This window comes from Salvia miltiorrhiza, chromosome 4, assembly GCF_028751815.1.
Source record: "Salvia miltiorrhiza cultivar Shanhuang (shh) chromosome 4, IMPLAD_Smil_shh, whole genome shotgun sequence".
NCBI lineage: Eukaryota > Viridiplantae > Streptophyta > Magnoliopsida > Lamiales > Lamiaceae > Salvia > Salvia miltiorrhiza.
In genome coordinates, this window is record NC_080390.1 from 14695001 (window position 1) to 14767089 (window position 72089).

General features: G+C 39.6%; 5 long non-coding RNA genes across 6 annotated transcripts; all 5 read left to right on the forward strand.

Moving 5' to 3' along the window:
* Positions 1 to 19357: 19357 nt before the first annotated feature.
* LOC131019781 (uncharacterized) lies at positions 19358 to 20337 on the forward strand. The gene is made up of 2 exons (XR_009100454.1): positions 19358 to 19579; positions 20096 to 20337. It is a non-coding gene; the product is annotated as an uncharacterized LOC131019781 (long non-coding RNA).
* Positions 20338 to 23063: 2726 nt separating this feature from the next.
* On the forward strand, positions 23064 to 39539 carry LOC131019777 (uncharacterized). Its single transcript, XR_009100450.1, has 3 exons — positions 23064 to 23312; positions 38725 to 38788; positions 39299 to 39539. It is a non-coding gene; the product is annotated as an uncharacterized LOC131019777 (long non-coding RNA).
* Positions 25828 to 28953, forward strand: LOC131019771 (uncharacterized). Of its 2 annotated transcripts, XR_009100444.1 has the most exons (3): positions 25828 to 25963; positions 28036 to 28100; positions 28696 to 28953. It is a non-coding gene; the product is annotated as an uncharacterized LOC131019771 (long non-coding RNA). The 2 variants fall into 2 exon arrangements; XR_009100443.1 differs by lacking the exon at positions 28036 to 28100.
* On the forward strand, positions 35393 to 38526 carry LOC131019759 (uncharacterized). Its single transcript, XR_009100431.1, has 3 exons — positions 35393 to 35536; positions 37609 to 37673; positions 38269 to 38526. It is a non-coding gene; the product is annotated as an uncharacterized LOC131019759 (long non-coding RNA).
* An 18042-nt stretch (positions 39540 to 57581) lies between the features above and the next one.
* On the forward strand, positions 57582 to 58629 carry LOC131019773 (uncharacterized). The gene is made up of 2 exons (XR_009100446.1): positions 57582 to 57857; positions 58329 to 58629. It is a non-coding gene; the product is annotated as an uncharacterized LOC131019773 (long non-coding RNA).
* The last annotated feature ends 13460 nt before the right edge of the window (positions 58630 to 72089 follow it).

A 72089-nucleotide genomic window follows, 5' to 3' on the forward strand; every position in this document is an offset into this window, starting at 1 on the left:
GAGACTTTATATATATACATGAATTATCTATTAAAAAATCTAACTTATACAATAAAAATCTAACACTTTATAAATATTTTAATGCTATTTGCTAATAAAATCTTAGATATTTTTATCAATAGCAATTCTAGAATATTCAAGTTTATTCATTAATATTATATGACTTATTACAAAAATCCTTAATATTTTAATATTAAATCAATTCTAGAATATTCCATTTACTTATACCCCTTTTTTTTATAAACAATTTACATATTAATATCTAACATATTCTAGAGTTTTCATGTATTTTATTTTACTAATCTTACTCTTTAAGATTTATTTATAAGAAATTTTAATTTTGCTAGGGCGGATCCTCGCTCTAAGTCGGACAACCTGTACAACATTTTAAAATCAAATCCGTTAGTTTTAATAACGTCATAAAATATTTAACTTAAACATAAACATCTCTAATATATTGTAATTAAATTATAAATAAATTAAAAAGGTTCGGGGTATTACAGGTAGGGACTAGGATGTAATGAATAAAAATGTCTGATCTTGAACAAGACGAGCTCAAGTAATGGAATGATTCCATAATAGCCAGTGCTATCTCAAGGATAATGAAGAAGTTACAATCAAAGAAAGATCAAAAGTTAGAACAGAAACTAAGATAAAAAACTGAGATGTGATATGATGGGAGTAAATCAATACTGGAAGTAGAAGCAATCCACTAAGTGGAAAATGAATAAATTGTCCACTGTTAAACAAGGGGCAAGGATTTCCAATCCAAACAATTTAGGCTCAAATACAGTGGATCTAGAAAAATTTCTCCATAGCATATAGTTCATCTCATATAGGAGTTCAAATGGATGCAGAAAAAAATTTAAAAATGACCAAACGGGATAGGGACTCAATGAGTCTACTCTCATGATTACTCTAGCGTTGATAAACGCGGTCCTGGTGAAAGTACCTCTATTACAAAGTATCGTTGGTCAAAAGTATCTATGCATCTCATGAGATCTCCATACTACGTTCGCCCTATTAGGGTCGTGTCTCTAAATCGCGATAAACTCTCTATCTCTTATCGTATTATCTCAACTATTGGTCTCTCCGCTTCTCTTCTTCATCTTCTTCTCAATTTATGTTCCTTCCGTTCCCTCTTCTTCTCGGAGGTATACTACATAGGAAAAGAATTATATAACTATCGATTTCGAAACTAGCGAAACTAGCCGTTTGTCAAAACAAAAATACTAATTCTCTTTTTCTCACTTCGCTTCTATCTCTCATAAGTGATCTCAAAATTCTCAAAATTCCTGTCCACTCTAGTTCTCGTTTATCATCATTCGAAATTCTCGTCAATCTCTATTTCTCATTTATCATCAAGCATCAACATCATTATCATTCTCAAAGCTCTGATAAGGGAAATGAAACTCTCTAATCATCAACCTCTCTGTATATATATATATATAAGGAAAACTGCCTCTCTCTCGAGGTCTTCTACAAAAGTGAGGGTTCTCTGCACAAAACGCCCTATACTATCATGATGCTCTCGCTATGCAAGCACCATAGGGACTAAGCGTCATATAGGTTCTATACCATGCTTCTAGTTATGTACATCGGCTATGCAATACTTATATATACATATACATCGCTAGATAGTTTTGGTCGTCATCTATCAATCTCCCCTCTCTTCATCGTCATCATCAACCTCCATATCCTCACTCGGCCCTGCCTCCTTGCTCGGCTCTGTCTCCTGACTCTTGTACTAGTCGATCGGTCGGTAGTTGCTGTCGTCATTCGGCTCATTCTCGACGTTAGTGTCAACCATCAGACCACAAACTGGCACCTCAGGAACAGGTACCCATGTCTCGACTCCGTCAGCAGTAGTATGATGCTGCAATGGCTGGGTTCGTTCCGTAGCCGACCGTCATCTCTGGAGTCTCCTCATCCGGATCCTCCTCATCATTGTCAAGGTGTGCAGGCCGAGAACATCCCTCTTGGGCGTCTCGGGACGGTGGGTATAAAATCGAGCGCATATACGTCTGAAAAGACAAAGTGCCAGGCTCAGGCAACGGGGCAACCCTCAGATAAGGATCGAAGGGAACATACTGTATCTCAGGCTCCGTAGAAACAATCGGTTGCGCCGACTCAACAGGAGGCAGTGGCGAAGGTGTCGTCGCCGGTGCCCAATCCCAAAGCGGTAACTCAGTGCTGGGAGAAAGATTTAGTGGTAGATACGCAAACGGGTCATGCTCTGTCACAGGAGAGTGCGCCTCGAAGACCATCGGTTCTGAAACATCAGGCTCAAGAGAGGCTGGAATCGGATCAGCTGGGGGTAGAGGTGCCATCGGAAACGGCTCCTCGGGAAGTGGAGGCACAACAACTAGCTCCCCTCCTTGGGCTGGTCCCTCATACTCTCCATAAAGCGGTGCAGATGGCTCACGATCCGCGAAAATAGTGGTAACTCAACATCACTAAAAATCCTCGAAAATCGGTGCCCATATAACGACCAGACTCGGTCCTAAAAATATACCGCGACACCAGTGAAGCTGCCCAATCCTGCCATTTGGGTGGCAGCTGCGGGACCAAGTGTGTAATGGCCTCAGCCTCGTCAATCCCGTGGATACTAGCCTCCCACCAACGACGATGGTAAAGCGCTAGAAACTCTCTTAATGTATCGCCTTCTCTCGGTTCAGTAGTCCTGAACCAACGGCGCATCGCATCGCTATATCGTCTCTGTATCGCTGCCTCTTCTCGACTCTGCATCCTATAATATAAAAATATCATGTCCATTAGAAAATGGATACGAAACTCACTTGGTACACCTCAATCCACAACATACTCGTCCTCGTTTGGTACGGCAGGGCATCGGCCAAACTAGCCTCAACATCTTTCCTCATATTAGAATTCATCCTCTCAAACAATTCCATCGTCAAAACAGTACATAACTCATTAGTGCATCAAACTCAACTCTCATCAGAAAAGCAATATGAAACAACATCATTCTCTTACCTCGTTAAGCCGGAGGAGATGGGGTGTTGGGGTTTCATTTTTTAAAAAAAAAGAAAAAAAACTCTCCCTCGTACTAGCCTAAGAACTCAAATTAGACTAGTACTCAATCTAAAAAGAGTAGAAGCAATCAAAGGTTCAACTCAATCAAGCAATTAACTCAGAGCAGACGACGTGCTCTGATACCACTCTGTCGCAGCCCGTTTCCCAACGCTAGTAATAGCGGGTACGAGTATCGATACGACTATTTTTTTAAAAGAATAGAAGATAAGATGTATAGGTCAAACATCAAGCGGAAGCTCGCATCAAAGGTGTTAAGAAAATCATCATAAATGAACCCAAGGGTAAAATCGTCAACATCGTTATAACTTTTTAATTATCAGGAATTTCATGAACAAAAACAAAACGGGTATAGCTCATTTTTCATAAGGAAGCCTAAAATCAAGAGTCTCACAGCAAAAGGCGTAAAAATTATATGTATGAAGTTAGAAATAATAGGCTTTTTCAAAACGGAGAATGTTACCGATCTACCAGACCCGGCCATGCTCAAAGTTCCAGAACCCACATCAATGCGCGTCTGGGTAGTAGCCATAAAAGGCCGACCAAGTAGAACAAGTTGCCCATTCTTTCCTATAATGCCTTGCCCTGCTTCGAGCACAACAAAATCGGCTAGCACCGCGATTCCTCTCACCATGACTTCAACATCTTTTAAAATACCACGAGTGCTACAATTTGCCCCATCAGCTAGTTGAAGTCTTATTTTCAAGCTTTTAAGCTCGTCTTCCTTCCTGCCCAATTTCTGAAAAATAGCATACGGCATCAAATTGACTGCCGCACCCAAGTCTAACATGCCCGTGAATTCTCCAGCTCGACCCAAACCAATACCAATAATGAAACTCCATGGATCTTCTTTCTTTGACAATGGTTGGGTTGGATCAACAATTGATGGTGGCAGAGGCGGGCTGGGCTTCGGTGGTTGATATGGCGTACTTGATTTGTGAAGTTTCTGCTCTGGCCTTATCAACTCTAGTGCTCTCCTCTGCTTTGTCATCCTTCTCCTCTGCTCTGGCTGCCGAATCAGAGCTGACTCTCTCCTCTGCTCTGGCTGTCGAGTCAGAGCTGACTCTCTCCTCTACTCTGGCTGCCAAGCCATAGCTGGCTCTCTCCTCTGCTCTGGCTGTCAAGCCAGAGCTGGCTCTCTCCTCTGCTCTTGTCGCAGCCCGTTTCCCAACGCTAGTAATAGCGGGTACGAGAATCGATACGACTATTTTTTTTAAAGAATAAAAGATAAGATGTATAGGTCAAACATCAAGCGGAAGCTCGCATCAAAGGTGTTAAGAAAATCATCATAAATGAACCCAAGGGTAAAATCGTCAACATCGTTATAACTTTTTAATTATCAGGAATTTCATGAACAAAAACAAAACGGGTATAGCTCATTTTTCATAAGGAAGCCTAAAATCAAGAGTCTCATAGCAAAAGGCGTAACAATTATATGTATGAAGACATATAACCGCGAGTATATTGCTTGATTAGAAAGGAATAAAGTATCATCTCACTAAGGTTTTATTAACATCAGAAGGAAAGCAAAGTGCAACATCTTTAAGACTCTAACATCAGAGGAAATCGGCAAAGAACTTCATCAATGAAACCATTCCCACCAGCACTAGTCCAATCTCGCTCCATTGCTTAGCCTGCACATTTAAAAATATATGCAGGGCGTGAGTAGTAATACTCAGTGGGCAAACGCCGGAAAAACATCAAAGGCGCTCTTAGAGCTATATGTTTGGAACTTGCCATATCATCAGCAATACACAGAAATAAGTTATCATCAAAGAATCTGTGCATGCAGTTTTCATAATCATAACATCATAAAGAAATGATAGCGCTATCAAAGTATTCATCATGCATGTACCACATCTACAACTCATCATTATCGGTACTGAGAAGTAGGCCTCCCTCTCAAGTACCGTGACTGGCCGACCCGAAGACGGCTCACAGTCACCTCTATGCACAAAATCCCGCTTGTGGCAGGACCGAATTCGTCTCATCAGTAGAGGGTAACATACAAGCTCAACATCAAAAATTGGCAAGTCAAACAGTTCTTAAACATCATTTATCTCAAATCATTTGATAAACTCATAAATATCATCATCAATCATTTTAGAAAGCTCATACGATAAATGTATACTCAAAATATTGCCCACCTGTAGTCCTTCGCTTAAGCTCGGATAGGAATAGGTGACTTACTTCTTCGTCTCGCTCGGATCTTCATAAATCATGAACATCATCACGAAGGTTCATGTGATAAAACAACCTTAGTTAGTACTCAATACTGAAATCCAATCTCGTCTCAATAATAACTTCTCACTCAACATCTATTTACCCAGTAAAACTAAATCCCTAGGCATACTCGACTTCTAAGGATTCCCACGTCTTACTCTCGATTTAACTCTCAACTCGGATCATACTCATAGCAGTCAAGCACATAGGCATGCATAATCACATAAGCATACAACTTCACATAACATCACAACAAACAAACATAAGTTTGACTCGGAGACCAGAGCAGAGAAATGCTCGGTGGTCAAGGTGGAAAAACTCAGCAGAGCGGAGCGGAGCAGCTCGGCAGAATAGTGGAAAAATAGTCGCCAGGGCAGAGGAATCAACTTGCCAAGGCAGCGAAATCATGAACTCTCTGGCATAGCAGCAGAGAAATGCCAGAGGAATGGCGAACTCTCTGTCGCCAGAGGAATCAAATGTCAGAGGAATCAAATCATCAAAGGACTCGGACATCAGAGGAATCAGACCTCAGAGGAATCAGACATCAGAGGAATCGATCGTCAGAGGAATCGATCGTCAGAGGAATCGAATTCAGAGGAATCGAACTCACTGGCAGGGCAGTGGGGAAATGAATTCACTGGCATGCCAGCGGGGAAACGATTTCTCTGGCATACCTGGGGAAAAGATTTATCAGGCATACCCGGGGAATGACTTCTCGGCTGAGGAGAGCAAGACTCAAGACAGAACGATGCAGTCAAGAGCAAGACTCAAGACATAATGACACTCTCCAACATCGAAAATACTTATCATGCATCATCATAACTCACTCACGAACTCTTCAACTCTAAAATCATCAAAAACACGTAACTCTTTTCATGCGTTCTTACTCCACATCAAAACATCATTCAAGACATAACTTACAGATTTTTCCCAAATTCATAAATCAAACTAAGTTTTTCAAAAACTCAGTATTTCAAGACTCAGTTTTGTAAAGCGCATCTTAATCACTTCAAATCATCACGTATAACGCACAAATCATCACATATAACACATTTCTCATCTCGGTTTAAGAAAAGAAAGATTTTTAAAGGGTATGAGCCCAAGTTTTCGAAAATCAAGAAAATGGGGGAGGGGAAGTTTCTCATGCTTAAAACATCTTTTTACACACATATATCACCACATACATCTCACAACTAGTCTAGATCCAAAAGATCAGAACACTTACTCAAAAGTTTCAAGAAAAAGGACGTCTTTTCTCAATTTCTTCAGGTTATAACTCCACTAAACTTCTGGAAACAAGCGTAGAAAGTGTTTTAGGCTTGTTTTAGCGGAGTATTATCACACAGTTAGGACTATAACAGCTTGAGCTTCGTCTCAAATAGAGGAGAGAGAGAATGTAGTGAGGGAGAGAGAAGAAGTTGAAGGGCCGAAGAAGATGAGAATGACGGAGAGTGAGAGAGAAACTCTTCAGTTTTAACAAGATTCTTATTCCTTAAGATAAGAAGCATTAAATGCTCAAATAGTATATTGTCTCTCCCTTAGCAGCAAGTCTCATCCGTCAATTATCCACATGTGGGAAAAGAGATTATAAAAATTGGTAGTGAGTGTGGGAATGTGTGCGGTGGTAATTTAAATCATGTACTACCACAATTACTCAAATACAGTGCACACGTATCAAATAAAATCACATAACATCAATTAAAAGCTCACACAATTGTCACATAACAACATATCAACACTCGTTATTAATCTAATTGTCACTCTTAGCTTAATCCTCTTTATAGTGATTCTCAATCACTACCCCGACTCTATCTCTCGTCTTTCATTTCAACTCTAAAACAATTATCATCTCCATCTCAACTCTCACATCATCCTCAATTCTATCAACATCTTTATTCTACTCATATTACCATCTATCGATAACTCCCTCTCGATTTTGGTAAGCTAGTCTTTAACTCTCAAGGCCCTCAATAGTGTTTCAATACTATTTCAAGGTAACCAAAATACAGGGTATTACATCATCAAGGGTTCTCTCCCTCTCTTCCTCGACTCTATGTCAAACTCATTATTCCTATTTTTCTTAATAGGACAGTCAATCTCTGATAACTCGGTATCCGGAAATTCTATTCCCGGTGGTCAGAAGTAAAATAGAATCTTAACTCAATTCAATCAGCATCTTTAACTCGACTCGTTTCTCAAATCTCATCATTCCAATTCCATCATTGGCTTGTCCACTCATAACTCTATTAAAAAGAAATCTGTCTTCTCTGGTCATAAAAGAAAATCATCTCGCATCTCGACATCTCAGTTTTCTCAATAGTGTTAAAACACTATCTCTCAACATAAGGGAAAAGTATGGGGTGTTACAGCTCTGGCTGCCAAGCCTGAGCTGGCTCTCTCCTCTGCTCTGGCTGCCAAGCCAGAGCTGGCAGCCTAGTCTGCTCTGGCATCCTCGCCAGAGCTAGCACTTGATGAGTTTGGCTCTGTTGCTGCTGTAGCTGGTCCAGCGCGCCTGACAGTTGCCCTACAGTGGTCTCATGGCGTTTAATAGTGGCAGCCTGAAGACTCCATGCTCTGCTTGCTAACCTCCATAAACTCATGTAACGTATCCTCCAAAGATTATTTTTGCGTTGGAATTTTCTGTGCACTCTGAAATTGTTGAGCAGGCTGTAAATTCCTTTGGTGTTGACTTCTCCATCCACCATTGCTTTGATTATAATTTATGCTCTGCGCAGGGACAGGTGCAGCTTCCGTACGGCTCATCTTGAGGTGCTGTACTTCGCGCATGATTGAGGCCAGTTGTTTCTGCATCTCAAATTGATTCGTCACAGCGCTGGCCTCAACTTTCTTTCCACGGACCAACTTTTGTTGAGAGCTCTCCGCTAATGTTTTGAATATCTCCTTCAGCTCTGCTGTAGTCTTCCGAGCTATGTTACCTCCTGCAGTGTTGTCCACCATGAATTGGGCAGTTTGCACTAACCCATCATAAAAGTATTTCATTAACATCACGTTCGTCAGTTGATGTTGCGGGCATTGACGGAGTAGTTCTTGAAATCTTTCCCAAGCTTCGTGTAAAGGCTCGTCTGGTCCTTGGATGAAATCTACGATCTGCGCTCTGAGCTCATGTGTCTTGTGGTTGGGATAGTACTTTAGCATGAATTTCTGACAAGCTTCTCCCCAAGTGGTGATAGAGTCGGGCGGCAGAGTTAGCATCCATGTTCTCGCCCGATCTTTAAGTGTATAGGGGAAGCACTTGAGCTTAAGTTGGTCTTCCGTGAGATTCAGCAATGGAATTATTTGAACTTGTGTGCAAAAATCACGGATGAATTGTAGGGCATCTTTGCTCAGCATCCCATGGAATAGAGGTAGGAGACTTGAATCATTCGGCTTTAGATTGTAATTTCTGACGGCGGTGGGAAGCACAATAGCCGAAGTGTTGGTGTCTCCGATGACGGGCTGGGTGAAATCTCCCATGTACTCCATGTTCTGAGTCATCTCTTCTTTGTTTGTATTCTGCTCTACTCGGTCAGAACTGGCTTCAGAGTGTGCCTCAGAATCAGAGTCAGAGTATAACACGTCTGCTTTGGTATGTGTGCGAGTGTTATCCAGCGGGGACGTTAGTTTTCTTTTCAGACTACGGCGTCCCTGCATACACAACACTTAACATACGGATTAAACGCACCGGGTGGGAGGAAAAGAAAAGTAAAAACAAAACGTAAAGTAAAGAAAGCAATTAAGAAATAGAAAAGAAAGTGACACAACTAAACGCCTAAAACCTTCCCCAGCAACGGCGCCAAAATTTGACTCAACCTAGAACACCTCTAGTTTGACTTGCAATAGAACAAGGACATCCTAGTGATGGTAAGTTGACCCAGTGTCATCTATCAAGGAAGATCTTTAAGGGCAATTAATTATGTCACACAAAAGCAGTAAACTAGGGATTATTAAACTAAAACATGGAAAATAAATTAACGTGAATTAAACTTAACTAGGCAAAAAGGAATTATTAACTAATGCTTGTAATGTAAACTTAACTAAAAAGTTAATCTTAAAATTATCTAGGCGTGAAACTATTAAACCCTAGGCAAGAATCAAATGAACTTAAAGTAAAGAATTAACTAGACAAATTGAATTTAAATAACTTCAATTAAAACTTCTAATCTAATCTAACTAGGCAGAAACTAAATTGCATAATTTAAAGTGCATAATTTAAATTGCAGAATTTAAAGAAAGCAAGTAAAAACAAATAAATAAACTTGATTAAAGAAATACCGTAAATCGTCTCGAGAAGTAATCTGTCACGTAATTTAACTCTAAACGGAAAACTAATCTAAAACATGAATTAAAAGGATTATACTAAACTAACTAAGAACAATAATCGAAACTAAAACTAAGAAAGCATGTAAACCTAACTTTGGCTGTCTAACGGAAACTAAAGATTAGGGCAAAAAACTGTTTTTACAATGAAAAGTATGGCCCTATTTATAGACTTCAAATTTCCCTAGATCACCATGGAAGTTGCCATGCAAAGTAGAACTCTAAAGGCAATAAAATCGTGCAAGATAAGGCAACTTCCAGCTGGACGCGCGCTCTGAAAACTCCTCAACTCTGGCGAAATTCGCAGCTCTGGTTGCATACGCGAACTCTGGAAACTCGGCTCTGGAACAGCATGACAGAGCTGGAAGGTCAGCTCTGGCGAGATGGGCAGAGCTGGAAAGGCAGCTCTGGCGTCAAGTGCTCTGAAAAGTCCAGAGCTGAAAAGTCAGCTCTGGCAGTTGACTTTGAAAAGTCCAGAGCTGAAAAGTCAGCTCTGGCAGTTGACTCTAAAGTCCAGAGCTCTGCTCTGCTCTGGAGATGTCTGCTCTGCTCTGGATGTTGGCTCTGCTCTGGATGTTAGCTCTGCTCTGGCGAGCGGGCCTTCAGCTCTGGCGCGGGCCTTCAGCTCTGGCCAGCTCTGCTCTGCACACCAAAACACCTAAAAACACCAATTTCATCCAGAATTGCACTCTTCCATCTATAAAATCTAAATCTCCTGCAAAGCATAAAATAAACCATAAAACGCACCAATTTCCAGAAGATTAACTTAAAATATGCGCATTCAAACCCCAAAATTTAGCACAATTAAGCATAAATCAACCCCCCCACACACTTAGCCTTTTTCTTGTCCTCAAGCAAAATCCATATGAATCCTAGGAAGAGATTGATTTCAACAATGCTAAATTTTCATCCAAACATTCACAAAGTCAATTCAAAATTTTACAATCAACACACATCTCTCGATCATGCAAGTAACTCAAAGTTTAAGAAGAAACAAAAGAGTAATGTAAGCAATTCGATCAGACCCAATTCTCTGCTAGAAGTGAATTCCCTAATGTGATCGCCTTTATAATCAATATCACCCTTTTTTCACACTTTGTGTGCTTAAGATTTCGATAGTTGAGCCATAATTCATGAAATAAAAATCATTTGGATGTAATCCAAAGACTTTTCACGTGGTTTCCCATGCTCATAGTTAGACTAGAGGAGCAGAGACTCAGAGCTGTCACGTTTCAGAACAGGCCAGATGTTTCAGAGCTGGCAAAATTAGAGCTAATTTTCAGCGTTTTTCACAGATAAGATACGATCGTAGGCAATCACAATGACAACACTCCTTCTAGCATCTACCGTACAAATCACGTTTTACTTACTTACAATCGTGTTGCAACCAAACTCATAATTCATTGCACAAACAAAAAACATATATCAAGAGTAAAACAAGAATAACCACCATTCATTCACAAACCCGAAATTCACATCGAAAAGCATCTCTTCTTCCACAAATTCATAAAAATTAGCAAGATTCAAAGACCAAAAACTAAGCATAGAAAGACTAATCTCGCCCAATTGAAAATATAAGCACAACAAAACACCCCCCCACCACACTTAAGGCATGCCATGTCCTCAGGGCAAAAGAAATAAGAAGAGTGTGGAAAACGTCCCTGATTAGTGGCAATGAAAAACTGAAGCATCGTGAGAGGCGGTGAAGAGTGGAATTTGCGGTTTGTGCAGAGTAGAGAGTGGCAACGCTGGATCAGGGCAGCGCTGGCATTCGTCAGCACTGACGGCAAAGTGAGAAAAGAATTGCAGCGCTGAAAACATGAACACCAAGAATCAAAGTATTCGCACAAGCAACCAAAAAATTAGGAAACACCAAAACAAAAATGGAAAACAAAGAACAAGAAAAACAAAAACAAAAACCAAACCACGGTGGGTTGCCTCCCACCAAGCGCTAGTTTTAGAGTCGTCAGCCCGACGTAGAGGACCCCTTAACCAAAATCGCTATGAAACATCAGCTGAATTAGTCCTCGTGAAAGGACATCATCCTCCAGTTCAGCTGCGGGTCCTCTTAATGAGCAAGCAGAGCTCATTGCGTTCATCATTCTCTCGAACCAAGAGCTATGTCGAGATCTGTCATCTTTCTTCTCTTCCAAAGGTGGTGCACTCTGCACTCTTAGCACCGTATCATCCTTGCATGGCAGCACATCAGCCCGTTCTTCCTCAACGGTTGCATCCTCTTTCACGGTAGTTGGCACCTCATGAACGGCATTAACGTCGATTGGAAGCTTGGCCAAAAACTGATCTTCAATGGCTTCCTCATCCTGCAAATTATCAAGAAAATTTTGTATAATTTTGTCCTCTTCCGGGCTGGTGCACATCAGTTTCTCCTTAGCAACATTCTGGCAAGTACTCTGCAGAGCTGAGCTCGTCAGAGCTGGGGTCATCAGAGCAGACGGAAGAATGCCTACTCTGTCATCCAGCGTCAGAGCTGGATTAGGCAGAGCTGGCGGAGGAATTTATACTCTGGTGTCCACCTTCAGAGCTGGCGGAAGAGTTAGGGCTGGAGCGCTTGGCAGAGCTGGCGAAAGACAGTTAGCTCTGAAAATTTCTACTTCTTCCTCATGGTCAGCAATCTCAACAAGAGAACAGATATGCATTGAGAAGTTAGAAATAATAGGCTTTTTAAAAATGGAGAATGTTACCGATCTACCAGACCCGGCCATGCTCAAAGTTCCAGAACCCACATCAATGCGCGTCTGGGTAGTAGCCACAAAAGGCCGACCAAGTAGAACAAGTTGCCCATTCTTTATAATGCCTTGCCCTGCTTCGAGCACAACAAAATCGGCTAGCACCGTGATTCCTCTCACCATGACTTCAACATCTTTTAAAATACCACGAGTGCTACAATTTGCCCCATCAGCTAGTTGAAGTCTTATTTTCGTGCTTTTAAGCTCCTCTTCCTTCCTGCCCAATTTCTGAAAAATAGCATACGGCATCAAATTGACTGCCGCACCCAAGTCTAACATGCCCGTGAATTCTCCAGCTCGACCCAAACCAATAGCAATAATAAAACTCCATGGATCTTCTTTCTTTGATAATGGTTGGGTTGGATCAACAATTGATGGTGGCAGAGGCGGGCTGGGCTTCGGTGGTTGATATGGCGTACTTGATTTGTGAAGTTTCTGCTCTGGCCTTATCAACTCTAGTGCTCTCCTCTGCTTTGTCATCCTTCTCCTCTGCTCTGGCTGCCGAGTCAGAGCTGACTCTCTCCTCTGCTCTGGCTGTCGAGTCAGAGCTGACTCTCTCCTCTGCTCTGGCTGCCAAGCCAGAGCTGGCTCTCTCCTCTGCTCTAGCTGTCAAGCCAGAGCTGGCTCTCTCCTCTGCTCTAGCTGCCAAACCTGAGCTGGCTCTCTCCTGTGCTCTGGCTGCCAAGCCAGAGCTGGCTCTCTCCTCTACTCTGGCTGCCAAGCCAGAGCTGGCTCTCTCTTCTGCTCTGGCTGCCAAGCCAGAGCTGGCAGCCTAGTCTGCTCTGGCATCCTCGCCAGAGCTAGCACTTGATGAGTTTAGCTCTGTTGCTGCTGTAGCTGGTCCAGCGCGCCTGACAGTTTCCCTACAGTGGTCTCAAAGCGTTTAATAGTGGTAGCCTAAGACTCCATGCTCTGCTTTCTAACCTCCATAAACTCATGTAACGTATCCTCCAGAGATTGTTTTTGCGTTGGAATTTGCTGTGCACTCTGGAATTGTTGAGCAGGCTGAAAATTCCTTTGGTGTTGACTTCTCCATCCACCATTGCTTTGATTATAATTTATGCTCTGCGCAAGGACAAGTGCAGCTTCCGTATGGCTCATCTTGAGCTGCTGTACTTCGCGCATGATTGAGGCCAATTGTTTTTGCATCTCAAATTGATTCGTCACAGCGCTGGCCTCAACTTTCTTTCCACGGACCAACTTTTGTTGAGAGCTCTCCGCTAATATTTTGAATATCTCCTTCAGCTCTGCTGCAGTCTTCCGAGCTATGTTACCTCCTGCAGTGCTGTCCACCATGAATTGGGCAGTTTGCACTAACCCATCATAAAAGTATTGCATTAACATCACGTTCGTCAGTTGATGTTGCGGGCATTGACGGAGTAGTTCTTGAAATCTTTCCCAAGCTTCGTGTAAAGGCTCGTCTGGTCCTTGGATGAAATCTACGATCTGCGCTCTGAGCTCCTGTGTCTTGTGGTTTGGATAGTACTTTAGCATGAATTTCTCACAAGCTTCTCCCCAAGTGGTGATAGAGTTGGGCGGCAGAGTTAGCATCCATGTTCTCGCCCGATCTTTAAGTGCATAGGGGAAGCACTTGAGCTTAAGTTGGTCCTCCGTGAGATTCAACAATGGAATTATTTGAACTTGTGTGTAAAAATCACGGATGAATTGTAGGGCATCTTCGCTCGGCATCCCATGGAATAGAGGTAAGAGACTTGAATCATTCGGCTTTAGATTGTAATTTCTGACGGCGGTGGGAAGCACAATAGCCGAAGTGTTGGTGTCTCCGATGACGGGCCGGGTGAAATCTCCCATGTACTCCATGTTCTGAGTCATCTCTTAGTTGTTTGTATTCTGCTGTACTCGGTCAGAACTGGCTTCAGAGTGTGCCTCAGAATCAGAGTCAGAGTATAACACGTCTGCTCTGGTATGTGTGCGAGTGTTATCCAGCGGGGAAGTTAGTTTTCTTTTCAGACTACGGCGTCCCTGCATACACAATACTTAACACACGGATTAAACGCACCGGGTGGGAGGAAAAGAAAAGTAAACACAAAACGTAAAGTAAAGAAAGCAATTAAAAAACAGTAAAGAAAGTGACACAACTAAACGCCTAAAACCTTCCCCGGCAACGGCGCCAAAATTTGACTCAACCTAGAACACCTCTAGTTTGACTTGCAATAGAACAAGGACATTCTAGTGATGGTAAGTTGACCCAGTGTCATCACTCAAGAAAGATCTTTAAGGGCAATTAATTATGTCACAAAAAAGCAGTAAACTAGGGATTATTAAACTAAAACATGGAAAATAAATTAACGTGAATTAAACTTAACTAGGCAAAAAGGAATTATTAACTAATGCTTGTAATTTAAACTTAACTAAAAACTTAATCTTAAAATTATCTAGGCGTGAAACTATTAAACCCTAGGCAAGAATTAAATGAACTTAAAGTAAAGAATTAACTAGACAAATTGAATTTAAATAACTTCAATTAAAACTTCTAATCTAATCTAACTAGGCAGAAACTAAATTGCATAATTTAAAGTGCATAATTTAAATTGCAGAATTTAAAGAAAGCAAGTAAAAACAAATAAATAAACTTGATTAAAGAAATACCGTAAATCGTCTCGAGAAGTAATCTGTCACGTAATTACAACTCTAAACGGAAAACTAATCTAAAACATGAATTAAAAGAATTATACTAAACTAACTAAGAACAATAATCGAAACTAAAACTAAGAAAGCATGTTAACCTAACTTTGGCTGCCTAACGGAAACTAAAGATTAGGGCAAAAAACATTTTTACAATGAAAAGTATGGCCCTATTTATAAATTTCAAATTTCCCTAGATCACCATGGAAGTTGCCATGCAAAGTATAACTCTACAGGCAATAAAATCGTGCAAGATACGGCAACTTCCAGCTGAACGCGCGCTCTGAAAACTCCTCAACTCTGGCAAAATTCGCAGCTCTGGTTGCATACGCGAACTCTGGAAACTCGGCTCTGGAACGGCATGACAGAGCTGCAAGGTCGGCTCTGGCGAGATGGGCAGAGCTGGAAAGGCAGCTCTGGCGTCAAGTGCTCTGAAAAGTCAGCTCTGGCAGTTGACTCTGAAAAGTCCAGAGCTGAAAAGTCAGCTCTGGTAGTTGACTCTGAAGTGCAGAGCTCTGCTCTGCTCTGGAGATGTCTGCTCTGCTCTGGATGTTGGCTCTGCTCTGGATGTTAGCTCTGCTCTGGCGAGCGGGCCTTCAGCTCTGGCGCGGGCCTTCAGCTCTGGCCAGCTCTGCTCTGCACACCAAAACACCTAAAAAATGCCAATTTCATCCACAATTGCACTCTTCCATCTATAAAATCTAAATCTCCTACAAAACATAAAATAAACCATAAAACGCACCAATTTCCAGAAGATTAACTTAAAATATGCGCTTTCAAACCCCAAAATTTAGCACAATTAAGCATAAATCAGGTTGCCCTGCCATCTAAGGGTTTGGGTCTGGAGGAATAGTTTGGTGGTGTCTTGGACACCGTGGGCGGTGCAAAGAATATGGAAGGCAAACAACCTCCGAAGAGCGGAGAGGGCCACTTGGAAAAATGGGATGTGGAAATGATTGCAAACATCCACTAGGAGGGTAGGAGGCGGAAGCCTTAGACCAGCTTCTACCTGGGCTCGAAAGAGGGGTATCTTATTCATATGCAACCGGGTGAAAGGCTCGGAAGCCTTAGAATAGAGCTCGAATGTCAGACCCTCAGGACGCCGGCACTTCTCAAACAGCTGTTGCGTGCCCACAAAGCCCAACTGGGATTCGGGAATGGTCTTGGGCGATTTTGGAGTAGGGGGAAGAGATTCGGAGGAGACCGGAGGATCCTGGGGACTGGGAGGATTAGAGGGGGCCGAAAGTTCTGGAGGGTTTTGAGGGTGGGGAGAAGAAGGCGGAGTTGCCTGAGGAGAGGGAGAGGGAGAGAAAGCGGGTTGGGCGCCGGAAGTAAAAGCCATGGTAGGAAAACTTCAGAAATTCTAGGGTTTTGTAACACCCCGTACTTTTCCTATGTTGTGAGATAGTGTCTTAACACTATTGAGAGTACTGAGATATCGAGATGCGAGACTACTTTTTTTTTATGACCAGATAAGACAGTTTGTCTTTTAAAAAGAGATACGAGTGAATAAACCAATGATGGAGTTAGAGTGATGAGATACGAGAAATGAGTTGAGATAGAGATGCTGATTGAATTGAGTTGAGATTTTATTTTATTTCCGACTACCGGGAATAGATTTACCAGATACCGAGTTATCAGAGGTTTACTGTCCTATTAAGAAAATAGGAATGATGAGTTGACATAGAGTCGAGGAAGAAAGAGTGAGAACCTTGATGAGAAGAGTCGGTCAGAGAGACGCCTAGTTTGTCTGTGTTTGCCGACTGCTTTGATGTGATGTTATGTGAATTTATGTGACTGATTGATTATGTGATTTCTGTTACGTGTGTCATTATGACCAAGTTATTATGATTTTTATTTGAGACTTTAGCATTTAGAATTTTGATCAAGTTTCCAAAGCAAGTGTGGTTTATTTTTATCGAGAAATCGAATGATGCCGGTTTATGAAAATTTTTCCAAGCATAATATTTTTTATTTATTTTTCCTACGAAGAGGAATATTATAATTGAGCGAGTGCACTAATATTAGTGCTATAATTATTATTTTGGTCACATGAATAATTATACTATGGTACCTTATTAATGAGTAACATTTCCATAGTTATTGTGATTAATATTTAATCACCCTTCTCACACTTTATTTTAATTTCTCTACCATATGTTAAATGCCTCAAATTGCTAAGTGTAGAGATTGAGAGAGTAGAGATTGAGAGTGTATTATTGAGAGAGTAGAGATTGAGAGTGTATTATTGAGAGAGTAGAGATTGAAAGTGTAGAGATTGGAGAGAAAAGTGTAGAGATTAGAGTGAGAGAGATCATGCTTTGATTGCCAAATATTCCCTAAGATCTTCAAATCTCCTTTAAGATACACAAGATCAAATTAAATCTTGTAAAGCAAATTCTCTCTCCCTCACTTAAAATTTTCGGCCACTCCACCTCTCTCCCTCACTCATCATTTTCGCCCAACACACACTCATCTCCTTCATCTCTCATTTCCTCCATTTTCCTCCATTAAAGAAAACCTTCGGAGCTTCAAAAAATATTACCAAACACCTCAATCCACTCTAAAATATTCCATAAACACATTCTAGCCATTTATAATCAAGAGAATCCTTGAAGAAGAACTCCAAAGTTAGAGTGAGAAAGTGTGAACTTTGGTAAGAATTTGGGTAAGTGACCATGTTTTTCCATGAATCTTGCTTGAAGGATGTTGTTTGTGAGTGTTCTTGATTGATTGAAGCAAGAAAATCACCCCCTCCCTATTTCCTAAATTTTCGAAAAAAGTGGGTCTTCACCCCTTCAAAAAAATTTCTTTTTCTTTTCTTGATTTGGGGTGAAAAATGAGATTTACATGATGTGTGTTGATGATTGATGTATGTTGTGAAATATGTGCCTTGAGATGTGAAACTTCGATGGAAGTTAGTTTACCCAAAAATGGGAACTTTTGAGTCAATGATTTAAATGATGAAGCGATGATGTAGATGAATCCATGAGATGTCTATGATTATGATTGATGGAGTAATTTGAGTATATGAGGTCAATTGATGATTTTGATATGAGTTAGATGAATAAAATTAGGGATATGTGTATCTATGCTCTAATTTGTAATTGATGGTTTATATGTGAGATTAATTGGTTAAAAATGATAGATCTATGAATGGGTTAAAGATTCATATGTGTTTATAAATTTTCAAAGAGTTTAGTTTAGTAAAAATTAGGACTTTTTGGTCTATGTGTTATTAAGTGATTTTGGCTTAAGATATATGTTTTTAAGCATGATAGTAGTGTCTTTGTATCTTTGATTAAGTCTATTGTAGGCTAAATAAAATTTTGACTTAGTTTAGTTTGTATGAGTTTTTGAGTTCTTATATGATGTGAGTGTGATGTTTGGCAAAATGAAGTCTAAATTGCTCTATGACCATTATGTGAATTTTTGTCATGTTTTGTTAAGAGTTTTATGTTGATACATGGATTTTCATTAAAATCTAGTTTACATGATATAAAAAGAATAAATAGGGGTATAATGAGTTATATGATGTAAAAGATCATGTTTGAGTATTTCAGTAAAGTCGAGCATGAAAATGAAAGAGAATTTGTTTGATGCGTTCGTTGAAACGTTTTCCATGAGATTTGAGTTGATGATGAAAGAAAAGAGTCGAGATTGAGTATTATGAGTATTATGTTGCACTTGAATGTTTTTGAGTGCTATAAGTGCTTAAAATGAGCTTTGATGAGTTTGCCTTGATGAAATGTTGATACCCAAACACTATGAAAATTTTATGGTAAGTATATTTGAGAGTTTTGAGCATACCGGTAAAATTTCAAGTCATTTAGACTTCGTTTGCTATTTTTATAAAATGTAAAACTAAAACTGCTACGTTCTGCCGAATTGTTCCGTGAGTAGCCAATAGAGTCATCTTTTCCAGTAGCTTTCCTTAGTATTCTGGAATCCAAATTTTTATGGTTGAGACCTGAGTGTCTTAGCTAAGTACCCACCAAATTTCAGACCTTTTTGACAACGTTTACTATTTTTCAAAAATCAAAATTTTCGGTTGCTAAAAACTGCCGAATATGGTAGACTATAGTAAAACAGTCATATCTCCTAAAATACTTGGAGTTTTTGATCCTACTGTTTTTTAAATGAAACTAGACTCAAAGAGGTTTCGTTTGGTATAAGTTACGACCCCAGGAGAGTTCTGTACAGAGTCTGGTGAGGTTTTAAAGTTGAGTCAGTGCAGAGTGAAGTTTATTTTTAACTTGTCTATGTGTGTTTTTCATATGCTTAAGTGTTTATACTTGTTTAAGTGCTTGATTGCTATGAGTTTGAGCCGAGTCGAGAGTTAAGTCGAAAATAGGACGTGTGAATCCTTAGAAGCCGAGTATACCTAGGGATTGAGTTTTAATGGGTAAACAGACGTTGAGTGAGAAGTTATAGTTAAGATGAGTTTGGATTTAGAAATTGAGTTTCTGACTAAGGTTTGTTTTATCACATGAACCTTCGATGACGATGACGATGTGATGATGACATATGAAGGCCCGAGCGAGACGAAGAAGTAAGTTGCCTGATTTCTTTCCAGGATTAGCGAAGGACTTCAGGTGGGCAATATTTTGAGTATACGTATATCGTATGAGCTTTCTAAAATGATTTAATGATATAATGAGCTTATCAAATGATTTGAGTTAAATGATATTTGAGAATTGTTTGACTTGCCAATTTTTGATGTTGATTTGTGTGTTACCCTCTACTGATGAGATGAGACGAATTCGGTCCTGCCACAAGCGGGATTTTGTGCACAGAGGTGACTGTGAGCCGTCTTCGGGTCGGCCGGTCACGGTACTTGAGAGGGAGGCCTACTTCTCAGTACCTTGATAATGATGAGTTGTAGATGTGGTACATGCATGATGAGTACTTTGATAGCGCTATCGTTTATTTATGATACCTTGATTATGAAAACTGCATGCACAGATTCATTTACGCTAATCTTATTTCTGTGTATTGCTGAGATGTGGCAAGCTTCAAACTTATAGCTCTAAGAGCACCTTTCTTGTTTTTCGGCTTTTGCCCACTGAGTATTATGTACTCACGCCCTGCATATATTTCTAAATGTGCAGGCTAAGCAGGGAGCGAGATAGGTCTGGTGCTGGTGGGGGAGAGTTTCAATCGATGTATTTTGAATTTCTACTTTGCCTTTATGATATTAGAGTCTTGATGTGTGAGATACTTAGTTTTCTTTTGAGATCAAGCAATACACTCACGGTTATGTGTCTTCATACATATAATCGGTTCGCCTTTTGCTGCGATACTCTGCATATTATGCTTCTTTACGAAAAATGAGCTATACCCGTTTTGCTTTTGTTCGTGAAATTCCTGATAATTAAAAAGTTATGACAATGTTGACGTTTTTACCCTTGGGCTAATTTTATGAAGTTTTTCCTTAGCATGCTTTGATGTGAGCTTCCGCATGACGTTCACCTAGTTCTTATTATCTTTTATTCTTTAAAAATAGTCATATCGATACTCGTACCCCGCTATTACTAGCGTCGGGTTTTCGGGCTGCGACAGGTTTGCACGCTCAATCAGAGCACCAACAATTTCAAATCACCCTACACCAAAATACAAGAATCGGGAAAGGAGGATACGCGAGTTACCTAAGTCAAATACTCTTTATGGTCGACGGAAAGGACTGGAGCGGAAAGGTCGCAAGGTATACGCCGGAACAGGAGGAAGATCGCCGAAGACTGAGAGAACAAACGAAAAATTACGCGGAGTGTGAATGGAGAAGATGAATAGTGAGAATTCAAACCGCCTAAGTATAATGTACGCGGGCAATCACCAACTAGCGGGATGAACGACACGTGGCACTGGAGAAATAATCAACGGCCAAGGATTTTTACGGGGAGGCGAAAAGACGCAAGGATTAAAAAACAACCTCGAAATACGGAAAAGTATACTGTGAAGGGATGGGCATTTAATGCGGATGACATCAGCCACGCGGGCGAACACTCTGACTAGATTATTCTGCCCCAGAGCGAACTAGTCAGACCAAAGGGGGGAGTAGCTGATGAGGAGTAATATGTGCAGAGCAGAGAATTAGTCTTTGTCAGAGGAACGGGCCTCGTCAAAGGAATGGTCTTCACCAAAGAAGTCGCCTCCGTCAGAGAAATCACCCCCGCCAGAGAAATGGTTTTCGCCAGAGAAATGGCCCGCGTCAGAGAAATGGTCTTCGCCAGAGAAATCACTAAAAAAGCGGTGAAATCTTCTGCCTAGGGGAAAATTCACCATCATGCCCTCGACCACGCAGGGCGCATGTTTTAGCAACGAATTTACTATTTTGCCCTCCACATGTAATCTATAAATAGCCATGCACACGCACCATGTAAATCTACGTTCTCGTTACTTGCAATACAGCAGCAACCTTACTTTCGTGCTCTCAACAACTTAGCATTTCTCTCGCTTTTCCGAACAATACTAGGTATAATCCATAATTCAACAATAATGCACCGATTAAATCCATATTCGTCTAATTATAATTCACCAGAAAGCAAAAACGTAAAGGCACGGTGCAAACATAATGAAACAAAATAAATTGAATTAAATTACAAAATACTGTAAACGTCTTGAACGTGTAATTGTGTCATTCAATCACAATCCAAGAATAAAAATAAACTAAAAACTAAATCAAAACCTAACTGAACACAAAGAAGTTCGAACACTATGAAAACACTAAGAAAGCAAGTAAATTCCTAAGTCTCGGCTGCCAACGGAGAAAAGACTCTCAAAGGCGACAAAAACTAGGGCAGAAGATGATTTTACAATGAATAACTAAGCCCTATTTATAGACTTCAAATCCCTCTTGATCACCATCAAAGTTGCCATGCAAAGTCGAACTCTAAAGGCAATAGAATCGTGTAAGCAAAGGTAACTCCAGCTGGCATCGCACTCTGCAAAACACCTCAACTCTGGCGAAAATCGCAGCTCTGCAACATTTAGCGAACTCTGGAAACTCAGCTTTGCAAAGGCATGGCAGAGCTGAATTTCAGCTCTGTAAAGTTGACTCTGCATATGTTTAGCTCTGAAAAGTGCAGAGCTGGAAAGTCAGCTCTGACACGTTGACTCTGAATGTAACACCCCGTACTTTTCCTTATGTTGTGAGATAGTGTCTTAACACTATAGAGAGTACTGAGATGTCGAGATGCGAGACTACTTTTTTTTTATGACCAAATAAGACAGATTGTCTTTCAAATAGTGATACGAGTAAATAAACCGATGATGGAATTAGAGTGATGAGATATGAGAAATGAGTTGAGATAGAGATGCCGATTGAATTGAGCTGAGATTTTATTTTATTTCCAACTACCGGGAATAGAGTTACCGGATACCGAGTTAACAGAGTTTGATTGTCCTATTAAGAAAATAGGAATAATAAGTTGGAAATAGAGTCGAGAAAGAAAGAGTGAGAACCTCGATGAAAATAGTCGGTTAGAGAGAGACGTTTAGTCTGTTTGTGTTTGCCGACTGCTTTGATGTGATGTTATGTGAATTACGTGACTGATTGATTATGTGATTTCTGTTACGTGTGTCATTATGACCAAGTTACTATGATTTTTATTTGAGACCTTAGCACTTGGATTTTTGATTAAGTTTCCAAAGAAAGTGCGATTTATTTTTATCGAGAAATCAAATGATGCCGGTTTATGGAAATTTTTCCTAGCATAATATTTTTTTAAAATTATTTTTCCTATGAGGAGGAATATTATAATTGAGTGAGTGCACTAATATTAGTGCTATAATTATTTTATTTGATCACATGAATAATTATGCTATGGTATTTTATTAATGAGTAATATTTCTATAAGTATTGTGATTATTATTTAATCATCCTTCTCACATTAATATTTTAATTTTCCAAGCATGTGACTAATTACCAAAATTTACCAAGTGTAGAGATTGAGAGAGTAGAGATTGAGAGTGTAGAGATTAGAGAGAGAGATTAGGCATTTAATGCCATATATTCTCAAAGATATCAAATCTTTACTTAAGATTCACAAATCTTTAAAAGATTAGCCAAATCCTCACAAATCTTGCAAGATAATTCTCTCTCTCCCTCCACCCATTTTCGAGCTCTCTCTCTCTCTTTCCCTTCATCTCTCATCTTCCTCCATTAACATCCATGGTAGAACCTTCGAAGCTTCACCAAAATATGCCAAACACATAAATCACCAACAAAATCCCACATAAACACAACCTAGCTACTTAAATTCAAGAGAATCATTGGAGATTGCTCCCAAGGCTAGAGAGAGAAAGTGTGATTGTTGGTGTAAAGTTTGGGTAAGTGATGTATAAATTCATAGATATGACTTGTATGAGATTGTATGTGTGTATTCTTGAGAATTTGAAGCAAGAAAATCACCCCCTTCATTTTTCTAAATTTTCGAAAATTTGGGTCTCATACCCTTCAAAAAAAATTCTTCTTCTTTCTTTGAATTGGGGTGAGAAAAGTGATCTATGTGATGTTTGGTGATGATTGTTGTGTGTTTTGAAAAGCTATGCTTTGAGATGTAAAAATCGGATGAGTTTAGTTTACCCCAATTTGGGAATTTTTGAGTTGATGATTGAAGTGATGAATTGATGATGAGGATGAGTCCATGAGATGTATATGATGATGATTGATGGAATAAATTGAGTATATGATGTCAATTGATGAGTTTGATGTGAGTTAGTTTAATAAAATTAGGGATATGTGTATCTATGCTCTAATTTGTTAATTGATGGTTTTTATGTGAGAATAAATGGGTTAAAATTGATTAGATCTATGATGAGATTAAAGATCCATGTGTGTTTATAAAATTTCAAAGAGTTTAGTTTAATAAAAATTAGGATTTTTCTTGCTTATGTGTCTATTAAGTGATTTGACTTAAGATATATGAAATTGAGCATGATATTAGTGTTTTAATATGTTTGATTAAGTCTATTGTAAGCTAAGTAAAATTTGGACTTAGTTTAGTTTGAATGAGTTTTTGAGTTTTCATATTTGGAGAGGTCAATGAATGATAAAATGAGGTCTAATTGATTTATGATCATTATGTGAACGTTTGTCATGCTTTTGTTAAGAGTTTGCGTTGATACATGAGTTATCATTAGAGTTTAGTTTACATGATAAAAAGGGGATTTATATGTGTAAAATGAGTTATATGATGTATGAGGTCATTACTGAGTGTTTGGGAAATTTTGAGCATGAGAATGAAAAGAGAATTGAATTGATGCGTTCGTTGAAACGTTTCCCTTGAGATTTGAGTTAAGATGTAAAAGAGGAGAGTTAATTTGAGTATGATGAGTATTATAATGTTTTTGAATGTTTGTGAGTGTTATATGTGTTTAAGATGAGCTTTGATTGGTTTTCTTTGAAGGAATGTTGAGTTGAGCATTTAAGAGTTTGAGATGAGATTTTGGTGATTTTCGTAGGCTTACTGACCTACTGTGATCGACGGTTTTTCGATGTCAAAAAGCTTTGACAATTTATAGAAAGTCTCCACATGAGTCTTGAGAAACCCTGTAAAATTTCAAGTCATTTAGACTTCATTTACTAGTTTTATAAAATACAAAACTTAAACTGCACATTTCTACCGAGAGTTGCAGAGAATAGGGGAAAGAGTCATTATTTTCAGTGGCTTCCTGTGTAATCTAGCCTTCCAAATTTTTATGGTATTAACCTTATTGTGTTCGATAGATATCCACCAAATTTGAGCCCAGTTTGACAATATTTACTATTTTTCAAAAATCAAAGTTTTCGATTGCTCAAAACTGCCGAATATGGTAGACGGTAGTAAAACAGTCATATCTCCCAAACCACTTGAAGTTTTTGACTCTACTTTTTTTTATATGAAACTAGACTCGAAGACCTTTCTTTTGGAATGAGTCTCGAGTCCAGGAGATGTCGGAGTCAGAACTAGTTAATTTTTGAAGTTGAGTCAGTGTGTAAACAGAGCATGTTTTGATGATGTTTGATTGTATTTTCTTATGTGCCTTACGTGTTTGTGTTGCCTATGTGTTTGAATGAAAATTAGACGAGTCTTATATGAGAGATAAATCGAGACTTAGAACCATGATTTTCTTGAAACCTATCCTTGAGCTTAAGGATTTGAGATGAGTGGAGAGTCTATATAGAGTTGAATAAGGAAATAGAATATGAGATTGTAATGCCCCGACTTTTTATTAAGGATTATATACTTTTAATTATTGATTTAAGGATTTCTTATGGTAATTAGGGTTCAGCATCCATTAATAAAATACGGACTTATGTGAATTTGATGATTACATACGTGATAATTTATTTTTATTTTTATTTCAACGGATGATGCACTCAAAATATATTTTGAGTCCATTAAGAGAATGATGGAGCTCAAAGATTTATTTTGAGTTTTCAAATCGAAAAAAAAATTATGTATTTATTTATTTTTACCGAGAAATTTAGGAATGATGAGTTATAAAAATTTTCCATCAATATTTTTCTCAAATTATTTTCCTATGATGTATTTATAAATTGAGAGAGTGCACTAATGTTAGTGCTATTTATTCTAATTTTGATCACAAGAGTTTTATGCTCTAGCATTTTATTAATTGATGATTAGTCTTACATATATTTTTTTTTCTTACACATGGGTTATTACTACACCACATTTTTATATTTACTTAATGTAACACCCCGTTATCCTCCACTAATATTTTCTTTTCCCTACCACTAATCTTTTTCCCTACTATCACTAATATTTTCTTTTCCCTACCACTAATCTTTTTCCCTACCACTACTCCTACCTCTCCACCACACTACTCCTTTACCCCCACCACTACATTCTTTCTCCCACTCTCACAACTTTTCTCCCACCATTATCACACTCCATAGAAGCCTTTGAAGCCCCAAGAGAAGTAGCAAAGCAAGGGAGAGTGTGGGAAAACTATAGAGTGAAGGTTGTGCTTCGAGGGTGAGTTTTTCTTTGCTTTTTCTCAACTGAAAATGCTTTATGGCCATGGATTTTTACACATTTGTGTGCTATATTATGTGAGGATATGTTTTATGATTTTGGAAGATTATTTTGGTAGAGTTTATTGGGTGAAAAACCGTGCATGAGGTAAGGCAGCGAATCTGCCATAAGCACACTGCTCGGCAGTGTTTTGCAAGGCGATTCCAGCCATCAAAACGGTTCCCACAAATTCCCAAATTAATTGTGTATCATCTTTCATATGTTTTCTATACTCTGGTAAAATGTCAGAAGTTTTGGAGCTCTTATGATTTATTTATGAATTTGTAAACATCACTGCCCATCTGGAATACATTTTTGGTAAACAATCTTTGGGAGGCCATAAGTAAAGTTTCAATCGGTGAAAACCTTTGAAACTTGAATATGTCACTCTAGACTCCCGTATCGTTCTTTTGACATCGGTCTCACCATTTTTGAGTAAGGGAAACAACCGGTATAAATTCTTGATATCTAGTTCTTATTCCTTGTACCATCCAGTAGATTTTACAAACCTACGACTTTGAGGTGGCAAAGGCCGACTTAAATCTTTGATTCTCAAGCCTATCTTTCTACTGAATATTCACTGACATGTTGGGAACTTACTTGTTCAGTTTTAGAATTTTTGGTGAAGCCTAAAGTGGTTTTTCCGATTTATGTTCTAAATCTGCCAAACTTGAACTCTTTTTGTGCACTGAACTTTAGACAGTCATAGCTTCTAAACCATGAATGTTCTTGGAGTAAATCCAACTGGAGAGTGTTATGATCTCTCCCTAGTTTCCAGATTGACCCTTGGGGTTCCCAGTGGAGTTTTGTAAAGGGAGATATGACTTTTTAAAGAAAGCCCACTGACTTGGTTGTAATCTGGAAATCTGAAATTTTCAGATTTTTGCTTGTTAAATACCCATCTTTGAGAGGGCATATCTTGCTCGTTTGAATTTTTTTTCATTCGATTCAAATTGGAGAATGATCCTTGAAATGTCTAGTTTCCAGAATGTCTTTTTGAGCCTCATTTGGAGATCCGAGGCAGATTTGATGTCTGTTGCAAAACAACCTCTTAAGAGCTCAAGTTGTTGAATTATTTTCTATGTATCAAAGTTTATTTTAAAGGATGTTTCATGAAAGATTTAGTATATGTGCGTAACGAGTTTGGGACTATTTATTTTAAATGAGGTCCGTTCTTTTATTTAAATTATGATGGACTTTTAATGAATATTTTTGGGATTAAACTCTTATTTCTTGATTTATATAAATTATTTTTTTAAGGACTTATAAATATGAATTTCGTAGGCCTACTGACCTACTGTGATCGACGGTTTATCGATGTCTAATAGCTTTGAAAATTGTATAGCAAGTCCCTACATGAGTCTTGAGTACCCTGGTAAAATTTCAAGCCATTCCAACTTCGTTTGATACTTCTTTAAAATGCAAAACCTAAACTGCACATTACTACCGAGAATTTCAGAGAACAGAGGAAATAGTCATTCATTTCAGTAGCTTCCTGTGTGATCTAGATTTCCAAATTTTTATGGTATTAACCTTCTTGTGTTAGCTAGATATCCACCAAAGTTGAGCCCAGTTTGACAACGTTTACTATTTTTCAAAAATCCAAGTTTTCGATTGTTCAAAACTGCCAAACATGGTAGATCGTGGTAAAAACGTCATATCTCTCAAACCACTTGGAGTTTTCGACTCTACGTTTTTTATATGAAACTAGACTCGAAGATCTTTCTTTCGGTATGAGTCTCGAGTCCAGGAGATGTCGGAGTCAGAACAGATTAAATTTTGAAGTTGAGTCAGTGTAAAAACAGAGCATGTTTTGATGATGTTTGATTGTGATTCTTATGTGCCTTATGTGTTTGTGTTGCCTATGTGTTTGAATGAGATTAGACGAGGTATGATTGATTTTTGACTGTCTTTAATGTAACGAATTATGGATGCTAGAACCCTAAAACATTAAAAGATACCCTAGGCACGTAGAATTAGACTTTGTCTTATGACAATTTCTTCACGAACTTATCGACTCTTCATCAATGAAGGTCCGGGCGACAGAAAGTGAAGCCGAAGAAGAAACGACTCCACGCCAGCTTTAGGAACAATTGAGGTGGGCATTACTTTTACTATACGTATATAGAGATCCCCTGCGTGTCGTAGGCCTCTTATACGAATATATGCATGAGATGATTTTAACTGTTAATTTCAGTTTATTATTATGCCCAAATGATAAATGACTCTTATGAAATGAAAATGAAATGTTCATGAAATGAAATGAAATGTTTATGAAATGATTGACTGCCAAAAATGTTTATGTTTTTATATGTATCCTATCTGTGTTGGTTCGCCAACTTTAAAGGAAATCCAATTGGGATCATATGCTAGACAAAGGTCGCTAGCTAGGATTAACGTGTACACTCATGGATACCGCGAGTCGCTTGCGACCGGTCTTGGCGTCCGTGGTAAGGAGGCCTCCTTCCCGACGCGTGACAGAAAGGACAGATATGGATCATATAGACTGAAAATGGGATGCGCATCCACCTTTATGAAAATGAATGAAATGTTTTAGTAAGCGCAGGTCATTCAAGAAAACCCCTGTGTGTTACTGTTGGCAGTTCAATTTATATATGTATGCATGTTGTATTTTCGGCTTATGTCACTGAGTATTTTTATACTCAGCCCTGCATGTATTTCTAAATGTGCAGGTTGAGCAGGCGATGGAATGGATCGGTGTTGAGCGGATTTCCCTTTTGATGTTTATGTAATGAAACCTTGAGTATGCATCTCCATATGCATAACTCACACGTTTTTTCGCTGCAAACACTCTGACTTATTTATCATTTCTACTTGAACTTATTACTACTTCATTTTAATTAACTTTCAGTTGGGGTCTAGTCGTTATGGCAGACTCATTTGTGAATTACCCAAGTGGTTATATATATATACCACTAGTTTGTTATTAATGTTGGTTACTTAGTAAATCCCCTTTAATTTCCGTTTCTTATTGTTCACCCCAAGTCATAACCCCGGTTAACCCGTCATTGGGATAGTGGGCTGTGACAGAGTGGTATCAGAGCAGTTCGTTTGCTCTGGCACTAGAAACCTTATTCTAAAAAGCCAAGTCTAGTTTGATTCACTAGACATACGTGGGTTAATACGACACCGCTCAACACTCCATTGCATCGTGCTCAATCAAGGAAAAAGGTAACTGCAGTTACAACGTTTTAAAGATGTTATTGTTCTAAACTGTTTCATGAAGATGTTTATGTAAAGAGCATGCTATGATGAAATGTTGAATGTTTTGCCTTTCATGGCATATCATTGCAGTTATGATGATATAATAAGAAGAATGATAGAGAATTGACACATGCTTTCCCCAGAAAACATAGATTGCTATAAGTTGCATGATCACGATTCTAAAAGAACATAGACTGCTGGATTAGTAGGATATCTCTACAATCTAGATTCTTGAAGTGATGATTTAGAAGAATGATAGAGAACTTAGAGCATTTCAGCTTCCACAAGAAAACAATGGTTCTTTTGAATTACAAAGAGGAATGAAAAGACATGTACGCGTTGAAGGAAAAGCACGGAATGATGATACAAGATGAATTCAAGGCAAACATTGCATCAAGGGTTTAAGCATAAGTCTCTACGTTCGAATGTTTACACACGATGGAACATCGAATCGACTTATGTTACACGATAGATTATAAAAAGGGCGTGATTTGATTGTCTGCGGGTTATATATATATTTGTGACATACATGGGAAATGGGATCCGAGTCCACTAGAATAGAAGACCTTAAAATAAGTTTAGTTGTCTTAATGAAACTTATGTTTTGTTATGCATAGTATGTTCATAACCTTGTACATTTAAGAGTTTTACGTCTACTTACGTATAAGAAGACTCACACTTTCCCTTATCTATTAAAGAGGGTTACGTCCAGGCATATTCCGATAGTTAGGAAAGCTCCGCGTTTGACCCAGCAGAGACTACCCGGGCATATCGGGATTTTAGTATAGCTTTTGACGACGATATAAGAATTGTTATAGCTCAGTATACACGCCTTTGGACTGTTGCCCATGTCTTTGGGACTACAAGTTATATAAGAAAATATGGTTCGACTGTCTGTATGTAGAGCTTGGGGAATAAGAGTCTAGTTCAATAGGACTAGAACCTTAAGTTTGAGCTTTAAGCTGCCACTACGAACTCAAGTTTCGTTATGTATAGTATGTCCACGACTTCTCAAGTTCGGGACAATGTTTCCCGTGTGACTGGGAAGTGATGATGTTGGACCTGGCCAGTCCACATGATCCAAATCTCAGTAGACGTCTTTTGGGTTGAAAACCTATATGTTTCAACTTTCGGTTGAAAAGCCAGACGGGTTCTTACTCGAGGTCATTTTGTTCGACCTTGTAGTTAATCATTTCATACCCTCTGGTCATTCTTTTGAATCTCTTGAACAATTTCTACAACACCTTGCTTTGATGTTGTGTTGATTTTGAGCTTTGCAACTCGTGAGTTGTCATAGTAGATTCCCTTTATCGATAAGACTAAGAAGTATTAGTCTACTGACCTAGTATACCACCCAAACTATAGCTTTGTATAGTTGTCTCTCATTGTGTTTAAATTAGTTGAGATTAGTCTTTGTCCTATGAATATTATCGACCACTCATTATGATAGAAATTCATAATCCAAATTGAGACCGTAATATAGTGTTTGCGTACATGAACGACTTTCTGTGTTGCATTCCAATTGACTGAATTTGCAGATTTTGGTTGAAGGCCAAAAGAAAAGCGATGACTCAAGAAGAGCTGTCAGACTTGTCTTAGAAGATTTTCAGACGGGGGTATATGACAATTATATTTCTAATAGCCGTTATAAGAGGAAAGGAAAAGAAGTGTTTAATCCAAAGCAAAACAAGATGGGATATGACCAAGTATGACCATATTTTCTGCAGCATGTCCGTTAGGCCCCACAGTAGGTGGACATAGAAGAAAAGATGATAGACAAGTTTCACTCCGGCCTAAGGTACTCGACAATTATACTGAGTTTATGAACTCTGAATTGTTCAGCCAAGCTCTGGACGCCGAGGTAGTAGGCCCGAGATTTGCCCGACCCAAACTCAACTCAGGAAGCAAATGATCAAGGACGAAGGCAAGACTACTATGATAGTCGAAATGGCAAGAGGCCTTGGTAGGAAACATAGTGCCCAAAGGCAAGGACAAGGACATCAAACAAACATAGGACCTGCTAAGGATAATCAGGGCCAGCCTGGGGTACCTCCATGGCCGAAGTTTTCCAAGTCATATTATGATATATGTTTGGATGATAGTAATACATGTTTTAAATATGGTCAGAAGGGCCATTTTGCTAAAGATTTCCAAGCGAGGCCACAAGGAGGGATGTGAAGATCGAATCAACCGGGTCAAGCACAACCATTTAGGGTCATTCTAGGCCAACAACTACTCTATCCACCACAACCCCCTTAAGTTAGAACCTATGCCCCGCACAAGAATAAATAAGGAAGCAAACAAGGAAACCTAATAAGTATGGGCACGCTACTCAACACACCTGTTATACTTCTATTCGATATGGGTGCCTCGCATTCTTTCTCTGCAAGTGCATGTGCAAATACCCTAAAACTCATACCTGAAAAGGGCTAATCTGGACATGAGAAATTCTTTACCCATAGGAGGGGCGACGATAGAAACACATGCTTACTCAAACCAAGAGGTAAACATAGGATCATTTAAGGTCATAGTAAACAACTTGCAGTTTATACAATATAGGACATTGATGTAATCCTAGGGATTGACTGGTTAGCTAAGAACTACGCCACAGTTTTATGCAAGGAGCGGAAGATTGCTTTTAACTTTTCGGGGATGGATGCTTTGAGATAAACCTGGGGAACAGGATACCAATTATTTCAGCCTTACAAGCGAGGAAGATGATGAACAAGATAGACTGCCAAGCTTTCCTGGTATACCTGATCGGAGGAGTTGAGACCAAAGGGATAATTGAAGACGTAGAGATTGTACGGGAATTCTGAGATATTTTTCAGAAAATTTACCAGGGCTGCCACTCGATAGACAAGTAGAATTTACCATCGATTTTGAACCAGGATCAGCACTGGTATCCAATGCACCTTATAGGATGGCTCCAAGGGAATTGGAGGAGCTAAAGATCCAATTACAGGAATTATTGGACCTAGGTTTTATCAAACCTAGTGTATCCCATGGAAAGCGCCAGTGTTATTTGTCAAGAAGAAGGAAGGCACCTTGAGGATTATTTATTCGACCAACTCAAAGGCGTGAGTGTAATCTTTAAGATCGATTTGAAGTTTGGGTATCATCAGTTAAAAGTTAGACATGAAGATATACCCAAAACGGCTTTCCGAATAAGATATGATCACTACGAATTCGTAGTTGTGCCGCTCGGATTAATAAACGCGCCAGTGGTGTTCATGGACCTCATGAACAGAGCATTCTATCCTTACTTGGATAAGTCCATCTTGGTATTCAAAGACGATATCCTTATCTACTCCAAGATTAAGAAGAATATAAGAAACATTGAGAATCGCGTTGCAAACACTAAGGGGTGAATGTCTTTATATCAAATTCACTAAATGTGAGATTTAGCTTAAGGTCAGAAGGTATCAAGGTTGAAGCAGTACAAGGATGGAGGTCACCAACAACTCCAAATGAGATAAGAAGTTTCTTAGGATTAGCTGGCTACTATCGAAGATTCATTGAAGGATTTTCAAAAATAGCAAGACCAATGACGCAGTTACTTGGGAAATGAATCAAGTATACTTGGACTGATGAGTGCGAGAGAAGTTTTCAGCAGCTCAAGGACATGTTAACTACTGCACCAGTGCTAGCAGTTCCAGAACCAGACAGGGAATATGTGATCTACACGGATGCGTCGAAAAAATGGACTAGGTTGTGTGTTAATGCAAGAGGGAAAGGTGATAGCATATGCATCGCGACAACTTAGACCACATGAACTGAATTATCCAACCCATGATTTAGAATTAGCTGCAGTGGTGCATGCACTGAATATATGGAGACATCACCTATACGGAGTTAGGTGTGAGATATTCACCGATCATAAAAGCTTGAAATATTTTTTTTCAAGCAAAGGGATCTGAACATGAGACAAAGAATATGGCTCGAACTAGTAAAGGATTATGATTGTGGTATTAACTACCACCCAGGCAAGGCCAATGTAGTAGCCGATGCATTGAGTCCTAAAGTCTCGTCTAAGTTAGGATACTTTCTCACGAGGGAAGATGAACTCATTAAAAACTTTGACAAGATGAGGATAGAAGTGATTAAACCACCTAATACAATAGCGAGTGTTATTGCGACAATACCCAGTTTGAGAAAAATGGTGGTAGAAGCAAAAAGGAAGGACGAAAAGATGGAGAAGCTACGAGGAAGAATAAGGATAAGAAGTTTCAAGAATTACAACGACGAATCAGATAATACTATCTTCTTTGAAGGAAAGACATGCATGTCCATGACAATGAACTTAAGAATAAGATAAAGCCATGGCACCCATATACTGTCACCAGGAAGTACTAAGATGTATTAAGATCTAGAAAAATTCTAGTTAGGAGGAATGAAACGAGATGTAACCTCATTTGTTGAAATATGTCTTGCGTGCTAGCAAGTGAAGGTTTTACAACATATCACATTGTTACTTTGAGTCTTCGAGCTCATAAAGTCAAGCTTAATGTCGTGTTTGGGACAAACTGAGCCCTTAACGAACCAATGAATTTCGTTGTCGAGATGGATTGTTTCGAATCCATCATACTTAAGCAAAGGTTGTCACGAAAGGGGGCAGTCAATGCCCACATGACTCGAGATTCCTTCGATGAATGAATAAAAGTTTATAACGGCGTTTTAGGCTGACTGCCTACATGCTCGAAATGGTTGGTCTCCTTACAAACTGTTTAAGTTGCCTTAAGAATGCTCTAGAGATATTAGTCATTATAGTTCCGCTTAAACGACATAGAAATTATTAATAAGGTATGTTGAGGACGACCGAGCTAAACCGAGGTGAAAGCTGAGAACATGTTTTTGCCACTCATTGTGAGACATATAATACCAGTTATCAATCGACTATCGATAGATTGGCAAATGAGGCGTTATACCTGAGGAAATATAGATCACCACTTTGTTGGGATGAAATGGCGAGATGATTGAGATCGTCCGTCAAATCAGAAAAAGGAATCAAGGAGGCCCAGGATAGACAGAAGTCATATGCTGACAAGCGCCGAAAGGACCTATAGTTTGAGGATGTAAAGAAAATTTTTCTGAAGGTTTCTCCATCAAGAGGAATCGTTAGATTCGGTGTAAAGGGTAAACCTAAACCCCGTTTTATAGGCTCATACGAGATTGTAGAAAGGATAGACCCAATAACTTACTGGTTGGCGTTAGCGCTAAGCTTTGAGAATGTGCGTAATGTATCCCATGTGTCGCAAATAGAGAAGTATGTTTACGATTCAAAGCATATGATCCATAAGAACAACATTATTATTAGTCAATATTTGAGTTACGAAGGAAGATCCAAATCTATCTTAGATCGGGAAGTTCAGGTACTAAGGACTAAGTCAATACCGATAGTAAGGGACCTATGAATATATCATGGTCAATAATAGACTACCGTCTAACAGGAAAGTGAAGTACTCAGAGTTATTTTCTGAGGTACAAATTTCGGGACGAAATTTATGTTAAGGGGGATAGTATGTAATGCCCCGACTTTTTATTAAGGATTATAGACTTTTAATTATTGATTTAAGGATTTCTTATGATAATTAGGGTTCAGCATCCATTAATAAAATACGGACTTATGTGAATTTGATGATTACATACGTGATAATTTATTTTTATTTTTATTTCAACGGATGATGCACTCAAAATATATTTTGAGTCCATTAAGAGAATGATGGAGCTCAAAGATTTATTTTGAGTTTTCAAATCGAAAAAAAAATTATGTATTTATTTATTTTTACCGAGAAATTTAGGAATGATGAGTTATAAAAATTTTCCATCAATATTTTTCTCAAATTATTTTCCTATGATGTATTTATAAATTGAGAGAGTGCACTAATGTTAGTGCTATTTATTCTAATTTTGATCACAAGAGTTTTATGCTCTAGCATTTTATTAATTGATGATTAGTCTTACATATATTTTTTTTTCTTACACATGGGTTATTACTACACCACATTTTTATATTTACTTAATGTAACACCCCATTATCCTCCACTAATATTTTCTTTTCCCTACCACTAATATTTTTCCCTACCATCACTAATATTTTCTTTTCCCTACCACTAATCTTTTTCCCTACCACTACTCCTACCTCTCCACCACACTACTCCTTTACCCCCACCACTACATTCTTTCTCCCACTCTCACAACTTTTCTCCCACCATTATCACACTCCATAGAAGCCTTTGAAGCCCCAAGAGAAGTAGCAAAGCAAGGGAGAGTGTGGGAAAACTATAGAGTGAAGGTTGTGCTTCGAGGGTGAGTTTTTCTTTGCTTTTTCTCAACTGAAAATGCTTTATGGCCATGGATTTTTACACATTTGTGTGCTATATTATGTGAGGATATGTTTTATGATTTTGGAAGATTATTTTGGTAGAGTTTATTGGGTGAAAAACCGTGCATGAGGTAAGGCAGCGAATCTGCCATAAGCACACTGCTCGGCAGTGTTTTGCAAGGCGATTCCAGCCATCAAAACGGTTCCCAAAAATTCCCAAATTAATTGTGTATCATCTTTCATATGTGTTCTATACTCTGGTAAAATTTCAGAAGTTTGGGAGCTCTTATGATTTATTTATGAATTTGTAAACATCACTGCCCATCTGGAATACATTTTTGGTAAACAATCTTTGGGAGGCCATAAGTAAAGTTTCAATCGGTGAAAACCTTTGAAACTTGAATATGTCACTCTAGACTCCCGTATCGTTCTTTTGACATCGGTCTCACCATTTTTGAGTAAGGGAAACAACCGGTATAAATTCTTGAAATCTAGTTCTTATTCCTTGTACCATCCAGTAGATTTTACAAACCTACGACTTTGAGGTGGAAAAGGCCGACTTAAATCTTTGATTCTCAAGTCTATCTTTCTACTGAATATTCACTGACATGTTGGGAACTTACTTGTTCAGTTTTAGAATTTTTGGTGAAGCCTAAAGTGGTTTTTCCGATTTATGTTCTGAATCTGCCAAACTTGAACTCTTTTTGTGCACTGAACTTTAGACAGTCATATCTTCTAAACCATGAATGTTCTTGGAGTAAATCCAACTGGAGAGTGTTATGATCTCTCCCTAGTTTCCAGATTGACCCTTGGGGTTCCCAGTGGAGTTTTGTAAAGGGAGATATGACTTTTTAAAGAAAGCCCACTGACTTGGTTGTAATCTGGAAATCTGAAATTTTCAGATTTTTGCTTGTTAAATACCCATCTTTGAGAGGGCATATCTTGCTCGTTTGAATTTTTTTTCATTCGATTCAAATTGGAGAATGATCCTTGAAATGTCTAGTTTCCAGAATGTCTTTTGGAGCCTCATTTGGAGATCCGAGGCAGATTTGATGTCTGTTGCAAAACAACCTCTTAAGAGCTCAAGTTGTTGAATTATTTTCTATGTATCAAAGTTTATTTTAAAGGATGTTTCATGAAAGATTTAGTATATGTGCGTAACGAGTTTGGGACTATTTATTTTAAATGAGGTCCGTTCTTTTATTTAAATTATGATGGACTTTTAATGAATATTTTTGGGATTAAACTCTTATTTCTTGATTTATATAAATTATTTTTTTAAGGACTTATAAATATGAATTTCGTAGGCCTACTGACCTACTGTGATCGACGGTTTATCGATGTCTAATAGCTTTGAAAATTGTATAGCAAGTCCCTACATGAGTCTTGAGTACCCTGGTAAAATTTCAAGCCATTCCAACTTCGTTTGATACTTCTTTAAAATGCAAAACCTAAACTGCACATTACTACCGAGAATTTCAGAGAACAGAGGAAAGAGTCATTCATTTCAGTAGCTTCCTGTGTGATCTAGATCTCCAAAATTTTATGGTATTAACCTTATTGTGTTAGCTAGATATCCACCAAAGTTGAGCCCAGTTTGACAACGTTTACTATTTTTCAAAAATCCAAGTTTTCGATTGTTCAAAACTGCCAAACATGGTAGATCGTGGTAAAAACGTCATATCTCTCAAACCACTTGGATTTTTCGACTCTACTTTTTTTATGTGAAACTAGACTCGAAGATCTTTCTTTCGGTATGAGTCTCGAGTCCAGGAGATGTCGGAGTCAGAACAGATTAAATTTTGAAGTTGAGTCAGTGTAAAAACAGAGCATGTTTTGATGATGTTTGATTGTGATTCTTATGTGCCTTATGTGTTTGTGTTGCCTATGTGTTTGAATGAGATTAGACGAGGTATGATTGATTTTTGACTGTCTTTAATGTAACGAATTATGGATGCTAGAACCCTAAAACATTAAAAGATACCCTAGGCACGTAGAATTAGACTTTGTCTTATGACAATTTCTTCACGAACTTATCGACTCTTCATCAATGAAGGTCCGGGCGACAGAAAGTGAAGCCGAAGAAGAAACGACTCCACGCCAGCTTTAAGAACAATTGAGGTGGGCATTACTTTTACTATACGTATATAGAGATCCCCTGCGTGTCGTAGGCCTCTTATACGAATATATGCATGAGATGATTTTAACTGTTAATTTCAGTTTATTATTATGCCCAAATGATAAATGACTCTTATGAAATGAAAATGAAATGTTCATGAAATGAAATGAAATGTTTATGAAATGATTGACTGCCAAAAATGTTTATGTTTTTATATGTATCCTATCTGTGTTGGTTCGCCAACTTTAAAGGAAATCCAATTGGGATCATATGCTAGACAAAGGTCGCTAGCTAGGATTAACGTGTACACTCATGGAGACCGCGAGTCGCTTGCGACCGGTCTTGGCGTCCGTGGTAAGGAGGCCTCCTTCCCGACGCGTGACAGAAAGGACAGATATGGATCATATAGACTGAAAATGGGATGCGCATCCACCTTTATGAAAATGAATGAAATGTTTTAGTAAGCGCAGGTCATTCAAGAAAACCCCTGTGTGTTACTGTTGGCAGTTCAATTTATATATGTATGCATGTTGTATTTTCGGCTTATGTCACTGAGTATTTTTATACTCAGCCCTGCATGTATTTCTAAATGTGCAGGTTGAGCAGGCGATGGAATGGATCGGTGTTGAGCGGATTTCCCTTTTGATGTTTATGTAATGAAACCTTGAGTATGCATCTCCATATGCATAACTCACACGTTTTTTCGCTGCAAACACTCTGACTTATTTATCATTTCTACTTGAACTTATTACTACTTCATTTTAATTAACTTTCAGTTGGGGTCTAGTCGTTATGGCAGACTCATTTGTGAATTACCCAAGTGGTTATATATATATACCACTAGTTTGTTATTAATGTTGGTTACTTAGTAAATCCCCTTTAATTTCCGTTTCTTATTGTTCACCCCAAGTCATAACCCCAGTTAACCCGTCATTGGGATAGTGGGCTGTGACAGAGATAGAGCAAGAGTTAAGGCATGAGATTTGTTAATGAGTTTCTAATCGAGATTCATTTTATGACATGAACCTTCGATGATGATGATGATCCCTGAAGACACGAGCAGAGCAAGGAAGTAAGTAACTCCGCTTTGACGGGAGATTTTGAGTAAGGTCTTCAGGTGGGCAATATTTTGAGTATACGTATATCGTACGAGCTTTCTAAAATGATTTGATGATGTTATGAGATTAACAAATGTTTTGAGATAAATGATATTTGAGAATTGTTTGACTTGCCAATTTTTTTTGATGTTGAGCTTGTGTGTTACCCTCTACTGATGAGACGAATTCGGTCCTGCCTCAAGCGGGATTTTGTGCACAGAGGTGACTGTGAGCCGTCTTCGGGTCGGCCGGTCACGGTACTTGAGAGGGAGGCCTACTTCTCAGTACCTTTGATGATGAGTAGTGGATGTGGTACATATATGATGAATGTTTAAACTGCGCAGTTACTTATTTATGATGTTGATTATGAAAACTGCATGCACAGATTCATTGATGCTAAATTATTTCTGTGTATTGCTGAGAGGTGGCAAGCTTCAAACTTATAGCTCTAAGAGCACCTTTCTTGTTTTTCGGCGTTTGCCCACTGAGTATTACGTACTCACGCCCTGCATGTATTTCTAAATGTGCAGGCTAAGCGGGGAGCGAGATTGGTCTGGTGCTGGTGGGGAACCGTTTCAATCGATGTGATCATATTTAATATTGTCGTTATGATTGATAGAGTCTTGATGATTAAAAATACTTCGTTTCCTTTCGAATCAAGTAATATACTCACGGTTATGTGTCTTCATACATATAATCGGTTCGCCTTTTGCTGCGATACTCTGCATATTATGCTTCCTTATGAAAAATGAGCTATACCCATTTTGTTTTTGTTCGTGAAATTCCTGATAATTAAAAAGTTATAACGACATTGACGATTTTATCCTTAGGTTCATTTATGATGATTTTCCTTAGCATGTTTTGATGCGAGCTTCCGCTTGATGTTCAACCTATTCTTCTTATCTTTTATTCTTCTAAAAATAGTCGTATCGATACTCGTACCCCACTATCACTAGTGTCGGGAATCGGGCTGCGACAGGGTGGTATCAGAGCAGGTCATCTGCTCTGAGTCTATTGCTTGACTGAGTTGAACCTTTGATTACTGATATCTTTTTAAATTGAGTACTAGTCTAATTTGAATTCTTAGGCTAGTTTGAGAGAGTCAGTTTGAAACGAAACCCCAGCACCCCATCTCCTCCGGCTTAATGAGGTAAGAGGTTGATGTTGTTTCTTGTCGCTTTCTTGATTGAAAGTTGAGTTCGATTCACTAATGAGTTATGAATTGTTTTGATGGCGGAATTGTTTGAGATGATGGATTCTGATATGAGGCAGTTGATGTGGAATATGAGGAGAGATGTTGAGGCTAGTATAGACGATGCCCCACCGTACCAAACGAGGATGAGTATGTTGTTGATTGAGATGTACCAAGTAAGTTTCGTCATCCATTTTCTAATGAACATGATATTTTTATTACAGGATGCCGAGTTATATTGAGACAGCGATGCAGCGATGGTTCAGGGAGTATATCCCGGACGAGGATGACACCTTGGGTGAACTTCTGGCACACTATCACCGACGATGGAGGAGGGCTATTCCCTATGGGATCGATGGCGCGGAGGCCATTACGCTTTTGATTCCACTACTGCCACCTTTGTGGCGAGACTGGGCGACATCTTTAGTGCCCCAGTACGTAGATACTACCTGGTTGGAGGGCATCAGGTACGGAGACCTTAGTGGCTTCATCGCGACGCTGAGCCACCGTTACTTTGCTTATGGCGATCCGCCTTCACCGCCGTATGAAGAGCTTGAGGGACCAGCCCAGGGAAGGGAGCTAGTTGTTGTGCCTCCACCTCTCGAGGAGTCGTTTCCGATGGTACCTCTACCCCCAGCTGATCCGATTCCAGTTTCTCTTGAGTCTGATGATTCAGAGCCGATGGTCTTCGAGCCGTACTCTCCTGGGATTAAGCATGACCTGTTTGCGTTTGTATCACTTATTCCTTCTCCTAGCGCTGATTTATCGCCTTGGGATTTGACACCGGCGACGACACCCTTGCTATTGCCACCCGTTGAGTCGGCGCAGCCGATTGTTTCTACTGAGTCTGAGATGCAGCATGTTCCTTTCGATCCATATCCGAGGGTTACCCCGTTACCTGAGCCAGGCACTTTGGCCTTTCAGACGTACATGCACTCGATTCTATATTCACCGTATCGAGACGCCCAGGAGGGAGGATCTCGGGCGGCACGCTCCGATAGTGATGAGGAGGACCCCAATCAGGAGACTCCAGAGATGACGGTCGGCTATGGTTGGACCCAGCCACTGCAGCGTCAGACTACTGCTGATGGAGTTGATACATGGATACATGTCCCTGAGATACCCGTCTATACTTCGATAGTGGATGATTCAGATTATGATAGTCCGTATTGATTGAGGCGACGAGCTGGATCTCGAGAGATGATGGCTAGTGATCACGTATATCTCGCAGGCGCGTATATATGTTTAGACGCATAGTTGATATATATATATATATATATATATATAGATAGAGCAGTATAGTATAGTGTGTATGTGTGTGTAGCATAGATCTTTATATGCTTAGTACTTATGATGCTTGTATAACCAGAGCATCATCTTAGTGTTAGGACCTTTGTACATAGGATCCTACTTTTGTAAAAGACCTCGAGAGAGAGGCAGTTTTCCGTATATATATATATACATATATACATAGATGTTGATGATTAATGAGTTTCAGTATCTTTACCAGAGCTTTGAGAATGATGATGTTGATGCTTGATGATGAATGAGAAATAGAGATTGATGAGAATTACGAACGATGATAGACGAGAAATAGACTGGATGGGAGTTTTGAGAACTTTGAGATAACAAATGAGATATAGAAGTGAAATGAGAAAACGAGGATTTGTATTTTGTAACGACGAACGGTTAGTTTAGAAGTCGATAGTTATATAACTCTTTTTCCTTTATAGTATACCTCCGAGAAGAAGAGGGAACCGAAGGAACATAAACCGGGAAGAAGATGAAGAAGAGGAGCAGAGAAACCAACCGTTGAAATAATACGACGAGAGTTAGAGATTTCATCGAAATCTATAGACACGACCCTAATAGGACGAACGTATTATGGAGACTTCATGGGATGCATAAATGCTATTGACCAATTGTACTTCGCAATAGAGGTACTTTCATCGGGACAGCGCGTATCATCACTAGAGTAGTCATGAGAGTAGACTTATTGAGTCCCTATCCCGCTTGGTCGTATTTAAATTTTTCTGCATCCATTTGAACTCCAACAGGAGATGAACTATTTGCTATTGAGAAAATTTTTCCAGATCCACTGTGTTTGAGCCTGAGCCGTTTGTGTTGGAAATCTTTACCCCTTGCTTTAACAGTGGACAATTTATTCATTTTCCACTTAGTGGATTGTTTCTACTTCCAGTATTGATTTATTCCCATCATATCATATCTCAGTTTTATTCTAGCTTCTGTTCTAACTTTTGATCTTACCTTGATTGTAACTTCCTCATTATCCTTGAAATAGCACTGGCTATTATGGAATCATTCCATTACTTGAGCTCGTCTTGTTCAAGATCAGACATTTTTTTTATTCATCACATCCTATTCCCTACCACATCCGACAAGAGTTAGGATTGTCTAGGTAATTAGGATGGTATAACAAGAAGAGTGTTTGGAAGAAACCCGATTTAGGGGAGCAGTCGTAGAATATATTATTACGGGACGAGCACAACTTTTCGATTATGAATTTTCTTATATTAGCCAGGTATGCAAAAAGCTAACCAATTCGAGGATGAGAAGAAGTGATGCTAAGCCAAAATAGGCAATAGCAGATTCAAGAAGATCGAGATGATGGGTTAGAGCAGATAATGTTTTCCACGATAGCAGACTGAGATGACGACTAGTATAGATATAGCATCGTCGTAGTATTACGGGATGTTTTATTCTCGTTATGCCCCGCAATTGGTAAGAGTTCTTGAAAGAGAAAATTTTCTCATATGTCTATATAACGATGACCAGAGAGTCTCTAGGCTTGAGTAGAGTTTTGAGCTGATGTTGCGATGATAGACATGAAATATGTCTTTGACGTTGAGTTATGAGAATTGAGAAAATAATATGATGTTGAGTAAGAGTCTTATGATTCGTGAGTTACGAGAATTAGTTCTAAGGTTGTTATATGTTCCCTTAGACTTTTGTCGAGAAAGAGGAACTGAATGAATAAAGAAATAGAGTTGATGATATGAGATAAGGCAATAAAACCGTAGCTGAATACGAACGTCAGTTTTGCGACTAAGTACGGTATGCCACATATCGAGAAGAGATGAATGAGAAGATGTCAAAATTGTTTCGATCAGGTTTGAGACAAGAGGTACGAGACGATTTAACGAGTCAGAGTGCGGTTATGTGTACTGAAACATTAAATAGAGCATTTGATATAGAACTGGCAATGCAGCCAGAGAACGCGATTTGAGTTTCAGCACCCCCAAACGAGTTAGAGCACTCAGACGTGCAATCCATCCTTTTCTGGATGAGGGCAAGAAGGAAAGAGAAAATGGGACGACTGAAATCAAGGTCCCAAGAAGCCGTGGCACAGTCAGAATGCGCCACCGCGATATCAAAACTGAGACAAACAGCCTTTTGATTGGCCCAACTGCCCCAGCAGCAGTAATCCCTCGAGAACTGTGAGGGATATCGCCTTGTCGAAGAGCAATAAATTACATCTAAGAGAATGCAAGATGAGACAGAATAGCTGTTACACCTGCGGAAGGGTCGTGCACTACTCGAACCAGTGTCCGAATCGTCAGCAAAGTGGAAGCGGAGAACGACCGAGTCAGTTTCGGCCGCAACTCAAAAGCAATGGAGGGAACTCTACCGCTACCTCTACCACAGCGAAAACAGCCAGCATACCGACCACATCAGTCAAGAAGGCAACCACCAGCCCCGCAGGCGAATTATGCTCATTTTGCATTGTTTTTAGGAGTGTTTAAGTGTTAAAAGTGCTAGAATTATGCTCGGTTGTGATATCTTTTGTTTAAGTTTCATATTCTTTTGGGATATTACGCTTGGGTATGGTTTTGGCTTTATTTTGATAGGTTTGAGAGTTGTTGAAAGTTAAAGTTAGACAATGAAGATCCAAAAGTTGAGTTAGGAGTGCACCGGGTGAAAGAATCGAAGAATCAAGCTCGAAGGGCGCAAAAAACGAGGCAACAGATCATATAGCGGGTGGGCGGTGACCTAGCCGGCGACCTGGGCAATGATCGCCGCCCGAAGAGTAATTTTGCACTGAAGCCGGCGACCAGGCCGGCGATCGCCGGGCCGGTCGCCGAGGCTTCTGGGACGTTGGAATGTGAGCGGCGATCGCCGCTGAGTGGAGGATTTTCATGTTAAAACCGGCGACCGCCGGATAGCTCGCCGGGCGGGTCGCCGGACGTCCGATTTTGCGGAAATTTCCGTTTTTCAGTATTATTTTCGAATTAGAACTCTCTGTTTTACCCTAAGACTATAAATAGGTCCTCTTTTGACCTATCTAGGGTTCCCAGCTTTAGTTTTTCAGTTCCCAACATTCATATTTCAGTTTTATAGCTTTAGAACTTTTTAGCTTTCCAGTTTTCAAGGCTTGGATCAAGATTGAAGATTCAAGCCGCTACAATCGTTTTAATTCGGTTTTTATACAATTTGTTTTCACAATTGCGTTCAATTTAATTATGTTTATGTTTGATTTTATTATGTCTGGCAAGTCTTTTAATCTGAACCTAGGGTTTGTACATAGCTGATTGATTATGTGTTTTTGATTTATTGATATCAATTTGCCTTCCAACTTGTGATTCATGATTCCTGGTGCCTGTTCTCTTGTGAATTATCTGATCAATGATTTACATGTCTAGCTGTTCAGTTTGAGTCTTGAATGCGATAATTGTTCAGCCGATTCAGGAATGCATGATATAGTGTTAGCCTTGAGTCTTGAATGCGATAGGTGAAGCTATAGGAAGCTATTCTTTATGTGCTATTTGGAGTTAATTTATTCCTTGGAGTCTTGAATGCGAAAAGGGATTAATTAATCTACGTTCATAGGTGGTCGTTAGAGACGCTTGTGAATAATATAGTGATCTTTCATCAGGGTTGGATTAAAATTGGTAATTGAATCAATAGGTTAAATGCATGTAGTTGATTAGTGAAAGTACATCCCTAGGGTCAGAGTCTTCCATATATTTAAGTTAAGTAATAGTTATTTATATGCTCTTTAGTTTTAATTTAGTTAATCTTAGTTCATAATTCACCTTCATTATTGTTTTACTTGTCTACTGTTAGAGTCTGTTTAGGAAATAGTTATAGCAATTTCGTTTTACAGTCTCTGTAGATACGATACTCTGCTTGCTATTTGCGTACTACAATTGCACCGTTTAGTTGCGGTAATTTGTTGCTATAAAAATAGTGATCAACTTTTTGGCGCCGTTGCCGGGGACTGTTTAGATTTTGCTTTAATATTTCCAATAGGACTTTATAGTACTGCAAGTTTTCTTTGTTTTTATTTTTCTTTTCTAACTTTTATAAGTTGTGTTTATGTAGGTTGCATATGAACACAAGATCTCACGGGAATCCTCTCTTTGAGTTTGACCCTGAAATCAACAACACCTTGCGCAATCTAAAGAAGCAGAACGATCAAGTTGAGACAGAAACGATGGCTACTCCAGAGCAAATCCAAATTCGAGCTCTGCAAGAGCTGTTGAAGAAGCTGCTTGATGCACAGGAGACGAGAGAGGCTCAGAAACAACCAGCCATCAATGAAGCGTTCATACCACAGTATGTGTACCAGGAGCCCCCACGAGTGAACGTTAACAACTTTGAGCTGAAAACGGGTTTGATCACGATGGTCCAACAGAGCCAATATGGTGGACAAGCGATTGAAGACCCTAATGCGCACCTGGCGCATTTCCTGGAGCTGTGTAGCACGGTGAAGATGAATGGTGTCCCTGATGACATTATCCGTCTTCGTCTTTTTCCCTTTTCACTGCGGGATAAGGCGAAGTCGTGGTATCATACGCTGCAGCTGGGAAATAATATTGTGTGGGAGGACTTGGCTCATGCATTTCTACGCAAGTTTCATCCGCCTGGCCTTACGTTGAAGTTGAAGATGGACATCGTGCAGTTTCAACAGTACGATGGAGAAAAGCTAGCGGAGACTTGGGAGCGATATCAGGAGAAGCTCAGAAAGTGCCCAGGCCATGGATTCGATGAGGGCACGGTTGTGATAATGTTCTACAATGCCTGCGGGGAGCGTACAAGGATGCACATGGATACAGCTGCAGGTGGCTCTCTACTCCAGAAAAGTAGTTCTGACGCATGGAACATTATTGATAGTATGGCTTCCACAAGCTACCAATGGCCATCTGAGCGAATACAATTGAAGAAGGTTGCAGCTGCTTCCAGTTCTGATCCTATTGCAGCAATGGTTACTCAACAAGCAGCGATGGCTACACAGCAGACAGCAATGGCTACACAGCTGGCAGAGTTGACTACAAAACTTGGTGAGTTGAATGTTGGACGTCCTGAGCAAGCTGTGATAGATCCGTCAGTTATGGAAGATGTCAATTATGTGAATGGCAGAAATTATGGAAATTTCCAGCGAGGACAGCCAGGAATGTATGGCAGAAATCAACAATTTCAGCAGGGTCATCAGCAATTCCAGCCAGGAGCACGCCCGCATCCTAACCTTTCTTACGGCAATCCGAACAATGCTTTGCAGCCTCCACCTGGATTTTCTGTGTCTAGCGGAGGAGTTATTAATGAGCAAAAGAAAGATTCGATGGAAGACATGATGAAGCAGGTGTTGGGAAAGATAGGTGGTTTGGAAACGAATGTAGGTGCGTGGAAGACCAACATGGAGAACCAAGTGAGTCAAATAGGAAATCATGTTTCATCACTGTCCAAACAAGTGCAGATTTTGGAGACTCAAGTTGGTCAAATTGCCAACCAAGCAGCTGCGCAGCACACACCAGGAAAGTTTCCTAGCAACACTGAGATCAATCCTAAAAATCAGTGTAATGCGATTCATCTAAGGAGCGGGACTCAGTATCAGAATCATCCAGAGCTGCAGGACGGAAAGGAAAAAGGTGTAGAGATCATTGAGGAGGATGATTTGGAGACGATTGTTTGCGATTCGCTGCCTACTTCTAAGGCATCGAGTTCTGCTGTTGTGAAGGAGCCCAATCCTACTCCTACGTTTCCCAGGCCAGAGTACAAGCCTGTAGCGCCTTTCCCGCGTCGCCTGGCAAAGCCAAAGATGGATGAGAAGTTAGCCAAGTTTATGGAGGTATTCTCAAAGCTTCACATCAATATTCCTTTACTTGACGCTTTGAGAGATATGCCAGGCTATGCCAAGTTCCTCAAGGATGCAGTCTCCAACAAGAAGAAGTTGGGGAAATATGAGACGATTAATCTTTCCGAGGAATGCAGTGCTGTGCTACAAAGAAAGCTACCATTGAAGCAGAAGGATCCTGGCAGCTTTACTATAGCTTGTGTGATTGGAGGGCAGAATTTCTCACGTGTTCTGTGTGATTTAGGGGCAAGCATCAATTTGATGCCTCTCTCTATTTTCAACCGGTTGGAGATTGGAGAAATCAAGCCTACATCTATTGCTTTGCAGATGGCAAATCGTTCCCTTACTTATCCCAAGGGAGTTGTGGAGGATGTTCTAGTGCAGGTGGAGCAGTTTATCTTTCCTGCAGATTTCGTAGTATTGGACATGCCGGAGGACAAGAATACTCCATTGATCTTGGGGCGTCCGTTTCTAGCTACGGGCCGTGCGTTGATAGATGTTCAGGAGGGAGATCTGACTTTCCGTGTCAATGATGAGAAGATGACGTTGTCTATCTATGATGCGATGAAGAAGCCAGCTGAGCCACAAGTTGAGGATTGCAACCTAATTGATACTATGGTGGATTTTCCTGCAGCTGTAGATGATCCTTTGGAGGAGTGCATCACACAGTCCTTATATCCTTATTCCGATCTTGATGAGGCGTGTGATGAGATTTTAGATTATATTGAAGAGCTGGAGGCCGTCGAGAGCCATCCCATCGATCCTGTGCCTTACATGGATATTCACAAACCTGTTGATGGGGGAAGCAAGTCCACGGAAAAGGGAGCTGATTTTCCTGCGCCAGCTGCAGCTGCAGCTGCACCCAAACTTGAGCTAAAGCCACTTCCTGAGCACTTGAGGTACCAATTTTTGGGTGAGAATGAAACGTTCCCTGTTATTGTGTCTGCTTATTTATCTCCGTTGGAGTTGGAGAAGTTGATGCGAGTTTTGAGGAAATACAAGTCTGCTATAGGATGGTCTATTTCTGACATAAAAGGAATTAGTCCTTCTATTTGCATGCATCGTATTTTATTGGAGCAGGAATACAAACCTAAGGTACAGCCGCAGCGTCGTTTGAATCCGGCGATGCAAGAAGTTGTGAGAAAGGAGGTGCTCAAGTGGTTGGATGCAGGAATCATATATGCCATCTCTGATAGTGAGTGGGTGAGCCCAACTCAAGTTGTCTCTAAGAAGGGAGGCATGACTGTGGTCAAGGATAAGAGAGATGAGCTTATAGCTACGAGGCTGGTCACAGGATGGCGCGTGTGCATTGATTATCGAGGTTTGAATGCAGCCACACATAAGGATCACTTTCCTTTGCCATTTATTGATCAGATGCTTGACCGTTTGGCAGGATATGAGTACTACTGTTTCTTGGATGGGTACTCGGGCTACAATCAAATTATGATAGCCCCGGAGGATCAGCATAAGACCGCTTTTACTTGTCCCTATGGCGTTTTTGCTTTTAGAAGGATATCTTTTGGTCTCTGCAATGCTCCTGCCACTTTTCAACGCTGCATGATGGCGATTTTCCATGGGTTGATTGAGAAAATTATGGAGGTATTCATGGATGACTTTTCTGTTTTTGGTTCCTCCTTTGATAATTGTTTGGACAATCTTGCTCAAGTGTTGCAGCGTTGTGAGGAGATGGCACTAGTGCTAAATTGGGAAAAGTGCCACTTCATGGTTCGTGAAGGCATTGTTTTGGGGCATAAGGTTTCTGCCCAAGGTTTGGAGGTGGATCGTGCGACGATCGTGGCTATAGAGAAGTTGCCGCCTCCTACTTCTGTGAAATCGGTGCGGAGTTTTCTTGGGCATGCAGGATTTTATAGGCGCTTCATCAAAGACTTCTCCAAGCTGTCCAAGCCACTTTGTGCTTTGCTAGAGAAGGATGTGAAGTTTGTCTTCACCGATGAGTGCCTCGTCTCCTTTGAGAAGTTGAAAGCTGCACTGACCACTACGCCAGTTTTGATCACACCGGATTGGAGTGCCTCGTTTGAGTTGATGTGCGATGCTAGCGATTGGGCCGTGGGAGCTGTGTTGGGGCAAAAGAGAGATAAGTTGTTCAAGGTAATTTACTACACTAGTAAAACCTTGGATTCTGCGCAGATGAACTACACTACCACGGAGAAGGAGCTGCTAGCTGTGGTGTATGCTTTTGATAAGTTCCGTTCTTATTTGATTGGAACTCATTCAATTGTCTACACTGATCATGCCGCCATCCGCTACTTGTTCACAAAGAAGGACTCCAAGCCCCGCTTGATTCGTTGGATCTTATTACTGCAAGAGTTTGATATGGAGATCCGAGATCGCAAGGGATGTGAGAATGTGGTAGCTGACCACTTGTCTCGATTGGAGAATCCGATTGAGGGGGATGATCCGAAGATGGCCATTAATGAGTCTTTCCCCGATGAGCAGATTTGGGCGGTACTATTTAAGGATCCTTGGTATGCCGATTATAGCAACTACTTGGTTATTGGAGCTCTTCCTGAGGGGTTGTCGCACTATCAAAAGAAGAAGTTTCTCCATGATGTCAAGTTCTATTATTGGGAGGATCCTTACCTATACCGGAGGTGCGCCGATGGCTTTATTCGGCGATGTGTTAGGGAGCATGAATGGCCAAAGATCATTAAGGAGTGCCATAGCTCACCTAGTGGAGGTCACTTTGCAGCTAACCGCACTGCCATGAAGGTAAATCATAGTGGTTTCTATTGGCCTTCAATTTTTGCAGATTGCCATGCTTTTGTAAAGTCTTGTGATCGATGTCAACGCATGGGCAACATTACCAAGAGGGATGAGATGCCACAAAACATCATTGTCGAGGTGGAGCTATTTGATGTGTGGGGAATTGACTTCATGGGTCCTTTCCCTCCTTCTTGTGGTTTTTCCTATATATTGCTTGCGGTGGAGTATGTGTCTAGATGGGTGGAGGTGATCCCGACTGTCACCAATGATTCTAAGGTAGTCATTAAATTCTTGCAAAAGAATATTTTGACTCGATTCGGAGCACCGAGAGCGTTGCTTAGTGATGGGGGTTCGCATTTCAACATCAAGCTGCTAGCAAGCGTTTTGGCGAAGTATGGAGTAAAGCACAAGGTGACGACTCCATATCATCCTCAAGCTAATGGGCAGGCAGATTTGGCAAATCGAGAAATCAAGCAGATTTTGGAGAAGAGTGTCGCCAACAAGAAAGATTGGGCCAAACACTTGGATGATGCTCTTTGGGCGTATCGCACCGCCTACAAGACTCTAATTGGTATGTCTCCCTATCAACTTGTCTTTGGCAAGTCATGTCATTTACCTGTTGAAATAGAGCACAAGGCATATTGGGCGACGAGGAGAATCAATTTGGAGTTCAAGGAGGCCGGTCATACAAGAAGAGATTTGTTGACAGAATTGGATGAGTGGAGGAATGAAGCGTATGAGAGTTCCCGTATCTACAAGGAAAGGGCGAAGAAGTTCCATGATTTGAGCATTCGCACAAAGGAATTCAAGCCGGGACATGAGGTACTCTTGTATGATTCTAAGCTTCGACTTTTTCCTGGCAAGCTGCAGTCTAGATGGAGAGGTCCATATGTGGTTCACAAGAGCAATTGGAATGGGACTTATGAGTTGCTTGCATCGAATGGGTCCACTTTCACTGTTAATGGACATCGCCTCAAACCGTACTTCAAAGCTGAGATGGACCACGACGTGGAAGTGGTCAATTTCATTGATCCATGATTGGAGGTATCGTCAAGCTATAGACGTTAATTTTAGCACTTTTTGGGAGGTAACCCAATTTTTATTGCTTTCTTTTAGCTTGTTTTTCTTTAGTTTAATAGTTCCTTTTCGTTTTTCCTAGTTGTTTTTTTTGTTAATTGAGGTTGATTTTGCTATAGGTTGCGATTATTGGTAAATTATTGTGCTTAATTGTTGAGGATTTGAAAGTTCCATCATCCTGTTTTTGTTTTTGAGGCATCTATGATCTAGAACTATACCCATTCGTGTTTATTGAGTTTATTCTTTCCATTATTCGAGGACGAACAATGATGTAAGTTTGGGGGAGTTGATAAACACTCATTTTGCATTGTTTTTAGGAGTGTTTAAGTGTTAAAAGTGCTAGAATTATGCTCGGTTGTGATATCTTTTGTTTAAGTTTCATATTCTTTTGGGATATTACGCTTGGGTATGGTTTTGGCTTTATTTTGATAGGTTTGAGAGTTGTTGAAAGTTAAAGTTAGACAATGAAGATCCAAAAGTTGAGTTAGGAGTGCACCGGGTGAAAGAATCGAAGAATCAAGCTCGAAGGGCACGAAAAACGAGGCAACAGATCATACAGCGGGTGGGCGGCGACCTAGCCGGCGACCTGGGCAATGATCGCCGCCCGAAGAGTAATTTTTGCACTGAAGCCGGCGACCAGGCCGGCGATCGCCGGGCCGGTCGCCGAGGCTTCTGGGACGTTGGAATGTGAGCGGCGATCGCCGCTGAGTGGAGGATTTTCATGTTACAACCGGCGACCGCCGGATAGCTCGCCGGGCGGGTCGCCGGACGTTCGGTGTTGCGGAAATTTCCATTTTTCAGTATTATTTTCGAATTAGAACTCTCTGTTTTACCCTAAGACTATAAATAGGTCCTCTTTTGACCTATCTAGGGTTCCCAGCTTTAGTTTTTCAGTTCCCAACATTCATATTTCAGTTTTATAGCTTTAGAACTTTTTAGCTTTCCAGTTTTCAAGGCTTTGATCAAGATTGAAGATTCAAGCCGCTACAATCGTTTTAATTCGGTTTTTATACAATTTGTTTTTACAATTGCGTTCAATTTAATTATGTTTATGTTTGATTTTATTATGTCTGGCTAGTCTTTTAATCTGAACCTAGGGTTTGTACATAGTTGATTGATTATGTGTTTTTGATTTATTGATATCAATTTGCCTTCCAACTTGTGATTCATGATTCCTGGTGCCTGTTCTCTTGTGAATTATCTTATCAATGATTTACATGTCTAGCTGTTCAGTTTGAGTCTTGAATGCGATAATTGTTCAGCCGATTCAGGAATGCATGATATAGTGTTAGCCTTGAGTCTTGAATGCGATAGGTGAAGCTATAGGAAGCTATTCTTTATGTGCTATTTGGAGTTAATTTATTCCTTGGAGTCTTGAATGCGAAAAGGGATTAATTAATCTACGTTCATAGGTGGTCGTTAGAGACGCTTGTGAATAATATAGTGATCTTTCATCAGGGTTGGATTAAAATTGGTAATTGAATCAATAGGTTAAATGCATGTAGTTGATTAGTGAAAGTACATCCCTAGGGTCAGAGTCTTCCATATATTTGAGTTAAGTAATAGTTATTTATATGCTCTTTAGTTTTAATTTAGTTAATCTTAGTTCATAATTCACCTTCATTATTGTTTTACTTGTCTACTGTTAGAGTCTGTTTAGGAAATAGTTATAGCAATTTCGTTTTACAGTCTCTGTGGATACGATACTCTGCTTGCTATTTGCGTACTACAATTGCACCGTTTAGTTTCGGTAATTTGTTGCTATAAAAATAGTGATCAATACGATTGGAAGATATTCCGCAGACGGCATTTCGTACGAGATACAGACACTATGAGTTAATAGTAATGTCTTTCGGTTTGACGAATGTCCCGACAGTGTTCATGGATCACATGAACCGTATTTTTTGCGAATACCTAGACAAGTTCGTGATAGCCTTTATGGACGATATCCTGATTTACTCGGAGAAGTAAACGAGAACACGAAGAGCGTTTGAGGATCGCGTTAGAGAGTTTGCGAGCTGAAAAGCTTTATGCGAAGTTTAGCAAATGCGAGTTTTGGCTTGAAGAAATCAATTTTCTCGCCCATATTGTTTCTGCGAGAAGAATTGACGTAGACCCAGCGAAAGTTCAAACGGTACAGGAGTGAAAATCGCCAACCACACCGCACGAGATTCGCAGTTTTCTGGGATTAACAGGGTATTATCGACGTTCTAAATACGGCTTTTTGAAAATCGCTAAGCCATTGGCACACCTGCTAAAGAAAGAAGTCTAGTTCATTGGACGGACGAATGCGAGCGAAGTTTTCAAAAGCTGAAGAAGAGGCTTACTATTGCCCCAGCTTAGCTATTCCAAAAACGGATCAAGATTATGCAGTTTATACTGATGCATCGAAGAATGGTCCAGGATGTGCACTGATGCAAGAGTGAAAAGTTATAGCGCATGCTTCGCGACAACAGAGACCACACGAGATGAGTTATCTAACTTATGATTTAGAATTAGCAGCCGTAGTGCTTGCTTTGAAGATCTGGAGACACCGTCTCTACGTAGCATAATGTGAGATATACACCGATCATAAAAGTCTCAAATATTTCTTTGAGCAAAAAGATCTGAACATGCGACAACGAAGATAGCTAGAGTTTGTGAAGGATTACGATTGTGAAATAAATTATCACCCTGGAAAAGCCAAAGTTGTAACTGACGCGTTCAGCAGAAAGAATCAGGGAGAGTTAGGATTTCTCCTTACTCGAGAAGAGAACCTAATCAAGGAATTCGAGAAGATGAATTAGAAGGTAGTGACACCACCACAAACGACAAAAATAATAATTTATGCACTGAACGTTACGCCTGACTTACGATCGAGAATAGTCACCGCATAGAGAGAGGATGAGAAGATGGAAAGATTGCGAATGAAGATTCGAACCGAGAGAGTAGAGAGTTATCAAGAGGCGGCAGATAATGCCATTTTTGTTTAAAGAGAGAGACTGTGTGTGCCTGATAAAGAAGAGTGAAGAATGAAATCACGAGTGAAGCTCATGACACCCCTTACACCGCACAGGCGGAAAGTATAAAGATGTGCCAAGACTGAAACGACGCTTTGATAGGAGAATAAGAAGCGAGAGATGGCATCTTTTGTGGAAAGATGTTTGACATGTTAACACGTGAAGGCGCCATTTTAGGCAACCTTATACGAATTACACCTATTAAAGATTTCCACAATAGAAGTGGAACCGCATAGCCATGAATTATGGCATCGATTAGCAAAATCGAGAAAAGAAAATCCAACAGTTGAGTAATCACTGATAGATTCTTTTGATGTTTATGTGAGTTTTTCCTATCTTGGGGAGCATGTCATTTTCGAGTTAACGAAGAACTCAAACCGAGATGTATAGGACCTTATGATATGTTAGAGAAGGTAGGCCATGTAGCCTATAAACTAGCGTTGCCTCCGAGCTTCGCGAACGTCCATGACGTTTTCCATGTTTCTCAATTGAGAAAGTACGTGTTTGATCCAAACCACGTCATCCATCAAGAAGAAGTGTCCCTAGAACCAGATTTGAGCTATAAAGAGAGACTTGATGCTATGCTGGACCGGAAGATCCAACAATTGAGGAATAAGTCGATTCCTTTGGTGAAAATCCAATGGAGACATCACGGTCAAGAAGAATCAACATGGGAACTTGAAGAGAATATGAAAGAGAAGTACCCAGAGCTTTTACCCGAAGGTGAATAACTCAAATTTCGGGATGAATTTTTTTTTAAGGGGGGTAGGATGTAACACCCCGTACTTTTCCTTATGTTGTGAGATAGTGTCTTAACACTATAGAGAGTACTGAGATGTTGAGATGCGAGACTATTTTTTTTTTATGACCAAATAAGACAGATAGTCTTTCAAATAGTGATACGAGTAAATAAACCGATGATGGAATTAGAGTGATGAGATTTGAGAAATGAGTTGAGATAGAGATGCCGATTGAATTGAGCTGAGATTTTATTTTATTTCCAACTACCGAGAATAGAGTTACCGGATACCGAGTTAACAGAGTTTGATTGTCCTATTAAGAAAATAGGAATAATAAGTTGGAAATAGAGTCGAGAAAGAAAGAGTGAGAACCTCGATGAAAATAGTCGGTTAGAGAGAGACGTTTAGTCTGTTTGTGTTTGCCGACTGCTTTGATGTGATGTTATGTGAATTACGTGACTGATTGATTATGTGATTTCTGTTACGTGTGTCATTATGACCAAGTTACTATGATTTTTATTTGAGACCTTAGCACTTGGATTTTTGATTAAGTTTCCAAAGAAAGTGCGATTTATTTTTATCGAGAAATCAAATGATGCCGGTTTATGGAAATTTTTCCTAGCATAATATTTTTTTAAAATTATTTTTCCTATGAGGAGGAATATTATAATTGAGTGAGTGCACTAATATTAGTGCTATAATTATTTTATTTGATCACATGAATAATTATGCTATGGTATTTTATTAATGAGTAATATTTCTATAAGTATTGTGATTATTATTTAATCATCCTTCTCACATTAATATTTTAATTTTCCAAGCATGTGACTAATTACCAAAATTTACCAAGTGTAGAGATTGAGAGAGTAGAGATTGAGAGTGTAGAGATTAGAGAGAGAGATTAGGCATTTAATGCCATATATTCTCAAAGATATCAAATCTTTACTTAAGATTCACAAATCTTTAAAAGATTAGCCAAATCCTCACAAATCTTGCAAGATAATTCTCTCTCTCCCTCCACCCATTTTCGAGCTCTCTCTCTCTCTTTCCCTTCATCTCTCATCTTCCTCCATTAACATCCATGGTAGAACCTTCGAAGCTTCACCAAAATATGCCAAACACATAAATCACCAACAAAATCCCACATAAACACAACCTAGCTACTTAAATTCAAGATAATCATTGGAGATTGCTCCCAAGGCTAGAGAGAGAAAGTGTGATTGTTGGTTTAAAGTTTGGGTAAGTGATGTATAAATTCATAGATATATGACTTGTATGAGATTGTATGTGTGTATTCTTGAGAATTTGAAGCAAGAAAATCACCCCGTTCATTTTTCTAAATTTTCGAAAATTTGGGTCTCATACCCTTCAAAAAAATTTCTTCTTCTTTCTTTGAATTGGGGTGAGAAAAGTGATCTATGTGATGTTTGGTGATGATTGTTGTGTGTTTTGAAAAGCTATGCTTTGAGATGTAAAAATCGGATGAGTTTAGTTTACCCCAATTTGGGAATTTTTGAGTTGATGATTGAAGTGATGAATTGATGATGAGGATGAGTCCATGAGATGTATATGATGATGATTGATGGAATAAATTGAGTATATGATGTCAATTGATGAGTTTGATGTGAGTTAGTTTAATAAAATTAGGGATATGTGTATCTATGCTCTAATTTGTTAATTGATGGTTTTTATGTGAGAATAAATGGGTTAAAATTGATTAGATCTATGATGAGATTAAAGATCCATGTGTGTTTATAAAATTTCAAAGAGTTTAGTTTAATAAAAATTAGGATTTTTCTTGCTTATGTGTCTATTAAGTGATTTGACTTAAGATATATGAAATTGAGCATGATATTAGTGTTTTAATATGTTTGATTAAGTCTATTGTAAGCTAAGTAAAATTTGGACTTAGTTTAGTTTGAATGAGTTTTTGAGTTTTCATATTTGGAGAGGTTAATGAATGATAAAATGAGGTCTAATTGATTTATGATCATTATGTGAACGTTTGTCATGCTTTTGTTAAGAGTTTGCGTTGATACATGAGTTATCATTAGAGTTTAGTTTACATGATAAAAAGGGGATTTATATGTGTAAAATGAGTTATATGATGTATGAGGTCATTAATGAGTGTTTGGGTAATTTTGAGCATGAGAATGAAAAGAGAATTGAATTGATGCGTTCGTTGAAACGTTTCCCTTGAGATTTGAGTTAAGATGTAAAAGAGGAGAGTTAATTTGAGTATGATGAGTTTTATAATATTTTTGAATGTTTGTGAGTGTTATATGTGTTTAAGATGAGCTTTGATTGGTTTTCTTTGAAGGAATGTTGAGTTGAGCATTTAAGAGTTTGAGTTGAGATTTTGGTGATTTTCGTAGGCTTACTGACCTACTGTGATCGACGGTTTTTCGATGTCAAAAAGCTTTGACAATTTTATAGAAAGTCTCTACTTGAGTCTTGAGCAACCCTGTAAAATTTCAAGTCATTTAGACTTCATTTACTATTTGTATAAAATACAAAACTTAAACTGCACATTTCTACCGAGAGTTGCAGAGAACAGGGGAAAGAGTCATTATTTTCAGTGGCTTCCTGTGTAATCTAGCCTTCCAAATTTTTATGGTATTAACCTTATTGTGTTATATATATATCCACCAAATTTGAGCCCAGTTTGACAACATTTACAATTTTGCAAAAATCAAAGTTTTCGATTGCTCAAAACTGCCGAATATGGTAGACTGTAGTAAAACAGTCATATCTCCCAAACCACTTGGAGTTTTTGACTCTACTTTTTTTTATATGAAACTAGACTCGAAGACCTTTCTTTAGGAATGAGTCTCGAGTCCAGGAGATGTCGGAGTCAGAACTAGTTAATTTTTGAAGTTGAGTCAGTGTGTAAACAGAGCATGTTTTGATGATGTTTGATTGTATTTTCTTATGTGCCTTACGTGTTTGTGTTGCGTATGTGTTTGAATGAAAATTAGACGAGTCTTATATGAGAGATAAATCGAGACTTAGAACCATGATTTTCTTGAAACCTATCCTTGAGCTTAAGGATTTGAGATGAGTGGAGAGTCTATATAGAGTTGAATAAGGAAATAGAATATGAGATAGAGCAAGAGTTAAGGCATGAGATTTGTTAATGAGTTTCTAATCGAGATTCATTTTATGACATGAACCTTCGATGATGATGATGATCCCTGAAGACACGAGCAGAGCAAGGAAGTAAGTAACTCCGCTTTGACGGGAGATTTTGAGTAAGGTCTTCAGGTGGGCAATATTTTGAGTATACGTATATCGTACGAGCTTTCTAAAATGATTTGATGATGTTATGAGATTAACAAATGTTTTGAGATAAATGATATTTGAGAATTGTTTGACTTGCCAATTTTTTTTGATGTTGAGCTTGTGTGTTACCCTCTACTGATGAGACGAATTCGGTCCTGCCTCAAGCGGGATTTTGTGCACAGAGGTGACTGTGAGCCGTCTTCGGGTCGGCCGGTCACAGTACTTGAGAGGGAGGCCTACTTCTCAGTACCTTTGATGATGAGTAGTGGATGTGGTACATACATGATGAATGTTTAAACTGCGCAGTTACTTATTTATGATGTTGATTATGAAAACTGCATGCACAGATTCATTGATGCTAAATTATTTCTGTGTATTGCTGAGAGGTGGCAAGCTTCAAACTTATAACATACATTACGTACTCACGCCCTGCATGTATTTCTAAATGTGCAGGCTAAGCGGGGAGCGAGATTGGTCTGGTGCTGGTGGGGAACCGTTTCAATCGATGTGATCATATTTAATATTGCCGTTATGATTGATAGAGTCTTGATGATTAAAAATACTTCGTTTCCTTTCGAATCAAGTAATATACTCACGGTTATGTGTCTTCATACATATAATCGGTTCGCCTTTTGCTGCGATACTCTACATATTATGCTTCCTTATGAAAAATGAGCTATACCCATTTTGTTTTTGTTCGTGAAATTCCTGATAATTAAAAAGTTATAACGACGTTGACGATTTTACCCTTGGGTTCATTTATGATGATTTTCCTTAGCATGCTTTGATGCGAGCTTCCACTTGATGTTCAACCTATTCTTCTTATCTTTTATTCTTCTAAAAAAAGTCGTATCGATACTCGTACCCCACTATCACTAGTGTCGGGAATCGGGCTGTGACACTGAAGCTCCTTATCTATGCTCTGTCAATTTAGCTCTGATGCTTTAGCTCTGCTCTGACACGTTTGTTCTGCTCTGGAGATTTTAGCTCTGCATAGGGAAGTTCGGCTCTGGAGATGTTAGCTCTGACTCTGCAAGTCAGCTCTGCTCTGCTACAGAGCTATCCTCGCAGCTCTACTCTGGCGAGCTTCTCTGCTCTGCTCTGCAGTGGGCCTTTCGGCTCTGCGCGGGCTTTTCAGCTCTGTAACGGGCTTTTCAGCTCTGCACGGCAGATTACTACTAAAAATGCCATTTTCATCTAAAATCTCCAAAATTGCACTCTTGCATCTATAAAACCTAAATCTCCTGCAAAGCATAAAACAAACCATAAAACGCACCAATTTTCAGAATATTTGTCTTAAAATATGCATATGCAAACCCCAAAATTTAGAACAATTAAGCATAAATCAGGCTTCTTGGATCAATGGTTGCCTACAATTTCTTTGGGCTTCTAAAACTTGCAACTTAAGTTACATCACAACCAATTGTAGTTGGAGTTGCTCAACCAACTCATTCCTTCCATCATCCATTTAATTTTTTGGTGCCGTTTCTTCGGTTGTGCGACAATTTTCTCTACCAAAAGTAAATAAACATATAAATAAACTAATATATATAAAAAAATCTAAATTAGACAAAAACAACTTTTCACAATATCAAAAGTAAAAACTCAACTAATCCCCCGCAACGACGTCAAAAACTTGCTCGCTATTATTTTCGCTATGTCGCAAGTGTTGGATTTGTATACTGAAAGCAAGAACGTTTTATGCTTGTATACAATGATTCATGTGTTCACTATTTAATCTCCTATCTGATTGGATTCATGATTGCATATGTATGTTCTTTATCTCTATATAAGTAGATTATATGGTGTGTTGTAGATCACAGAAGACCGTATAATTGGAATAAACTTAAGAGATATAATATAATCACAGTTGAAATAACTCTAGGACAAGTTATTGGTTTAGGCTGCGGTATAGATGGAAGTAGTTTGTCTTGATTACTTATCTATACTGGTACGTCATAACGTATTGATAGGACCACAGTGAGATGTATTCTTCTATCTGACTTAAGTGAAAAATCAAGATCTCAGTAACTTATATGATCTTAATACTAATAAGATTTCAGATATATATGTTGATTCGTTTATCACTTTGATTTACTATGAGCGAGAGTTATATAGTAACTTGAGTACTCTGTATCTTGGGTGATAGCGATTAATATATGATATTTGATTATCTGTATTAGTACTCGTATCCGTATAGGATAATGACATCCCCTTAAGGAGCTCAATAATGTTTATTGCGTTAAACCCTGCAGGTTGATTAAGTTCAGGCGCAATAATAAGTTTTGAGTGGTACTGCTTAAGGATTACAAAGAGATTAATTAATTAAGGCTGTCAGAGCTATAATTAATTAATGGATGTCAGATATTTTAAATACGAGGATTTAATAAGTCTAAATACAAGTCCCGACTCATCACCGGCAATAAAGGGGTAAGTCAGTATCGGTTCTCTAGTGGAATGAACTGATATTTATAAATTAATTATGGTCTGGGCTGACCATAGATAAATTAATTTATTTGAGGCCCATCTTTATTCCTTGTATCTGGTCCCTGGACTGGCCCAAAGTCTCCTAGCCCAGAAAGAGCTGGAAATTGTCCCTAGCCCTAAACCTGCGCCCCATCCCTCTGTATTTTCTATTTAAATACAGCTGTCAGCTCTCAGGAAAGACACACTGATAAAATTAAGTTTTTTGAGAGAACTGGTAGGCGCAGGAAACGTGTGGGATTTTCCAGCTTGGGACTTTCATAGCTCGTTGTCCATCCAACGGTGAAAGCTGAGCGGGGATACAGTCGAGAAGATCAGAACTGGAGTCTTTCGATACGATCATCAACGACCTCTGCATCCGCTTTACAAGTAAGTATTCCTAACACCTATGTGCAGCTGTTAAATTCATAGGAGCATGTTTAAGATTAATCGTTGTATGATAAATTAATAATAATCCAAGAAACGATCATCGGGCAAACGGAACGTTAATTCAATTTAATATTCCTTCAGCAAGTGCACGGTGTAGTTGCAATAAGTGGAAGCAAGGTCGTATCCCACAAGGATTGGTGAATTTAAACTTCTAAATACTATTAATATGTTGTTTTCAATCTATTTAGACAATCAAAATTCAAGAGATGTTTGAAACTTAAACAAAGTTAAATTAAAGCAAGCAAACTAAATAACAATAACATAAACTTAATTAATAAATTGGGGAATGACTCAAAGGAAAGTTATCCTAGGGATTAGATTTTGTTGGGAACTTAGTGAAATATCCTAATCCTTGTTTTGATGATACCAAAATCAATAGATTTAATTTATAATAGACTAGAACTGCTTAAACTCAAGTGTTAGAGTTCTTTTTCTAGTTTAGTTGTTGTTCTGAAGACTGAAGACTGAAGAACGAAGGACTGAAGACAGAAGACTGAAGTTGCCGACTGAAGCATCAGTTGAAGAATCAGTTTTGACTGATTACTTAATGCGAGCCACATGGAATCAGCGGACTGATACTAAAGTCAAGCATCAGTTAAACATTCTTCTTCGGACTAAACCTCCAACGTTCAAAAGAAGCCACGCACTCCATGAGTACAACCGCATTAAATGCAGAGATCTCAGGATCGTCTTTTCTCTGCAGATGCCATTCCTTTTTGGCGATTACCTTTTCAGAGATGTCGCATCTCCTGCTCTTCAAAGTAGCCATTCTCACCAAACAAGGAACCCTGAAGATTGAAGCCTTAGCCCAAGTTCAAATTACGCTCTAACGGAAGAAATCTTGAAGACCTTCTCTGCCAACGGATCTATTCAAGATGTCTCCTATAAATAGCGCTCGAGGATCACTTCAATCTTCACCGATTCAACAACATAAGCTGAAACACTGACAAAATCATTACTCAGCTCAGAGCCAAACCTCTCCAAAGTTTGAATCGAAGAAGAGAATCCCAAAGCCAAAAATCAGCCACTGATGATTACACATATTCTCTTAGACCTTAGGCAAACCTTGTTTATCCAAAGCCTAGGTTAAACTGACTGCAAAGAACTTGTTCTTTGTAGTTTAGTTGGCAAGTTTTCAAACCTCCCTTCAACCTACTGAATTGAGTGTTTGTGTCGAAAAGGAGTTCAGATTGGTGTTCTGTCTCCGTGAGGTCCTAGTGCCCAGTGTGTGTGCTAGGAGTGAGAAATCCAACAAGGTGTGTTGGTACTGAAGATTGGATCTTCAGCTGTTTCGGTTGTGTGCATCCGGAAGCACACGTTCAGGTTTGCTGTGCACCCGTAAGTACGAGCATCAGTTTGCAGTGCACCTATAAGCACTTGCCCAATGAAGTTTTTGGTCTGATCAACCGACCGTGGATGTAGTAAGTGTCTTCAGAACCACGTAAAAATCTCTGAGTTATTTACAGCTTTCAGTATTTACTTTCTCACTTGTGTTCTTCCCTTCTTAATAGCAAAGAGAAACCTAAAGACTGACAACGTGCTTAACTCACAGGCTATTTCAAAATAAAAGTTTTCCGTTGCGTGTGTTATTAGTCTAACTGATCTATCCTCTGATAGTCAGTAAGATTCATAGCATCTCTGTTTATCAAACTCGACTGAAGCCTTACGTGTATCAGTTAAGGTCTTTGACTTAACTGATAACTCCTTACGGAAGAGTATTCAGTATCAGTCGTCAATCCTGTTTTGGTCAAAACTCTTTTCAGTAAACAGGTTGTGTGAGTTTGTATTTGAAGTTTCGTTTTGGTTCATTTGAAGCAAAAATAGCCTATAGGTGTATTCCTCCCCCCCATACACCTATTCGAGACCCTCCGGACCTAACAATTGGTATCAGAGCAGGTTGTTCGCAAGAACAGTTCTGTTTTGATTAGGTTCTACTGAACTAGATCCTTTTGATTTTTCTCAAAGATCTCGAAAAACTTTTCTTTTTCAAAAAGTGCTTACTGCTTTTCTTATTTGTTGTTATCTGCTCTCTCTTTTTATATGGAGACTAACCACAGCAGAGTATCCTCACTACCTATGTTTAGTATTGAAAAATACGACATATGGAAGTTTCGACTTGAAAGCTTCCTCACCGCCCAACATTGCCGAATGTGGGAAGTCATCACCAGAGGACCCATCATCATCACGGAGGTGGTCAAAAGGGTTCCTCTAGACCCATCTAGAGATCCCTTTGATGAAGTCCAGATCAAGTCAAAGGCTGACTTCACCACAGAAGAAAAGAAGCAAGATGAGCTTGACAACCTCACCAAAAGCATCATCTCCGGCACAGTTCCAGACAAGCACATCACCAAGATCATCAAGTGCAGAACTGCAAAGGAGATGTGGGACATTCTTGAGGGAATGTGCATCGGATCCGAGGAGATACGGGAGAACAAGTTATCTATAGCTTGTCAAAAATTCAACTCATTCCTCATGCTCAAGAATGAATCTGTCGACGAGATGGAACTCAGATTCAACCAGATCCTGAACGAAGTTCAATCCATCTCGAAGGACAAGTACACACAATAAGAAATCAACTTGAAGATTCTACGAGCACTTCCGCGAGGAGATTGGCAGATCGACCCTATCGCTCATCAGAACAAGCCAGGATTCAATCGGCTCCTGACGAACAAGCTTTTCTCTGATCTCGTGGAAAATGAGTTCGACATCTAGAGAAATCTTGAAATAAAGAAGGCTGAAGGATCACACGAAGATAGTCCATCAACCTCAAAAGGAGCTGTGCTGAAGGCCTCAGCAAAAGAAAGCAAGAAGCAGTCAAAGGAACCAGCGGAACTCAAACCCGAAGACTTCTTTAGTCAATATGCTCTATTGACTGAAAGATTCAACAAGATGGAGTCTAAGTTTCGCAAGTACAGGAAGTTCCACAAGCAGCACTTCAAAGGAAAAGAAAGAGAAAGCAAGTCCAGATATTCCACAGACAGAAGCGAAGAAGGAAAGTTAACCGCGTTTGACTTGAAAGATGTGGAATGCTTTGAATGCAAGAAGAAAGGGCACTATTGATCTGAATGCCCTGAATTGACGCAGTCTGAGCGTAAGGAGTTGAAAGCCAAGAAAGAACGCAAATATGCGAAGAAGAAAGTGATGGTTGCTGACGATGCAGGATCTTCCGAAGATGCATTAGAGTTATCCGGCTTCAACTCTACTAGCTCAGATGATGAGAGCCAAGCCTTGATGGCCAACGACACCGAAAGCATGGCCGACAACAGCTACGACAACGGAATGAATGGGCCAGAGGTAAACTCTTACTCAAAAACACCTTTTAGTGATAACTCCTTGGTGTTTACAAGAGACCACTCAGAATTTGGAGAAAGCTCAGTCGATGAAACTGATGAGTACGATCAGCTCATAACTGATCATTATCAGTTAAGGAAAATGTTCGAAGATCTCCTCAAGCAGAATCAGAAAATGGAAAAGGAGATCAATGAAGAACGAGTCAAGAATCAGACAATCATCTACTTTTTAGATGAAACTTGTCTTGATGGACTGATCATGAAAAACAGTCGACTCAATCAAGAGACTCAATCACAAATTGGAGGAAACATTAAAGGACTGCATGATGAAGTCTCCCATGATGACTAACTTTCCATCAAAAGCTCTTGTTGAAAGCATCGGAGGAAAGGTGGCTCCTGCTGATAAAGGAAATAATATCATGATCAAAGAAGCAACTGACGCTTCTGAAGACCACACTTCAGAAGAGTTTAGGGATCATGATATGGAAGAAATTCGGAAGCGAAAAATGATGGCAAGAAGAAATGTTCCTCCTCCACAAAGCTACAGACGAGCCAACGAGGCCCCCAACTAGTTCATTATGCTGAGAAGACTGGAAAGCAGATTTCAGTCAAAGAATGGGGAAGGAACATCGGGACTGAAACAGAATCTTCCTCACCAGTCCAAAAGGAAGAACAACAGAAAAAGTCAAAAACTGAAACCAGTTCAGTTCCGAAGAGAAGAACAACCATGGAGACAAAGCTATGATAAGTCCAGACGAGCCAAATGACAGCCACGACAACATGCAACTGGACATCATAAGACTCATGTTCCACAACATCAGTCAAGTCTCCATCAGTCAAGAATGACTCACGTATCTCAAAGGAGATACTCAATGGAGCAGAGGAGACCTTAGTACCGCACCAGACAAACCTTCTACAAGAGTGATGTTTACCTTGCTTTTGGGTGATATTTGCTAGTGTTTCTACTGCATTTTTGAGCTCGTTTCGTACCTTTGTGCTCTATTTTTCACGTGTTCGATGACTTTTTGGGTGTACTACTGTCGTGTGCAGGAATCGAGAGCTGTTAGGCGTTTTTGGCATCGTGGGAGCAGTTTTTGAAGTCAGGCTCACGGCCGCTGCCGTCTGACGGCGGCCGCCGTCGAGACGGCTGCCGCGGCCCCACGGCACTGGCCGTGCAATTCCTGGGGTAAACAGCGAAGGCCACCCACGGCGGCCGCCGTCCCGAGCGTTTCGGCAGTTACGTTTTCTGCCATATAAAGCCGAATTTTAGGGTTTTTTCAGCCACACTCGATCCCAGCAGCCTCTAGGGCGAATTCCACACTTTTTCCATGGTTTTTGGAGTTTCAAAACATTAACATTTGCTTTTGGATTCATTGGATCACTATTTATGTCAATCAACATTCCATCGGATTAGTTTCTTGGATCACTACGTTTTCTATGAACTCACTTGATTCTCTTAGTTTATTTGAATCCTTTGTTTTATGCTTTTGATGAATGTGATGATTTGAGATTATTTTCGTTGAATCTTGATAATTTATGTGATTCGTTAGTTCGTTATTGTTCCCTACGGATTTCTCGTAATGGTGAATGTTTAGGAATCTCTTTTATGGTGATTAAAGCTCTTTTTGAATTTGAATCTGATGCTTGATTTAGTTTTCTTGCCTAGGGAGCAATTGATTGTTGTTATTGAGTTTATGATCGCTTTGTTTAGAGTACTAGATTAAAACCCTAGTTGATAGGCTTAATGTTTAATCTTTATGTTCTTAGTCGTTTCATATCTACTGCATTAGTTAATATTTATTGCTTTCTTCTGTTTATGTCTAGGTGATTAGAGTGCGAGATAGTGCCAGACCCAACTACCCGATTAGAGTGTTTAGATTTCCCTTCCGTTTCTTGTGAGTAATACAATTAAAGCCCTGCTAAGCCTTCCGTGTGAGACAACTTGAGTCACCTTACCGCCCTAGGACGTCCTCGTATAAATTCGAGTCCATCCGCTAGGTGTTTTTGGATGAGTCAAATTTTGGCGCCGTTGCCGGGGAAGGCTTTAGGCATTTAGTTGTGTTGCATTTGTTTTCGTGTTTATTTTATTTCTTTCTTTTGACTTGGTTATTTTCTCCCTCCGGTGCGTTTGATTTGGTTTGCTAGTGTTGTGTATGCAAGGACGCAGAAGCTTGAAGAGAAGGCTTGCACCTTACTACGACAACATACATCGACCTCGTGAGGTCCTTTCAAGCTTGGAGGAGGAGTCCGAGTCCAGTTCGAGAAACCTTGTGGAATCACAGTTTCGAGAGGAAGACTGTGAAGAGAGAATCGCTTCCAACCCCATTCTGGAAGCCGTTGAGGATACACTTTCAGTGCATTCTGAAGGAGAAGAAGAAGTTCGTCCCAATCCTGACCAAGAAGCCATGGCGAAACAGAATGTACAGTACATGGGAGACTTCTCCAGGCCGGTTATTGGGAACACTAGCACTTCGGCGATAGTGCTTTCCACGGCAGTCCGCAATTACAATCTGAAGCCCAATGATTCAAACCTGCTACCGCTCTTTCATGGGATGCCGAGTGAAGATGCTTTACAGTTTATACGAGACTTCTGCACCCAAGTACAGACCTTCCCACTGCTGGATCTCACCGAGGATCAGTTAAGACTCAAGTGCCTACCGTATGCACTCAAGGATCGGGCTAGGACGTGGTTGCTGTCCTTGCCGCCAAACTCCATAACCACATGGGGAGAGGCATCTGAGAAGTTCATGCTCAAGTACTACCCTAATCACAAGACGCAAGAGATTAGGACCCAAATAATGAACTTCATGCAAGGAGCCGAAGAGCCTCTCCACGAGGCATAGGAGAGATTCCAAGAGCTCCTCCGCCAGTGCCCGCAGCACCAATTAGCACCCGTGATGTTGATGCAGTTCTTCTATGACGGATTGATACAGACGGCACAGTTTATGGTGGACAGTACAGCAGGGGGCAACATTGCCCGAAAGACAGCCAATGAGCTTAAGGAGATATTCGACACACTTGTTGCGAGTTCTCAACAAAAGTCGGTGAGAGGAAGGAGAGTTGAAGCGAATGCAGTAGCTCCAAGCAATGAGCTTCAGAAGCAAGTAGCGGACTTGATGAGGCAAGTACAGCACCTCAGGATGAACCAGGTGGAAGCTCCACCCGTTCGCGCGCCACCAGCAGAGGGTTGTGGCATATGTGGCGAATTTGGCCATGGAATCAACGCGTGCCATCGAATGGGCGAATTCACACCTGAAGGAGAAGCAGAGGTCTATGCTGCTCAGGGCTATCCGGGGAGGACTCAATTTGAACATAGGTCCAGCTTTAATCAAGGGCAACAAAGCTCCAACTCGGGTTGGAGAAATGAGCAGAATTCAGGATGGAGGAACCAAGCTCCTGGCCAAGGGTCGGGATCAAACCAAGGCAATCAGTTCCCCCGACCTCCACAGCACTTGGGGTATCAGAACCAGCAGCAGTTCTACCCATCTCAACAACAGTCCTCATTCCCTCAGCAGCAGCATTACCCTCAACCATATCAGCAACAGCAACCCCCGCAGCAACTCTACCCACCTCAGCAGCACCAACCTCCAGGCCCCTTATTTGAAGATCAGATGCAAGCTTTCATGCAAGCTAGCAAACAGGCGATGGAGGCTCAGAGTGCTACCATCAAGCGCCTCGAGACTACGGTTGGGCAACTAACAAGAGCCTTGAATCAGCTGCAGCAAGAACGGCCAACTGGAAAGTTCCCAAACCAGGACCAACAGCTGCATCAAGCTCATGCCGTGGCGGTAATCAAGGAAAATGCCCCAATAACCACGGGGAAATGGAGAAGCAAACCCGTGGAAGCAATCAAGGCTACCCAATGCCCCAGTGAGCCACTACCACCTGTCACTGTTGCACCAGACCAACCACCACCCAAGCAAGGAGATCCAGGTAGCCTTATTTTTTATATTAGCTTAGGTGGGGTTGAAAAGGTTTTAGGAATGCTTGATTTGGGCGCGGCAGTCAATTTGATGCCGCTTGATATTTTTGAGAAATTGGGAAACAAAGAGCTGAATGTTGGATTTGTATACTGAAAGCAAGAACGTTTTATGCTTGTATACAATGTTTCCTAAGTTCACTATCTAATCTCCTATCTGATTGTGTTCATGATTGCATATGTATGTTCTTTATCTCTATATAAGTAGATTATATGGTGTGTTGTAGATCACAGAAGACCATATAATTGGAATAACCTTAAGAGATATAATATGATCACAGCCGAAATAACTCTAGGACAAGTTATTGGTTTAGGCTGCAGTATAGATGGAAGTAGTTTGTCTTGGCTACTTGTCTATACTGGTACGTCATTATGTATTGATAGGACCAACAGTGAGATGTATTCTTCTATCTGACATAAGTGAAGAATCAAGATCTCGGTGACTCATAAGATCTTAATGCTAATAAGTATTCAGATATATATGTTAATTCGTATATCACTTTGACTTACTATGGGTGAAAGTTATATGCTAACTCGAGTACTCTGTATCTTGGGTGATAGCGGTTAATATATGATATTTGAGTATCTGTATTAGTACCCGTATCCGGTATAGGATAATGACATCCCCTTAAGGAGCTCAATAAGGTTTATTGCGCTAAACCCTGCAGGTTGATTAAGTTCAGGCGCAATAATAAGGTTTGAGTGGTACTGCTTAAGGATTATAAAGAGATTAATTAATTTAAGCTGTCAGAGCTCTAATTAATTAATGGATGTCGGATATTTTAAATACGGAGATTTAATAAGTCTAAATACAAGCCCCGACTCATCACCGGCAATAAAGGGGTAAGTCAGTATCGGTTCTCTAGTGGAATGAACTGATATTTATAAATTAATTATGGTCTGGGCTGACCATAGATAAATTAATTTATTTGAGGCTCATCTTTATTCCTTGTATCTGGTCCCTGGACTGGCCCAAAGTCTCCTAGCCCAAGTAGGGCAGATTTTCGGCCCTCACTAGAAACTGGCGCCCCCTCCTCCTTTTCTGTATTATTAAATACAGCTGTCAGCTCTCAGGAAAACACACTGATAAAAATTAGGGTTTTGAGAGCAGAAAGGGGCGCAGAGAACGTGAGTGATTTTCTGTCTTGGGAATTTCCATAGCTCGTTGTCCATCCAACGTTGGGAATTGAGCGGGATACAGTCGAGAAGATCAGAGCTGGAGTCAGATTCTTTCGACACGATCATCAACAGTTTGTGCATCCGATTCTCAAGTAAGTTTTCCTAACACATGTGTGCAGCTGTTAAATTCATAGGAGCATGTTAGGATTTAATCGTTGTATGATGAATTAATAATAATCCAAGAAACGATCATCGGGCAATCGAGTATTAATTCAATTTAATATTCCTTCAATTGGTATCAGAGCCCAGGATTAATTTCTTGGCTCTATTATTAATTTATGTACGATTAATAATGTGCGTTTCATCTCATCTAAATACTAGTATAAAACAATAAATTAATTTATGCCAGGAGACTTTGGGCCAGTCCAGGGACCAGATATAAGGAATAAAGATGGGCCTCAAATAAATTAATTTATCTATGGTCAGCCCAGACCATAATTAATTTATAAATATCAGTTCATTCCACTAGAGAACCGATACTGACTTACCCCTTTATTGCCGGTGATGAGTCGGGGGCTTGTATTTAGACTTATTAAATCTCCGTATTTAAAATATTCGACATCCATTAATTAATTAGAGCTCTGACAGCTTAAATTAATTAATCTCTTTATAAATCCTTAAGCAGTACCACTCAAACTTTATTATTGCGCCTGAACTTAATCAACCTGCAGGGTTTAGCGCAATAAACCTTATTGAGCTCCTTAAGGGGATCTCATTATCCTATACCGGATACGGGTACTAATACAGATAATCAAATATCATATATTAACCGCTATCACCCAAGATACAGAGTACTCGAGTTAGTATATAACTTTCACCCATAGTAAGTCAAAGTGATATACGAATTAACATATATATCTGAATACTTATTAGTATTAAGATTTTATAAGCCACTGAGATCTTGATTCTTCACTTAAGTCAGATAGAAGAATACATCTCAACTGTGGTCCTATCAATACGTAATGACGTACCAGTATAGACAAGTAGCCAAGACAAACTACTTCCATCTATACTGCAGCCTAAACCAATAACTTGTCCTAGAGTTATTTCGGCTGTGATCATATTATATCTCTTAAGGTTATTCCAATTATATGGTCTTCTGTGATCTACAACACACCATATAATCTACTTACATAGAGATAAAGAACATACATATGCAATCATGAACACAATCAGATAGGAGATTAGATAGTGAACTTAGGAAACATTGTATACAAGCATAAAACGTTCTTGCTTTCAGTATACAAATCCAACACTCCATTTTACTCATATTACCATCCATCGATAACTTCCTCTCGATTTGTGTAAGCTGGTCTTTAACTCTCAAGGTTCTCAATAGTATTTCGATGCTACTTCAAGGTAATATCATCAAGGGTTCTCTCCCTCTCTTCCTCGACTCTATGTCAAACTCATTATTCCTATTTCCGGTAGTCGGAAGTAAAATAACATCTCAACTCAATTCAATTAGCATCTCTAACTCGACTCGTTTCTCAAATCTCATCACTCTCACCCCATCATTGGTTTGTCCACTCATAACTCTGTTTAAAAGAAAATCTGTCTTATCTGGTCATAAAAGAAAAATAATCTCGCATCTCGTCATCTCAGTATTCTCAATAGTGATAAAACACTATCTCCCAACATAAGGAAAAGTACGGGGTGTTACACCCAATCTCTCCCAGAAGTTACAACGGTAGGAAGTATACCTTAGTTGTCGTGGATGACTATTCTCGATATACTTGGGTCATCTTTCTCTACAACAAGAGAGAGACACTACTAGAATTGCCAAAGCTGCTGAGAAGACTTAGCGTTGAAAAGGAAGTCAACATCATCAGCATCAGATCAGATCGAGGGACTGAATTCCTCAATACCGTCATTCGTGACTACTGTGAGAAACGAGGAATCAGTCATCAAACTTCTGCAGCAAGAACTTCTCAGCAAAACGGAGTAGCAGAAAGAAGAAACAGGTCTTTAAAGGAAGCAGCAAGGACGATGCTAGCCGAATCAAAACTTCCTTTGAAGTTTTGGGCTGAAGCAGTCAACAACGCATGCTACATGCAAAATCGCTACATCCTCACTCAAAGACATGGGAAAACTCCATACGAGCTATGGAAGAACAGGAAGCCTTCAATCTCATATTTTCATGCTTTCGGTTCTCGGTGTTTCATTCACAACAATAACAAAAGGAAATTAAACACATTTGATAGCAAGGCTGATCCAGGAATCTTTCTTAGATACTATGGAACTGAACGATCCAGCAAAGCCTATCGAGTGTTTAATTCTCAAACTCTTTGTGTTGAAAAAACACCACATGTTATTTTTGATGAGTCTATTGATGATTTCAGGAAACATGAAACTGAAAGAAGTGTTGAGAACACTGAAGTTTCCAGAACTGAAATAAAAAACACCGAATGTTCTACAGTCTTGGTGTGGGGACCAGGAAAAGAAGAGGATACTGAAAAGCTTCAGCATCAGAAGATTAATCAAAGGTCTGAAGCTTAGCTAGAGCAGAGCATACGGTCCAGAGCAGAGCGAACGTTCCGAGCAGAGCGTACTTACAGAGCAGAGCGGACGTTCAGAGCAGAGCGGACTTACAGAGCAGAGCGTATTTCCATAGCAGAGCTAAGTGTCAGAGCTGACTAAAGTCCAGAGCAGACCATGTTCTAGAGCTGGCATTCTAGAGCAGAGTTGACATTTTCCATAGCTGGCGTTCTCGCCAGAGTTGTCAAAGCTTGCTGAACAAGTTTTCTTTTGTTTCCTTGTTTTCGAGTTTCCTTATTTTTACGTTTATTTCCTTCATTAGATTAGGGTTTAGTTTGCCTATATATATGGCTGCATGCAAACGAAAAACACATC